The following is a 72,089-nucleotide window of genomic DNA, read 5'->3' as shown; positions in this document are numbered from 1 at the left end:
TGCCATCCCTAAGATTGTACACCTTCCAGAATTTTGGAGACTTTGCTCTGGGGAAGCAGGCAGCGTTGGTTTGTAGAGTCTAGTATTAGGCCTAGGAACACACAGCTTTTTGATGGAGTTAAGTTTGATTTCTCCCAATTTTTCCGCCATCCTAGCTTCCCTAATATTTTGATTACTTCTGAGAGGTGGGAGGACAGGATGCTTTCTGATTCTGCCACGACCAATATGTCGTCTAGATAGGGTATCGCTAGGATATCCTTCTCTCTTATATGAGCCATCACCTCCGCCATTAGCTTGGTGAACAGCCTGGGTGCCTGGGATACCCCAAAAGGAAGTGATCTGTATTGAAAATGGTGGATTTCTCCGTCAATGAGAATCGCTACCCTCAGGAACCTCTGGGAGTCTGAGTGGATCGGGATGTGATAATATGCATCCTTTATGTCGAAAGTTGACATCACACATTTTGGAAAAAGCTGTTTTATTGTGGATTGTATCGATTCCATTCGGAACTTCTTGTACGTGAGGAACTGGTTTAGCTGTCTTAGGTTTATCATCATCCTGAGGGTTCCATGTGGTTTGGGAGCCAGAAAAAGGGAGGAATAGAACCCCTTCCCCCTTTCTGATTCTGGAACCTCTATTAGGACTTTTTTCGACAATAGGGAAAACACTTCTTGTTTTAAGGCCTGGTTTCTTATAGAGTTCCTGTCGAGTTTCGTAATTTTTATCCTTTCCAGTGGGGAAGAGGCAAATTCTAGACGAAATCCGTCTCTCAGGGAAGAGGCAAATTCTAGACGAAATCCGTCTCTCATTACCCCTAGAATCCAAGGTCTTGCGGAAATAGATTCCCAAGCCTGAAGGAAGGTAGACAACCTTCCCCCCACCGGACTGGCACCGTCATTGTTGTGTAGACTTGGAACGGTTACTGGACTGTGAGCTGAAAAGGAGACCTTTTTCTTTCCTATTTCGGTAATCCCTCCAGTATCTCTGTCTTTTATCTCGGAAATTATTCTTTTTGTTTTTATGAAAAAAACTGGCGGTTATTTGTGGGTCTGCTGGAGGGGGAACCCTTTTTGTCATCCGCTGCCTTTTCTAAAAGGTCGTTAAGGACAGATCCGAATAAAAAGTCGTCCTGGCACGGTATAGCACATAATTTGTTCTTCGACCCAGTGTCTCCTGATCATTCTTTTAACCAAACCGCTCTTCTGGCGGAGTTAGCTAAAGCCGCAGACCTAGCGCTTAATTTTAAGGCGGGCTTTTAGGATTGTGGGGAAAACTAGCAGCTGTTCCCTTGGGCTTTTGTCTTCTATATGTGTTTCCAGGTCCTGTAACCATATTTTAAAGGGATCTTGCTGTGGAAGTAGCGGCAATGTTAGGTTTAAATGCCTGGGTGGAGGCATTTTTCCATTCTTTTTGTATTAGAAACTTTACATTCTCATTTATTGGGTAAACCCTAGATTTCTTGTGACCCAAGTCACCGAACATGATCTGCTGAACTGTCCTTTGCTCTTTGGTCTCCTCCACCTTCATTGTAGCCCTAATGGCTTTAAGTAAGAAGTCTGTGTCCTCATGCGAGAATATCGGTTTACCCGCTGACTCCTCTTCAGACGATAAATCCGAAGAATCTCGGATCTCCCCCTGTTCTGCTTCATCCTCAGAAGAGTCTGAGAAGCGACTGTCTGCCTGGGGGGGTAGATGGAAGGAGTTTCTTAAACTCTTTTAAAGAATCCGCTATCTCGGATTTCACCATGCTTTTGATGTTTTGCATGAAAGATGGAGATTCTTCCTCTAGCATCTGATCAATACAACACTGGCAGAGCAGCTTAGGCCAGGAAGGGGTTAACTTTTTCCTACAAGTTGCACACTGTTTCCCACGTGTCTTAGCGATAGCCTTCCTGGGGCTCTTTTTATATTCTGGGGACAAATAGAAAAAAAAAAGACCCTCTTAGTATAAAATATAAGAAAGGCTGGGGATTAACCACCTTACCCCATCAGGAGTACAGATCTGGAATGATGGTTGTCCTGGTTTTCAGTGCGCTGACCACACTCTTCTTCCATGGTAAGGTCCAGGGATGGAGGGTCTTCAATATATGGGGTCTGCAGACGTCCTCTGGCTGGCTGGCACCCTTCCACCTGCGCACAGAGCGGAGTTAAATACTCCCGTTTCGGTGCTCACCACCATCCACTCTGCGGCCTGCAGCGCTGACTTCCGGGACGCCGTGCGTTCCAAACACCGGAAGTCGTGCACACGTCACTGCGGTTCTCACTGCGCACTTCCCAAAAGGCTCTGCACCGTCTCCCCCTCTGTAATCCTACCGGGGATGCTGCATGCCAGGGAGAACAGGCCCCGGACCTCCCGAAGGATCCGGCGTGACAGTGGTACCGCCGGAACTGCCAGCAGATGATGATATGGCGACAGCCAGGACCAGGAAGGGTGTTCGTCCAGACTTTGGGCGGCTCCAAGAGGAGACTTACGCCGCACCAGGAAAACCCTATGGTTAAATTCAAAAACACTGGCGGGGCCTTGCAGCAATTTAAAGCTCTCCAGAGAAGCGTCCTATCCATAGGACAGGAAACAGGAACTGGTGGATAGAGGCCGGGTCCCTCCTTAAGAAGCTCTCCACGGAAGTTACTGTTTCCTGTCCTGGATAGTGTTGTGCCTTTTCATAGGTAAATGCATTGATATCCAATTCATTATTGTCAAGATGGATGTTCATTGCCTTTAAGAGCCATGCTTGACTATAGTTGCAATTTCGTATGTCTTGAGTAGGCCAAATTAAGGTCACACAAAGGTTTATACTCTTCAGTGTTATTTTTCTGGTGAATGTACTAGTCTGAGAAGAGGCCTCCTTGTTTACTTTTAAATTTATGACGGGAGATAAAGTTAAGCTCTATGCAGCTGGTAATAATTTTTTATACAATTAGGCATTTATTAATGAAGCAAAATATATAATATGTATGTATTCATTTAATGAGCCTTAGTTAGTCCTTAGCATAAGACAATCAGTAGGACATACATACAGTGGGGGAAATAATTATTTGACCCCTCACTGATTTTGTAAGTTTGTCCAATGACAAAGAAATGAAAAGTCTCAGAACAGTATCATTTCAATGGTAGGTTTATTGTAACAGTGGCAGATAGCACATCAAAAGGAAAATCGAAAAAATAACTTTAAATAAAAGATAGCAACTGATTTGCATTTCATTGAGTGAAATAAGTATTTGAACCCCTACCAACCATTAAGAGTTCTGGCTCCCACAGAGTGGTTAGACACTTCTACTCAATTAGTCACCCTCATTAAGGACACCTGTCTTAACTAGTCACCTGTATAAAAGACACCTGTCCACAGAATCAATCAATCAAGCAGACTCCAAACTCTCCAACATGGGAAAGACCAAAGAGCTGTCCAAGGATGTCAGACAAAATTGTAGACCTGCACAAGGCTGGAATGGGCTACAAAACCATTAGCAAGAAGCTGGGAGAGAAGGTGACAACTGTTGGTGCGATTGTTCGAAAATGGAAGGAGCACAAAATGACCATCAATCGACCTCGCTCTGGGGCTCCACGCAAGATCTCACCTCGTGGGGTGTCAATGGTTCTGAGAAAGGTGAAAAAGCATCCTAGAACTACACGGGAGGAGTTAGTTAATGACCTCAAATTAGCAGGGACCACAGTCACCAAGAAAACCATTGGAAACACATTACACCGCAATGGATTAAAATCCTGCAGGGCTCGCAAGGTCCCCCTGCTCAGGAAGGCACATGTGCAGGCCCGTCTGAAGTTTGCCAATGAACACCTGAATGATTCAGAGAGTGACTGGGAGAAGGTGCTGTGGTCTGATGAGACCAAAATAGAGCTCTTTGGCATTAACTCAACTCGCTGTGTTTGGAGGAAGAAAAATGCTGCCTATGACCCCCAAAACACCGTCCCCACCGTCAAGCATGGGGGTGGAAACATTTTGCTTTGGGGGTGTTTTTCTGCTAAGGGCACAGGACAACTTATTCGCATAAACGGGAAAATGGACGGAGCCATGTATCTTGAAATCCTGAGCGACAACCTCCTTCCCTCTGCCAGGAAACTGAAAATGGGTCGTGGATGGGTGTTCCAGCACGACAATGACCCAAAACATACAGCAAAGGCAACAAAGGAGTGGCTCAAGAACAAGCACATTAAGGTCATGGAGTGGCCTAGTCAGTCTCCGGACCTTAATCCAATCGAAAACCTATGGAGGGAGCTCAAGCTCAGAGTTGCACAGAGACAGCCTCGAAACCTTAGGGATTTAGAGATGATCTGCAAAGAGGAGTGGACCAACATTCCTCCTAAAATGTGCGCAAACTTGGTCATCAATTACAAGAAACGTTTGACCTCTGTGCTTGCAAACAAGGGTTTTTCCACCAAGTATTAAGTCTTTTTTTGTTAGAGGGTTCAAATACTTATTTCACTCAATGAAATGCAAATCAGTTGCTATCTTTTATTTAAAGTTATTTTTTCGATTTTCCTTTTGATGTGCTATCTGCCACTGTTACAATAAACCTACCATTGAAATGATACTGTTCTGAGACTTTTCATTTCTTTGTCATTGGACAAACTTACAAAATCAGTGAGGGGTCAAATAATTATTTCCCCCACTGTATATATATATATATATATATATAATATATATATATATATATATATATATATATATATATTGGTTTATATTATATTGTTATATGTTACGAAGACAACATGTATCCAGTATATTGTATATATTTCTCATTAGAAGAGTGTCTGTGAAGATGTGTGTTTTGTAACAATTAATCACATCTTTGGTATGACAGAGGAGGTACTGATATCTCTGAGAAAACAATGCCATTTACGATCCATAAATTAGCAGTGTGAGAAACGTTTAAAGAGACGCCTAGAGGTCTGTCTCTAATTGCTACAAGTGTCAGAATTAATCCCTATAGCTTTGAATTAAAGCTTCTAAGGTCAAAATGTATATTCAGACTTACATAAGTTAACCCTTTATACTATGATGCAAATAGCTTATACAGCAGTGCCACCTAGGTATCAGTAGGTGACATTACAACAGTAGCAAAAGTACATTCTGGGTAGGGTTATGATGTCACATTTTTTTTATCAATGGTCACACCCATCCGACAATGATTGGAAAGTTCCAAACTAGGAAGGTGTGTCTAACTGATAAGTTTGGGATCATAAGCCATACACAGGAGGTAGAGAAAAAAAGAAAAGAGAAGGGAGAAAGAGAGAGAGAAAGAGAAGAGAAGTGGAGCTCTCTAGAGGGGTCTATCTAGATGAAAGCCATAATGAGATGCGCTAAATGAGCAGAAGTGAGATTCCTACTAGGACTTGGTAAGACACAGAAAATGATATTTCATTTTATTAAGATTAATTTGATAGTGTGGGTGAAATTATACCATCTAGATTGGCGAATAAATAAATAATTAAATTAATTGATAATCTCCATATTGAGATGTAGTCTTAGGATATTGTGAGGCTTCATTCTACCTGCAGAAGAATCTAGACTCATAATCTAGCAAAGCATTAAATGATTGCTAAATATATATATATATTAATAGAACATTCTTCGCCAAGCTAAGTGATGGATTCCCACAGGAAGGACTTATTTCAAATCCTTTCCATTTAAGATCCTAGATCCCTGTTATTTGTCTTAATAGTCTTACCAAAGTTATATATGTGAAAGTAGTCCAGGATGGGGTGGAAGGATATAATTGTCTCTTCTAAGTTATGTCCTTGGATGGATTTGCCCATGCCTGAAGCCATGTGATGTGTAGTTGGTTAGAGGGGGGCGGAATGTATTTAGCATTCTATAATGATGTCTAGGATTAGACATGCCCATCTTGATATTATGAGGTTTTCTCTGAACAGAAGTGATGTATGTAACTTATGTTCATATTTTGATATCCTAACCTAATAATAGCTTGGTTATAATGTGACAAGTTATTTCCACTCACATGTATTGTTAAGCTTATAATGCTTTATATTAACGCTATATATATTAATTTGCATGTATCTTTGTGTTTATTTACTTATATATGTTTATAATCTTGTAACCAATAAATCTGCATATTTTTATAATACCTGTGTATTATTGTATAATGCAGAACTACATTTTATCATTAACGTCATCTCACGTCAAAAAGAACTTATTTATCTGAGGAAATAGTCGGACTCAGATGTGAATTGTATCAATTAGGTTGTCTACAATTCACCAGGTCATGATTTTAAGAATTTGACAAATTTTATAAATTACATTTTTTTTATGGTTAATAATTTTTATGACCATAATTAATAATTCTTAATTGAATTATTACCCCCGACATAAATGGAGGTCCCACCGAGATGTGATTAATGAGATGACATGTTAATGATAAATTGTCATGTATATTGTTGCTGGCATTAGAATGCTACATCCAGATCACGTTTACAACCCTTAGAAGGGCGTGGTATATACATAGTCAAAATGAATGTCCTGGTACTAAAGGGGTTAAGCCCATACCAGAACCGCAGATGAGTTGTTGCAGTAAAGTGTTATTACACGAATGCAACCAGTGCATGACATGTAAATCAACTCAGGAGTTGTTTGTCTATGCTAAACACAATTGATGTTTTTGTATCGCCAGAAATTAATAGTAAATTGTCCCAAGATAGGGAACAGATATAGGTCTCATTAGCCTAGGGCAGTGATGGCGAACCTATGGCACGGGTGCCAGAGGCGGCACTCAGAGCCCTCTATGTGGGCACTCACGCCCTGGAAAAAGACTATGGCATAGCAATATGCTTTAGACTTTTCCTGCCATTCATTATCCCCAGGACACACTATGAACAGCACAGGCAGCGCATTAAATGTAGGCTATTAACCTATTATAGATAAATGATAAAGGACATGAAAGATATATTATATTGGTATTTAGGTTAAATTGCCGTGTCGGCACTTTGCGATAAATAAGTGGGTATTTGGTTGCAGTTTTGGGCACTCGGTCTCTAAAAGGTTCACCATCACTGGCCTAGGCGGTACAGGGTCCGGTTCTAGTCCTTTGTTTGACTCAGGAACCTTCCTATTAATTCCTGGCCAGTTAACTCCCATAGTTGGAGATTTACCCCATATACATGGAGGTTGAGTTTAGTAGCTCAGGGCGTTACAGGATAATAGAGGAACTTTATACATAAAGTCTGACCCAATGTTATTGATAAATAGAATCTATAAGAGCACAGTTTTAAACAGGTTAATTGCTATGTATGCTAATATAACCATGCTTTCTTATAGGATCCTAATGTACAATTTGCAATTGCCGCAGATATGATAATCCCCTAAGGGGGGAATTGTTTTTTATCTCACTCTGATTAATCGTTTCAGATTTTTTTAGTTTTATCTGTTTGTGAATTATTATTTTTAAGCAGAGTACCTAGAACCTGTGAATTTGTTTTAGTAGTAAAAAGCACAAAACTGTATTTAAATAGCTCTGTTAACTAACCCTAGTTGCCTTAAAAAGTCTCCTAAGGGAGGGGTGAGGAGTAGTTTGCAGTAACAGCAGACCACAGTATACTCTAGGGGTCACAGAGCTGGGTCATGTAAACAATCAGTTTTCCTGCAGATGCTGTATGTCCCAACATTTTGCCCACCATCTTAAAGATGGGAGGGGGGAAAGAGCACATTCCTTAAGCTTAGATACATGTCAGTGAAAAGGTCAGAGGTCGCAAAGCTGCGCAGCGAGCTGATTTCTTAAGTCAGCCTAATGTAAAAGGAAGAATAAGATTCTCCCAACTCCATTGAATGTAAATTCTTTATCTGATGAAGTGAATAAAGAGTAAAGGAAAAGTTGTTTAATACTTCGCTGACATAGGAATGTCCAGTAAACGAAGCGAACTGCTTCATTAAATTCATAATTATAGCAAGTCAATAAATGATTAATGGTATTGATTACTAATCAATTTTTTCCACAGGATCATTAACAATGTTTGTGTAGAGGTTTTTTTTTCAGTGCTAAAAACACCAAGAGATGAACTAAGATTGAAAAATCTAAAATTTGAAGATGGAGACACATCATAAATTTCATATGATTGGTGGTGGTATCGTATGACTGAAAAGAGACTGAACAGTTATACTAACCATATTGTTTGTCTATCAATTGTGACTAACTTGTCACTGTATTCCATGCAGATATATGGACGCATATATATTACTCTGTTTCGAGGTAGTCTCAAAGTATTGATTGGGTTATTATCCTAAATCGGCATAACACCTAAGGCTGCATTAGCCTAACAGAGGAAGAATAGTTATATCTATTCTTGGTACCCTGTAGTTTGTTTTTCTTTGAAAAAAAATAAATAAATATATATATATATATATAAATAAAAGTCCTCAACTTGCTGCTGGCTAAAGTATGGCATAAATCAAAGGCCTAAAATAGGCAGGTATATGTTTGATAAAGTTTTTGCTGCGTTGTTACTCATACTGTCTGTTGTTTTCTTAAGCTTAGATGATGGCCCAAGATGGGATCACGTGTTGATGGAAGGACAGATGGCGGAATCCTAAAAGTCTTTGTATCCGGAACCAAGAGAACCTGAGGTCAAGGCTATCCGTGACGCAAGAGACGTCCAGTCGGAGCCAACCCAGATGTATCCAAGATGTATCCAGGAGGGACAAGTGGGCAGAGCCCCAGGAGATTCGACAGCTGCTGCAAAAGTACATCACACCAGTGCAACATGACAAAGTATTCGAGATCGCAGACATGAAGATATGATGCCAAGCACCACTCGCTAAGGGCTCTTTCACACTTGCGTTATTGTCTTCCGGCATAGAGTTCCGTCGTCGGGACTCTATGCCGGAAGAATACTGATCAGGATTATCCTAATGCATTCTGAATGGAGAGTAATCCGTTCAGGATGCATCAGGATGTCTTCAGTTCCGGTACGGAACGTTTTTTGGCCGGAGAAAATACCGCAGCATGCTGCGCTTTTTGCTCCGGCCAAAAATCCTGAAGACTTGCCGCAAGGCCGGATCCGGGATCAATGCCCATTGAAAGGCATTGATCCGGATCCGGCCTTAAGCTAAACGTCGTTTCGGCGCATTGCCGGACCCGACGTTTAGCTTTTTCTGAATAGTTACCATGGCTACCGGGACGCTAAAGTCCTGACAGCCATGGTAAGTGTAGCGGGGAGCGGGGGAGCAGCATACTTACCGTCCGTGCGGCTCCCCGGGCGCTCCAGAGTGACGTCAGGGCGCCCCAAGCGCATGGATCACGTGATCACATGGATCACGTCATCCATGCGCATGGGGCGCTCTGACGTCATTCTGGAGCGCCCGGGGAGCCGCACGGACTGTAAGTATACCACTCCCCCGCTCCCCGCTCCTACTATGGCAACCAGGACTTTAATAGCGTCCTGGGTGCCATAGTAACACTGAAAGCATTTGGAAGACGGTTCCGTCTTCAAATGCTTTCAGTACACTTGCGTTGTTACGGATCCGGCAGGCACCTCCGGCAACGGAAGTGCATGCCGGATCCCAACAACGCAAGTGTGAAAGAGGCCTAAAACGAGTTGCCAAGTTGCTGACAAGCCAGGAAGCTATTACTTAGAGGACCAAAGAAAGATCTTAACTAGAGACACGTTTCCAGAAAATGACCGAAACGCCTTTCTCTCTACAGTGGTCATAAAAGAAAAGAACTAAACAATTGTATAAATATGTGTTCATTGAACCGGCGCGTTTATCACTAATACAAGGAACGTAACCTACTTGTAGTTTAACTAATCATAGAGTTTGTACGTTAGACTTGTGTCGTAAAAGTACACACAAAGTTGTGATAAATTTATTCCAAGGTAAAACTTGCGTTCCCCAATCCATAATGATTTGGAGCATTTAGCCCTTTATTGCATTTCAGCCTATTCAACCTTCTAATAACGAAATTGAATATGCTGAAAAGGGGGGATTTGTTGTGCCTTTTCATAGGTAAATGCATTGATATCAAATTCATTATAGTCAAGATGGATGTTCATTGCCTTTAAGAGCCATGCTCGACTATAGTTGCAATTTTGTATGTCTTGAGTAGGCCAAATTAAGGTCACACAAAGGTTTATACTCTTCAGTGTTATTTTTCTGGTGAATGTACCAGTCTGAGAAGAGGCCTCCTTGTTTACTTTTAAATTTATGACGGGAGATAAAGTTAAGCTCTATGCAGCTGGTGATAATTACCTATACAATTAGGCATTTATTAATGAAGCAAAATATATAATATGTATGTATTCATTTAATGAGCCTTAGTTAGTCCTTAGCATAAGACAATCAGTAGGACATAGATATATACACTGCTCAAAAAAATAAAGGGAACACAAAAATAACACATCTTAGATCTGAATTAATTAAATATTCTTCTGAAATACATTGTTCTTTACATAGTTGAATGTGCTGACAACAAAATCACACAAAAATTTAAAAATGGAAATCAAATTTTTCAACCCATGGAGGTCTGGATTTGGAGTCACCCTCAAAATTAAAGTCGAAAAACACACTACAAGCTGATCCAACTTTGATGTAATGTCCTTAAAACAAGTCAAAATGAGGCTCAGTAGTGTGTGTGGCCTCCACGTGCCTGTATGACCTCCCTACAACGCCTGTGCATGCTCCTGATGAGGTGGCGGACGGTCTCCTGAGGGATCTCTTCCCAGACCTGGACTAAAGCATCTGCCAACTCCTGGACAGTCTGTGGTGCAACGTGACGTTGGTGGATAGAGCGAGACATGATGTTCCAGATGTGCTCAATTGGATTCAGGTCTGGGGAACGGGCGGGCCAGTCCATAGCATCAATGCCTTCGTCTTGCAGGAACTGCTGACACACTCCAGCCACATGAGGTCTAGCATTGTCTTGCATTAGGAGGAACCCAGGGCCAACCGCACCAGCATATGGTCTCACAAGGGGTCTGAGGATCTCATCTCGGTACCTAATGGCAGTCAGGCTACCTCTGGCGAGCACATGGAGGGCTGTGCGGCCCTCCAAAGAAATGCCACCCCACACCATTACTGACCCAATGCCAAACAGGTCATGCTGGAGGATGTTGCAGGCAGCAGAACGTTCTCCACGGCGTCTCAAGACTCTGTCACGTCTGTCACGTGCTCAGTGTGAACCGGCTTTCATCTGTCAAGAGCACAGGGAACCAGTGGCGAATTTGTCAATATTGGTGTTCTCTGGAAAATGCCAAACGTCCTGCACGGTGTTGGGCTGTAAGCACAACCCCCACCTTTGGACGTCGGGCCCTCATATCACCCTCATGGAGTCTGTTTCTGACCGTTTGAGCAGACACATGCACATTTGTGGCTTGCTGGAGGTCATTTTGCAGGGCTCTGGCAGTGCTCCTCCTGTTCCTCCTTGCACAAAGGCGGAGGTAGCGGTCCTGCTGCTGGGTTGTTGGCCTCCTCCACGTCTCCTGATGTACTGGCCTGTCTCCTGGTAGCGCCTCCATGCTCTGGACACTACGCTGACAGACACAGCAAACCTTCTTGCCACAGCTCGCATTGATGTGCCATCCTGGATAAGCTGCACTACCTGAGCCACTTGTGTGGGTTGTAGACTCCGTCTCATGCTACCACTAGAGTGAAAGCACCGCCAGCATTCAAAAGTGACCAAAACATCAGCCAGGAAGCATAGGAACTGAGAAGTGGTCTGTGGTCACCACCTGCAGAACCACTCATTTATTGGGGGTGTCTTGCTAATTGCCTATAATTTCCACCTGTTGTCTATCCCATTTGCACAACAGCATGTGAAATTGATTGTCACTCAGTGTTGCTTCCTAAGTGGACAGTTTGATTTCACAGAAGTGTGATTGACTTGGAGTTACATTGTGTTGTTTAAGTGTTCCCTTTATTTTTTTGAGCAGTGTATTTGTTTATATTATATTGTTATATGTTACGAAGACAACATGTATCCAGTATATTGTATATATTTCTCATTAGAAGAGTGTCTGTGAAGATGTGTTTTGTAACAATTAATCACATCTTTGGTATGACAGAGGAGGTACTGATATCTCTGTGAGAAAACTGCCATTTACGATCCATAAATTAGCAGTGTGAGAAACATTAAGTGAGACGCCTAGAGGTCTGTCTCTAATTGCTACAAGTGTCAGAATTAATCCCTATAGCTTCGAGTTAAAGCTTCTAAGGTCAAAATGTATATTCAGACTTACATAAATTAACCCTTTATACTATGATGCAAATAGCTTACACAGCAGTGCCACCTATGTATCAGTAGGTGACAATGCAACAGTAGCAAAAGTGCATTCTGGGTAAGGTTATGATGTCACATTTTTATCAATGGTCACGCCCATCCGACAATGATTGGAAAGTTCCAAACTAGGAAGGTGTGTCTAACTGATAAGTTTGGGATCATAAGCCATACACAGGAGGTAGAGAAAAAAGAAAAAGGAGAAAGAAAGGAAAGAGGAAGAGAGAGAAGTGGAGCTCTCTAGAGGGGTCTATCGAGATGAAAGCCATAATGAGATGCGCTATGATGGACCACCCAGCTTTCCTAGGAGCAGAAGTGAGATTCCTACTAGGACTTGGTAAGAGACACAGAAAATGATATTTCATTTTATTAAGACTAATTTGATAGTGTGGGTGAAATTATACCATCTAGATTGGCGAATAAATAATTAAATTAATTGATCATCTCCATGTTGAGATGTAGTCTTAGGATATTGTGAGGCTTCATTCTACCTGCAGAAGAATCTAGATTCATAATCTAGCAAAGCATTAAATGATTGATAGAGATATATATATATATATATATATATACACACACATACACACACACACCTAAAGAATTATTAGGAACACCTGTTCTATTTCTCATTAATGCAATTATCTAGTCGACCAATCACATGGCAGTTGCTTCAATGCATTTAGGGGGGTGGTCCTGGTCAAGACAATCTCCTGAATCCAAACTGAATGTCAGAATGGGAAAGAAAGGTGATTTAAGCAATTTTGAGCGTGGCATGGTTGTTGGTGCCAGACGGGCCGGTCTGAGTATTTCATAATCTGCTCAGTTACTGGGATTTTCACGCACAACCATTTCTAGGGTTTACAAAGAATGGTGTGAAAAGTGAAAAACATCCACTATGCGGCAGTCCTGTGGGCAAAAATGCCTTGTGGATGCTAGAGGTCAGAGGAGAATGGGCCGACTGATTCAAGCTGATAGAAGAGCAACGTTGACTGAAATAAACACTCGTTGCAACCGAGGTATGCAGCAAAGTATTTGGGAAGCCACAACACGCACAACCTTGAGGCGGATGGGCTACAACAGCAGAAGACCCCACCGGGTACCACTCATCTCCACTACAAATAGGAAAAAGAGGCTACAATTTGCAGGAGCTCACCACAATTGGACTGTTGAAGACTGGAAAAATGTTGCCTGGTCTGATGAGTCTCGTTTTCTGTTGAGACATTCCAATGGTAGAGTCCGAATTTGGCGTAAACAGAATGAGAACATGTATCCATCATGCCTTGTTACCACTGTGCAGGCTGGTGGTGGTGGTGTAATGGTGTGGGGGATGTTTTCTGGGCACACTTTAGGCCCCTTAGTGCCAATTGGGCATCGTTTAAATGCCACGGGCTACCTGAGCATTGTTTCTGACCAAGTCCATCCCTTCATGACCACCATGTACCCATCCTCTGATGGCCACTTCCAGCAGGATAATGCACCATGTCACAAAGCTCGAATCATTTCAAATTGGTTTCTTGAACATGACAATGAGTTCATGGAACTAAAATGGCCCCCACAGTCACCAGATCTCAACCCAATAGAGCATCTTTGGGATGTGGTGGAACGGGAGCTTCGTGCCCTGGATGTGCATCCCTCAAATCTCCATCAACTGCAAGATGCTATCCTATCAATATGGGCCAACATTTCTAAAGAATGCTATCAGCACCTTGTTGAATCAATGCCACGTAGAATTAAGGCAGTTCTGAAGGCAAATGAGAAATAGAACAGGTGTTCCTAATAATTCTTTAGGTGAGTGTATATATATATATATATATATATATATACACACACACACACACACACACACACACACACACACACACTGCTCAAAAAAATAAAGGGAACACTTAAACAACACAATGTAACTTCAAGTCAATCACACTTCTGTGAAATCAAACTGTCCACTTAGGAAGCAACACTGAGTGACAATCAATTTCACATGCTGTTGTGCAAATGGGATAGACAACAGGTGGAAATTATAGGCAATTAGCAAGACACCCCCAATAAAGGAGTGGTTCTGCAGGTGGTGACCACAGACCACTTCTCAGTTCCTATGCTTCCTGGCTGATGTTTTGGTCACTTTTGAATGCTGGCGGTGCTTTCACTCTAGTGTGGTAGCATGAGACGGAGTCTACAACCCACACAAGTGGCTCAGGTAGTGCAGCTTATCCAGGATGGCACATCAATGCGAGCTGTGGCAAGAAGGTTTGCTGTGTCTGTCAGCGTAGTGTCCAGAGCATGGAGGCGCTACCAGGAGACAGGCCAGTACATCAGGAGACGTGGAGGAGGCCGTAGGAGGGCAACAACCCAGCAGGACCGCTACCTCCGCCTTTGTGCAAGGAGGAACAGGAGGAGCACTGCCAGAGCCCTGCAAAATGACCTCCAGCGAACCACAAATGTGCATGTGTCTGCTCAAACGGTCAGAAACAGACTCCATGAGGGTGAAATGAGGGCCTGACGTCCACAGGTGGGGGTTGTGCTTACAGCCCAACACCGTGCAGGACGTTTGGCATTTGCCAGAGAACACCAAGATTAGCAAATTCGCCACTGGCGCCCTGTGCTCTTCACAGATGAAAGCAGGTTCACACTGAGCACGTGACAGAGTCTTGAGACGCCGTGGAGAACGTTCTGCTGCCTGCAACATCCTCCAGCATGACCGGTTTGGCATTGGGTAAGTAATGGTGTGTGGTGGCATTTCTTTGGAGGGCCGCACAGCCCTCCATGTGCTCGCCAGAGGTAGCCTGACTGCCATTAGGTACCGAGATGAGATCCTCAGACCCATTGTGAGACCATATGCTGGTGCGGTTGGCCCTGGGTTCCTCCTAATGCAAGACAATGCTAGACCTCATGTGGCTGGAGTGTGTCAGCAGTTCCTGCAAGACGAAGACATTGATGCTATGGACTGGCCCGCCCGTTCCCCAGACCTGAATCCAATTGAGCACATCTGGGACATCATGTCTCGCTCTATCCACCAACATCACGTTGCACCACAGACTGTCCAGGAGTTGGCAGATGCTTTAGTCCAGGTCTGGGAGGAGATCCCTCAGGAGACCGTCCGCCACCTCATCAGGAGCATGCACAGGGGTTGTAGGGAGGTCATACAGGCACGTGGAGGCCACACACACTACTGGGCCTCATTTTGACTTGTTTTAAGGATATTACATCAAAGTTGGATCAGCCTGTAGTGTGTTTTTCCACTTTAATTTTGAGTGTGACTCCAAATCCAGACGTCCATGGGTTGAAAAATTTGATTTCCATTTTTTTTTTGGTGTGATTTTGTTGTCAGCACATTCAACTATGTAAAGAACAAAGTATTTCAGAAGAATATTTAATTAATTCAGATCTAGGATGTGTTATTTTTGTGTTCCCTTTATTTTTTTGAGCAGTGTGTGTATATATATATATATATATATAATAGAACATTCTTCGCCAAGCTAAGTGATGGATTCCCACAGGAAGGACTTATTTCAAATCCTTTCCATTTAAGATCCTAGATCCCTGTTATTTGTCTTAATAGTCTTACCAAAGTAATATGTGAAAATAGTCCAGGATGGGGTGGAAGGATATAATTGTCTCTTCTAAGTTATGTCCTTGGATGGATTTGCCCATGCCTGAAGCCATGTGATGTGTAGTTGGTTAGAGGGGGGCGGAATGTATTTAGCATTCTATATTGATGTCTAGGATTAGACATGCCCATCTGGATATCATAAGGTTTTCTCTGAACAGAAGTAATGTATATAACTTATGTTCATATTTTGATATCCTAACCTAATAATAGCTTGGTTATAATGTGACAAGTTATTTCCACTCACATGTATTGTTAAGCTTGTAATGCTTTATATTAACGCTATATATATTCATTTGCATGTATCTTTGTGTTTATTTACTTATAGGTTTATAATCTTGTAACCAATAAATCTGCATATTTTTATAATACCTGTGTATTATTGTATAATGCAGAACTACATTTTATCATTAACATCATCTCACGTCAAAAAGAACTTATTTATCTGAGGAAATAGTCGGACTCAGATGTGAATTGTATCAATTAGGTTGTCTACAATTCACCAGGTCATGATTTTAAGAATTTATGACAAATTTTATAAATTAATTTTTTTTTATGGTTAATAATTTTTATGACTATAATTAATAATTATTAATTGAATTATTACCCCCCCCCGACAATAGAGGCGGGCTCTCTCAAGGGTGCTGTCATGGGCATAAGGGCAATAGTAAGATGTTCTTGAAGCGTTCAGGGAGGTATTGTGCGGAGTTTGCTGCTTTGAGGATTAATTCTTTGAAATGGTAGAAGTGCAGCCTAGCAATGATATCTCTGGGGGCGGCACTGGGAGCACTTCTGGGTTTAGGAATTCTGTGCGCTCTATCAGTTAAAAGATCTCTTTGATCTGCACGTGGAATCAGTGCAACAAAATAATCTGTAAGTAAGTCCTTGATAGCTTCAGGTTCAACGGTTTTCGGGACCCCTCTGAATCTTAGATTATTGCGTCTTGAACGATCCTGAAGATCCGCTAGTTTGAGATTCAATGCGGATATATCATCCTCAACATCATTATGTGCGTCCACCAACTGGTTGTGGGCGTTAGTGAATTCTTCCATTTTATCCTCGATATGAGACGTTCTTTCTCCAATTTGGGTAATATATTTTTGCAAGGCAATAAATGCAGACGTTACATCTTTCTGTATGGAGTGTCTCAGGTCAGACAGCAAAGACCTTAAAGTGGATTCTGTAATTGGTAAACACAGGTTATCATTGATGGATGAATGGGAGCAGATTGATTGTGGATTTTTCTCCTGGGGTAGGATTCCCGCACTATAAGAGGAAGTGGCATCCTGCAGCATATTCTGATAGTAGGGAGAAGTTGGTGGCTGGAGCTTTTTAGATGGGGATCATGTTGCAGAGGTGGACTGACCTGTTAGAGGTGAGGGACTTCTTCCCCCTGTATTTCTGAGGTGCGCTGGGAAGGGAGTGGTGTCGGGCTGTTTCTCCTTTGCCGCATGGTGTAAGGAGCGGGCGCCATCTTGGATACCTCCAGCAGCCCTGCTGAATGCCTTGACGCTTCCTCCTTTCTCTTGGTGCAGCCCATATTTGCAGGTGATGAGATGATTGTCTAAGTTTCCCACAACCTTTGGTTGATGCTGGGGTCGCTGAGTTTGCTGTGGGCAGCGGTGTTAATTTTGCAGGCTCTGGAGCTAGCGCGTCCTGCGTCCGCTCAGCTCCTCATTCGGGCACGCCCCCAGGTCATCAGTATCTGATCAGTGACCCCCCGCCACTCACCTGTTTTAGAGAAACATCTATACAGTTAAATTCAGGAGGGCACCTGCGGCTGCTGGCCATGTGCGTAAGAGAGAATCAGATCATTATGTACCTGTCTGGCAGCATTGAGAAGGGCTTGGGTGGCCCTCCTATGCATCAGCCCAAAAAAAAATTCCCCGTAGAGTCTATGGCCAATCCGCCCCTGCAGATACTGATGACCTATCCGGCACTTGGAAAACCCCTTTAAACTTTCTCCACATCCATAGACATGAAGATGGTGGTGGATATGCGACTTACCCACGTGACCATTGACCACTTCCCCAGCTCTGTTCACTTCTGTGCAGGCGCATACATAGGAGATTTTGCTGCCTCTATCTATGTACGCATTGAGCATGCTCAGAAGTAGGCATAGCTGGGAAACAACCAAGAAAGCACACGACTGCCACCATCTTCATTCCTATGGATGCATCTGACTATTACACAGGAAGTAGGGCGCCTTGAAATAAAGTCCTGGGACAGGCCCTGGGGAGGTAAAAAGTGTTTCCTAGCATAGAACACAATCATTTATGGTACATTGTAAGTTTTACCAGAAGATGACCAACCCCATTTAAAAACAAATATGATGCCGGCAGTCTCCATGTGTTATTATTTCATTACATCCGAGGCTCAACCAGAAAATAAGAAAAGAAAAATATGTTTATTTCCAGACCAAAGATAATTACACATGTGGCCATGTTCTCCCTATTTACACTTGAACAGTTCCTTCTTTAACAATGGCGCGGGCCAGGTTTCGTGCAAGAGCCAGCCTGAGCATCTCCATCTTTGTGTTTTCAATGCTGCTGTCCTATGGAAGAAGACACCACAAGCCAAATATTTATTACTCGTTGTTTGTGGCAACATATAAAATGCACATCAGCAAACTGAGCTGGGATTACCTGGGATCTCCGACTCTCCTCCGACTGGATCTGTTCCACCTTTGCTGCAGTCCTGTCCTCCAAACAGCTCATTAGCTGATAGGTCTGCTCAGCAGAGAAGATCACCTATAAAGGAACAGTCTTGTTAGGGGACCAATATTTTATACAAAAAAAAAAAAAAGCAGTCAGCTGCCACATTGTGAGAAAGTAGACAGGAACTTTTATATATGAAATTAACATTTTTGGCTAGAAGTCAGACCCAAGTTTAACATGTGCAGAGTTCAAACGTGCCATTTATGATACAACCCCTTTCTCAAAGGCTATCAACACCTTAAGGGCAATTTTTTAGGATTGCGTTTTACTCATTTTGGGCTAAAAATAATTTATTTTCAGTTGGCTTTTTATAAAAAATTTGAGATACAAGGGTTAAAAAAAAAATCAGTCTATTCACATACCGACTTTTCTTTGCATCCTATCAGCCAACGACGGCTCATGTCCCTTATCTCTGATCCTCCTGACCTCAAACACATTATAGATCAATTCTTATGAAACTGATAAGAATATGGCTTAAATAAGTGTTTATGAAGAAGTCAGAGATAAGAGCTGCACATGAGTCATCAGCTGAAGGGATTCAAAGAAAAAGTCACTGCTTGCAAACAGACTGATCTGTAACCTTTGTATCTGAGAAACAGCTGAACAATTTTAATGAAGAACTGAAAAAAAAAAAAAAAAAAAACTTTTTAGCCCACAATGAGTACCCCCGAAGGTGTACATACCCTTTAAATGTTACAAGCAGAGAACATGTATAACTAACTGGTAACAGGAGGTGATAACATTTAGAAATTCTCCTGTATCCCTCCCCATGGGGTCACTGGAAGTGCCTGTCCACACACAGAACCAGTAAGTGTACACTATCATGACGTCCTGACGGCATATGAGTGCTGCACCAATATATTGCACCCAGTGCTTGAAAGTTTTGTATTTAAAAAGTTTTTTTGTTTTTTTTTACGATACCAAGCTCTGGCTCTGGCAAGCTTTTAAAGACTTGATGCATTTCATAAATCCTTGTCCATTGAAAGGTTTATAGAGATATCCCCATTAAAGACATTTTTGGCGTATGCTGCTGGATTTGCCATAAATATTTGATCAGTGGATGTCCCACTTCTAGGTTTTGGCCTTTACAGAAACAGCAAAGCCGTGTGCACCTCCCAAAATCTATGAAATACCCTTTTTTTTTTATTGCAGCCCTTAGGAATGGACTAGAGTGGTCGTGCCCCCCTGGTTTAAAAAATAAAATAAAAAAATCGAATACATCTAAGGCTACTTTCACACTGCAGTTTCTGGATCCGCCTCTGAGATCCGTTTCAGGGCTCTCACAAGCGGCCCAAAACGAATCAGTTCAGCCCCATTGCATTCTGAATGGATAAGGATCCGTTCAGAATGCATCAGTTTGCCTCCGTTCCGCTTTGGAGGCAGACACCAAAACGCAGCTTGCAGCGTTTTGGTGTCCACCTGACGAAACTGAGCCAAACGGATCCGTCCTGACTTACAATGTAAGTCAATGAGGACAGATCCTTTTTCACTGACACAATATGGTGCAATTGAAAATGGATCCATCCCCCATTGACTTTCAATGTAAGTCAAGACGGATCCGTTTGGACTTAGATATACAAGCGTTTGCATTATCAGTGCGGATCCGTCTGTGCAGATACAAGACGGATCCGCACCGAACGCAGGTGTGAAAGTAGCCTAAAATGCAAGCTTATAACCAAGTAATGATTCAGGTCTTACATATGGCTTCAGCATTCCCAATCAGTTACCTGTTGCTGTTCCAGCAGAGGCAGCGCATCCAGCAGTAAAGTGAGCCAAAAGGAGCAAGGAGCAATGCGAGCCGTCATGAGAGAAAGCAATAAGCAGGCAGCTTCTTCAAACTGCTGGTCATTGTACATTCTGTGAAACTCTCGGTATTTTCCTGTAATAAAGATTCACAGGAGTTAGATCAGGTCTACGAGAGCAATGAAGGGTTAAACACTTGTGCAGAACTGCAGCCTCCATACACTCACCTAGGAATGTCAGACGATCGCTGAGCAACATGGCAGAACCCAGGTTATCAATCAAATCCAAATCAGAAAATCTTCCTCGCTCACAGTAATCCTTCAGGAACCTTTAAAAAAAAATAATAATAATAATAATTAAATGTTCGGTCCCATCACATCTCAGGATGCACGTGGACTGCAACAGGACAGTAGAAGATCACCTAGAACCCTTACCAATCTGAGAATGTGGGGAGGGGGGTACCAAGTCTCGGATTCATGCACGGCCACTATTAGGGATGAGCGAATTGACTTTGGATGAAACATCTGAAGTTGATTCGCATAATGCTTCGTTTGAATACTGTACGGAGCAGGAGCTCCGTACAGTATTAGAATGTATTGGCTCCGATGAGCCGAAGTTATTACTTCGCATCATAACTTCATCAATTAATTTCTACTGTAAACAAAAGACATTTCCAGAACTCTGGTTCGGTTCCAAGATACCACTATCCATGGACCCCTCCACTGCTATAGCTGTTCTGGACTCCCTTGGGGTGGAATTTCTGTATCAGATTTTACTGCAAAATCTTTCATGGCACTCCAGCTGCTGTGAAACTACAACTCCCAGAATGCAAACATGCTCGGCTGTTCTTCTAAGGGCTCATTCACACGATCGTATGTCTTTTTCGGTGTTTTGCGGGCTGTTTTTCCCGGATCTGTTTTTTTTTTCCCGTAGTGTTGCCGGTTCCCTTCCATTTTTCCGTATGGCATATACAGTAATTACATCGAAAAAATTGGGCTGGGCATAAAATTTTCAATAGATGGTTCCGCAAAAAACGGAACAGATACGGAAGACATACAGAGTACATTCTATCTTTCAACGGAATGAAAATACGGAAATGGAATGCATACGGGGTACATTTCCGTTTGTTTTTTTTGTGGAACCATTGAAATGAATGGTTCCGTATACGGAACGCAAAAAAACATTCGTGTGAACGAGCCTTCTCTCCCACAGCAGTGAATAAAGCATTCTGAGAGTTGTTGCTTCTGAACAGCTGGAGGTTGCTGATCCCTGATGCAGAGGGATGCAAGTTGCATGCTGGGTGGCAAGCTGCTGAGGCAACCATACGCCTGATGTCAGATTGTGCAGGAGAATTACATTATAAGGACATGTTAAACACCCAGCGGGGGTCCAACCACGGTCAGAACCCCATTTCCTCCAGCATCAAGACCGCAGCAAACAGGAGTTTGAATAGACAAGCAGTTGAGCCTGAGCCCTGCAGCATCATTTAAAATTCATGCCACCGATAGACATAGCCAAGCACAGTACTTGTCAGTGGTACAGGCTTTGAATGGAGCAGCAGGTTGCATACACAGCCGCTGGCCTATTCATACTTCTCCTAAGGCCCCTTGTACACAGCCAATTCCCCCCCCCAAGTAGCATCCTTTTTTTTTTTATAACAAATGCCACTTGGATACAGGGGCGGATTTGCCTTAGACTATACAGGGAAATTTCCCAGTGGGCCAAACTCCAGGGGGCCGCCTTACCCCTCCTCTTGGCCGCCAGCCAGGTAAGTAATGATCTGTCGCTCCCAGAGTTAATTAACGCTGGGGCGTCAAGTAGTTATCTACCTGGATGGCGACCACAGGTTCCTGAATTCAACTGTATTGACATCCTGAGTAGGAGGAGAGAACTTGGCATCTGGCTGTTGCCACCACAGAGGGGGAATGTGGTTTTTAATGCTGCTGGGGCAGTTTATTGTATTGCACTGAGGTATTTGACTCTGCTGGGGCAGTATTTTGTGCGGCAATACGGTATTGCTGTCCCTACCTACTTGCGTTGGTCCTGCCCCGTGTCAATTTGAACTTGCCTATAACATGGGGGGGACACTTTAATTTTTTTTTCCCCAGGGCGACTTTAAGTTCCCAGTCTGGATATCAATAGAATTAATGCATTTCAATGGCATAATGTACACTACAGGTATTTTAACCGATCAGTGTATCCGTTCCCATATTTTTAGAACATGTCCTATTCATGTCCATTTTCACTGATCTAAGCCGTCTATAGACCAAAAACAGATCAGTGGGAAACTGAATACACTTGGATGCAAAAAAAATAAAAAAAAATAAACGGATAGTGATCAAAAACTGAAAGATTCACCTGATTAACGAATATTTTGCTTGATCTTAGGGTGATCGGCTGCACCTTCAGATGGGCAGATTGTTGGAAACGGGCGTTCGTAGGAACAATCTGCCCGATTATTGCCCCGTCTAAATCCACCTTTAGGCTACATTCACACAACAGTGAAAAAAATATGGCCATGAAAAACAGACAGTCAGTATTTCATAGCCATTTTTCAACCAGTTTTAATGGCCGTCTTGCATTTGGCCTCCAGCAGTAATAATGCCCCCCAGTCACCACCATAGCGGTCCTCAATTGTAATAATGTGTTTTATTTTATTTAAGCCGAAAAAAACAAAAAAAAAAACAACTCATCCACTTGCATGGGAGGCAGTCACCCCTCTCTTGATGTTAACTGGACCTGCGCTCAAGTGTGATGACGTCACCATGACCTCCCAGCGTGTTTGCTGGGGAGCGCATGATGACGTCATCATGCTTGAGCACAGGTCCCTCAGCATCACGAGAGAAGCGACTGCCTCTGAGTGCAAGTGGATGAGGTGAGTAAATCTTTTTAACCCCTAAAAGGCCATTTTGCGCTAGTGTACCCATTTTAAATGGTTGATAGACAGGTGCACTCCTACCTAACAGCCATTAAGAACGCTCCCATTTATTTCAATAGGGTCCGTCTGGCCATGAAAATGGGCAAACATTGAACATGTTCTATTTTTTGACGGCTGCTATTCATTGGCTGTTAAAAAAAAGACGCTGGGGGAAGAACAGAAGCAATGAGTCACAGTGGACAGGTGATAAACGCTTCAGGCTGGAACGCCCACTTAATCCTGCTATAAGAATTTAGTGTGCACTTACCGATCAGATATGAGTGTGGCAAATCCTGCATCTTTGGCTCGAATGCTCCATGACAGTGCTGATCCCAATCGTCTATTCCGCATGGCTTGCATCGCCATAGTCTTGCAGATACTGCGGACTGGAAATGAAGAATAAATTGTTCACCCTATAAAAATGCTTAAGTTTTGTCCCCATTCATGGTCTTTTTTTTAAATATATATATCATCAAGGAGTCCGTAGTTTTTTGTATAGTCGGACATGAGTATATCAACTTACAAAAACATTGGTGTACGCAGACACCCATTTATGGTAAATCAAGATCCATATGAATATTACAGCATTTAAGTAATTGAACGTTGTACCTTGTATAAAATAACACAGTAACACCCTTCCCCCCACCCTAACCCAACTTGAGCAGAGAGACATCCGTATCTGTATGAGAGTAGTTGTACAATTGGACGCCAACCCATTCATTGTCAATGGGGACAAAACATCACTGAGCAGAACATAATGCTCCAAAATGCTTGCTTTCCGTCCTGGGATGCGGAGCATGATGGATCCGTCATGACCCACAATGCAAGTCAATTGGGACGGATCCATGTTCTCTGACACAATAGAAAACGGATCCGTCCCCCATTGACTTTCAATGGAGTTCATGACGGATCTGTCTTGGCTATGTTGAAGATAATACAAACGGAGCCGTTCATAACGGATGCAGACGGTTGTATTATCAGTAACGGAAGCGTTTTTGCTGAACCCTCCTGGATCCAGCAAAAACGCTAATGTGAAAGTAGCCTAACACAAAAACCTGATGGCTGAAATGCTCCATAAATGACATTTCTTCGATACTTTCTTGCACACACCTTGCTCAGTCATCTGCCGCTGCTCACAGATGCGCAATGCTTTCAAAGCTTTCTTCTCAGTGCTCAGAGGAATCCTCTCCATGTGAAGCTCAAGATAAACTCGACCCAGTTCTGGACAGTGATCTAGATAGTCGACTCCAAGCTGCCAAAGACTGCAAAGGAAATTCCCTCCATCGTTAAAAAGAAAAACCTCACATGAAAAGTGATGAACTGAACAAAAAGCTACAAGTAAATGAAGCAAGGGATCAGAAAAAAATGTGATATCATACCTATGATGGGAGAAGAGACCAGATGCATACTCCAGCAGTAAATGTTCTCTCATGTTAGACCCAAAGCTACAATAATAGAGAAGAATAGATGATCAACACTTAAACAAATCTTGGAAACTGGTCTTATGCGGAATGCCTAAGACTTTTTATATACAAAATATGATTTTCAAAGTATTCCAATACGAAGACATCCGGTAAAAAATTGGCCAGGACTCATATACAAAAATATCCAATTCCCTTAATCGTTGGAGAACTCGTTTGGTTCCAATGCAAGGCTATTAGTTTCCAGGCTACATACAGTAGCCTCCCTATTGCTACCCTAGCAGCATCATCTGCTCCAACTTCCGTAACATATCCTAAAATGCATATTTTAGGGTCCCGATTGACCTATACCGAGAAGACTCTCTGTATTATCCCCACCGAATACACATCCAGCCTTTGACATCACCATATCATGTGTAATAAAGCCGCTGGTTCTATCAGGCACCGTGGGTATTTCGCATCTGGTCTGACACCAATGGCGATGTAAAAATACAGGTGTTTATTACACTCTATGTACAACGAATAGTTAGGAAAATTTCCCGTTTTCACTCAGCGATGTCTGCGGTACCGCCTCAACAATGTCTCCCCATTGCTCTTGCGATATCTCCCCTAGGTCCCTTTCCCATGCTCGCATTAAAGAAAGCGGATTCGAATCTAGAAATTTATCTAACATTTCATAAAGTGTGGAGATTAACCCCTTCTTATCTCCTCCTTAATGCCCAGGACTTAATTTTTGGCCTGTGCTAATGTCAATATATCTGCACTGGGGGTACACTAAACCTTGAAATGAATGATATAGAAACAGTAACGGTAAGCAGATGACTGGCCCCCGCCGTCTTCTACTGCAGAGGATCAGGCTCCTCCCAGACACAGGATAATGAGGAGGAGAGGGACAAGATTTATATGTATTTCTCAGTTTTAAAGGAGTTATCCAGGAGGCTGCAACGCCGCAGTACCAGGCATGCTCTGTCCACCAACACTTATATCGATGACCTCTTCTAATGGCAAGTTATCAATCAAGCGTCCTTGGACATTCCTTTTAGCATTGAGTCTTGTGAACAGTTTCTGAAATTAATCCCATTATACCAAATACAAAAAAAACAAAAACAAACATGTAATTCTCCTTCTCCCTGCCAAATCCCTCATTTTAGCTTACTACATGTTGTGGGATTGAAAGAGCTGACAGTGATCCAGCAGGTCGGTCAGATGAGCCACAAACCACCAGTTATTTGTCACAATGCTGAAAAAGAAGAAGAAAAAAAATTATAATAATAGAGAAATGGAAAGTCACGCTGGACGTTCGCTGATCTACAGATTTACATGAAAAGACGAAATGTGGTTTGGTTGGTACCTGAATTCCTTTATGACCTGATGAATATCGAGCTCAAAAGCTGCAAGCAGAACATTGTCCAGGGGCTCAGAACTGCTGTCTCCGGCATTGAAGATGTCCAGACAAGACTGAGGTATGATAGAACAGAGGTGGGCAATCGTTGGAAGGGGAGAAAAAAATATATATAAATAAAGTATTTTCATTAGAACAGATGCTGAATGGTCTTTACAAGTGATGGCCTACCCTCAGGACTGTCCATCATCTGATCGGCGGTGGTCTACACAGCTAAGTCCATTGTGGAGTGGAAGGAGCTGGTTACTACAGTGCTGCTCCCACTGAAGTCAATACAAGCAGCACTGCATTTACCAGCAACTTCTACTGCTGTGTAGTTCCAGCCAGAGCTAATGCAGAACACTGCATCGGTGGGGGTATTAGACCCCCAACTGATCAAATAGTCAAGGCCAATCCTGAGGATAAGCCAACACTGGGAAACCTCTTTACAGTCCAATATAACATCTCTTATTACGTCATCTTGCGGCTGCATCTAACCTGAGCATAGGAGTGGATTTCTGCCAAGGTCACCGTAGGATGTGTAAAAAGCAGCTGTGAAACCAGGAAATGATACCAAGTGCCCATCAGATCTTGCTTCTCCAGCAAAGTATCCTCAGCTCCCAGTAAAACCTATTAGTGAAGAAGATCTAGTGATCTTAAGACACAAGCAATTGTCCCATGGGACACAGCAGAATATAATAGAAGTAGAAAGTGCCCCCTTTACACACCCAAAAAAAATAAAAAAAATAAAACTATGCTTTAAGCTTTTACATCAGTGCAAACAGATCCAGCACTTACTTACCCCAGCAGGACATGGCACATGACGGCTCTGGTGACCAAATCAACCCACCCTCATGTGAGGAGAGAAGTAAGACCATATGGGCCGTCTCCCCAAGGCCCCCTACACAGCACAACCAGTCCACTGCCCTCCATATAATATAAATCTAGCATTTTTCCTGGAGAACAGCTCATATTTCATTACAGCATACACTGCTTTCTATCATGCGATATCAGACATGATAAACTTCTATGTTGGTGCATAATAAAGTACAGGTTGTGCTCCAGGAAAGAAAGAAATGCTCATGTAGCTGATATACACCATACTGCAAAATGCAATGTAGTGCAGGGTGGCTGTTTTTTTATTTTTAAAGTAAGGGCCCATTCACTTGGGCCAAACCGAAGGGCAGTGACCAGGAACTAACGGTTCATTCTTGACCACTGCCAACTCATTAGCTTGCAGCAATCAGCGCCTCTGTATGGAGAGGAACCGTCCCCATACAGCTTCAGTGTTTGTCGGCAGCACGTTGCTCTATGTGCCGCCTACAAACAATGACTTCATGTGCCACATACATGATCAGATCACATGACAAACAAGCGTTTTGTGTTTGTTGGTGATCTGCGGCAAATTTACACAAGCCAATTATTGTGAACAAGAGCTCATACATATTATAGATGGCCCAATAATCACAGCACGTAAATCGCCCTTAAAGGGGTTTTCCGGGCCTTTAATACTGATGACCTATCTTCAGGATATTCCATTAAAATCAGATTGATGGAGGACCGACTCCCAGCACCCCTGACAATAATCTGTTTGAGGAGACCATGGCGCTTAAGAGAGCAGCTTAGCAAGAACAGCGCCATCCATTTGACATCGGCTGTGCTTGGTATTGCAGCTCAACCCCACTTGTTTGAATGGGACCAAGCTGCATCTAGGCCATGTGACCGACGAACGCAATGTCACTGGCCTGGAAATATGCCACAGCTCTCAAGGGAGCGCCACAGTCTCTTCAAACAGCTAATTGGTGGAGAAGACAGACTCCCACCGCTCAGAAATTGATGACCTATCCTGAGGATAGGCCATCAATACCAAAATCTCAGAAAACCCCTTTAAAAGTATACCACGTAGCAGATGACGTCTCCCCCCCAAAGGCATGCCCTTTAACTTGAGACAATAAAAAGATGCCCTAATAAAAACAAGCCAGATGGGCACCAGTAAATGCCCACTCTGTGTGTTAAATTGAAGGAGACACTTAGCTGAGATTATGTAGCCACATCCACGACACTAAGGTGCCGAGGCTACGGCCACAAAGTTCACTTGTCCAAACTGATTGTCTTAGAACAGGGTCTGGGGTAACAGAAATCCCTTTGGGACACTACAACTCTAAATGAAACCATTTATCAAAGTAGGGGCCACACACCTTACAGATGGATTCCATCTGAGGACTGGAGGAGAAGGTCCCACACTGCAGATGACGTTCACATTCCTCCCGCCAGTGCTGCCATTTTAATTCAAACTCTGTCAGTGTCTGAGACTATAAAAAGGAAGAAAACAAATTTGATTATTCGAAACTTTTAAAGGAAAATATGAGATAATGAAGCAGGAAGGTCTCGTTTGTAAATGACTAATGCAATATATAAAGAATGGCAGAATGTGTGAATTGTATTCCAATGAATACAGATTCCTGCCAGCCACGGGTTCTGGCAAACTGAGTGCACCCTTCACCTGATCACGGTTACATACATTGAACTTAGGCATTTTCCTGAGGAGATCATCTAGGACTCGGCACATGCTCCGGGTGCTTGCAGAAACAGCTGCTTCTTTGGCCAGCATTTGCCTGGCTTCATCCATACGAGCCTGGAGGACATAGCCAGTAATCTGCAGATGGCACACAACAAGGAAGGGTTATACACACCCCTCAGGTACGGAAAGAAGGCCTATAGCAGACCAGAGAGTCATCAGATGTTAAATGGTCATCATTCGAATACAAGCAATTCACACCGCTGCTATATTTTGCAGCGCTTTACATAAAATTAGCATAACACTGTCCCCAATGGGGCCAAAATGTACCAAATGTACCAAAATGTACCATATAATAATACGACATAAGGTAGAACATGCTTATCCTAACCAGACGTACCCTGTGACATGGTTCACTTATGATCAGGAATGCCGCCCCGCGCACAAATACCTCGACGCGCGCTTCACCCTCAAGGCTTCATCAGGAGCCTCCATATTGTTTGAGGGGTTGAAATCTCTATATTTTCACATCTCCCACTTCAGAATAAAGCTCTGGCTACATTTAGCACTGAAACCCCCGATAGCAAGGCTTCACGATCAAGGCCTCCCCCATTTTACCAAGCCTCAATCTATGGAGGCTTAGTGGTGTAAAGGAAAACCGGCTTAGTTGTCCATAGCAACCAATGAGATTCCAGCCTTCATTTTCCAAATAAGCTCTGAAAAATAAAAGGTGGAATCCGATTGGTTGCTAGGGGCAACTAAGCCAGTTCTACTTTAATCCACTTTTGTTAAATCTCCCTCTGTGTTGCAATCACCTTCAACTTTGTTTTTGGAATTTTTCCTCTAACAAGCGCTCTTCAGCAGATGCCTGCATTTATATTGTGTAAAGATAGGTTTTTGTTGGTTTTGGTGCAAATTTCATAAAATTTCAGCAAAAAAAATAAACAATTTGACTGTGACATGTGAACACTCCTTTAGAGCTCATTAACGTGATTGTGTCTGATTTTACATCCGTAAAAACAGATCTGTGAAAAATGGATAGCCCACAGATGGCTGCTATGTGCTATCCGGTTTTTTTCCATTGAATTGGGGAGTCTGATCTGCAAAAATGGACAAGAACAGAACCCGCGGTGAGATAATCGGATCTGGCACTCAAATTCATTTACAACATGGTTGTGTGAATCACCACTTACTCTGCAACCCAACCAAATTACTAGTAGTAGCAGTAATGGTACTTTACACTGCAATTTATGGCTCCTCGTGATTTGTAATGCTTCAAAAACTATCCAAAAGATGGAAAATTGTGCTGGTTGTATACAGATTTTCTGCTACGCTACTCATGATTGTCACAATTGACAGTTCACCTATCTCTCTTAATAAACGCTGTACCCCTTTCTGAGTCTCTGTTGCATATTCACAGCAGTAAGGGTGGGTTCACACTAGCAGGGATTCCGTTATGGCTTCCCGTTACGCACTATTAGGGATTCCGTTATGGCTTCCCGTTATAACATGGTTAATAACGGAAAATAACGGAATGCCCAGACAGAATGCAAAACGGAAGCCTTTAAAAAGGCATTCCGTTTGCTTTCTGTCCTAATAGAAGTCTATGGAAAAGCATACCGGATCCGTCTGGGTCCCGTTATGCAAGACAAAGGACTTTGTTTTCCGTTTTGCATAACGGGACCCAGACGGATCAGTTTTGATTCCCATAGTCTTCTACTAGGACGGAGAGCAAACGGAATGCCTTTTAAAGGCTTCCGTTTTGCATTCCGTCATAATACAAGTCTATGGGCAGAAGAACGGATCCGTCCTTCCGTCTTATGTTATAACCATGTTATAACGTAAAGCCATAACGGACTCCCTAATGCTAGTGTGAACCCACCCTAACGAGTATGTGTGAGCAATCCATTGAATGTGGCAATTTTTTTTAATTGCCCTTTCCACCTGCCAGGGAATTTTAACCTCCCTTTACGCTGGGTTCACACCAGAGCGTACTGAACGTACGCTCTGTATGCGCGATTGTACGGGCGTTTACAATCGCGCAGAGACAAGCGAACGCCCAGTGTCGCGCGTTCCCGGAAGTCTATGTACGGGAACGCGCGACACTACGCCCCAAAGAAGCTCCTGAACTTCTTGGGGCGTCGGGCGTTTTACAGCGCGATCGTACGCGCTGTAAAACGCCCAGGTGAGAACCATGCCGATAGGGAAGCATTGGTTTCTCCTTGTTGAGCGTTTTACAGCACGTAGGAACGCGCTGTAAAACGCTGAGGTCTGAACCGGCTGTTAGTGCCTTGTTCACACAGCGCAGTTTGATCCTTTTTCTTAAAGCAGAACCTGGGAGAGGTTTTTAACTATCCCATTTTTTTTATCCAACCTAATAACGGAGAAGTCAAGGACAGCACATGCACAGCCGCCCTCCATTCATTCCTATGGGAGTGCCGAAGACACACTCAGCTATTTTAAGAAGTTCCATAAAAATGAATGAGAAATGCGTTACGCAAGCGCGGCCACTGCTCTACTCACTTCTATAGCGCTCTGAAATTTTCAACGATCCCATAGAAATGAATGGAGAGCATGCCGTGCCTACGTGGTCCACTCTACTTCTAATTGGTGGCTCTGTTCTAGCAATAGGTGTGGGTCTAAGAGGTCCTAATGATGTGCCCCCCAATGAGATGGGCCAACCCGTTTAAGGGTTGGTGTTTAAAAAAAAAAAAAAAATTAAAAAAAATGCTGGTCATAATAAATGTCCTATATGGTGTCTGACAACACAAAACATTTTGAAAAATACCTTACCCTTACCAACCATAGATACTTCTTATTAGATTGCGTCTCACTTACCACATCCCAGAATCGCTCATGCTGCAGGGGGTTTTCACTCTGTAGGACGTCTTCAGCCGCACTGTCTATGTCGCTTGAATGCAAACGTATCCAGTCAAGGAGGGATACCAGGAGGGAACCAGCTGAAAGTGTCATTCAGAAAGTTTACCTCAGCAGGTAAGTAGTTCACATATACATATAACATTACTTGTAAATGATCCAGTGAAAGAATTAGTTCAATCCTGGTTAATCTGGAGCCCTTCCTTATTGTGATAGGACTCAAGAGACCCTCCAGGCTGCTTCGCAAATAGCATCAAGGTTACCTGGACATCCGGACGACTAGTTACCCCACTATTAAATCTGCTCTTGCTTTACATTAAAGTGTGCCTCCAATCATACTGAGAAACGATTATAGAGAACGGGTGAACACCGTGGTCATATTTATACATACCTCGTACGGCAGATCCTGCTTCTACATAGCAGTGGTCCATACGAAAGGTTGGTTAGGCTACAGGATGCCTTGGCAATGGACTGGCACTCTGAAATCGTGTCAAGGGTACCATAAATAACCATCTGGGATTTTGGCCTTTGCAGCAGTGTGTCAGGTGCAATATACAGCTGACACACACTGCAGATGGTGTGACCACAGCTCTTGTGCCAGTACCATCCCCATACCATACATGTATGGCACTATGCACTAACTACACACTGCCAGGGCTGTAAATGTACAGCATTTTGTGCCAAGAGGTTAAAAAAAAAGTTAAGCCCGGCGCCTATTAACTAAAGTGGCAATCAGCTCCAAACAGCAGCATTAGTTTTGGAGGATCCAGTACGTCCGTGCATTACAGACTGTACAAAATGATATCTAAAAAGGCTCACCTGTGGCAGCTTCAATGAAAAGTATTTCACAAAGGTTCCAACACAGCTCCATGGCAGACAGGATAGAGAGCTAGAGCCACAAGAGACAATGTAATTAGATGACAAGTCATATAACAGGGGACAGCAACCTCCGGCAATGCAGCTGCTGTGAAACTACAACTCCCAGCATGCTCCATTCACTTCTATAGGAGTTCTGAGAACAGCCAGGCAATAGTGCATGCTGGGAGGCGTAGACCCAGAACGGCTAGAGATCCGGGAGGTTGCTGATCCCTGTCCTACAACGTTCCAGGAACCATTCTGGGTTCGGTTACATAAGAGTGGTTGGTATGAATAAAAAATGTCAGGATTTGTCTGAAATAGACTAAACGCAGTTGATGATTCTGAAGGGAGGCGATATAGGACACCATAAAACTGGTGACAGGCTCCCATCAAGCTTCTCTGCACTTTTCCCAAAGTGTTGAGGAAAGGGCTGGGGCTTCACACTGCCAGACAGGGTTTTCATAACTTTCACCGGAAACTAGCGAAAGTTATAGCTGAAGTCCAGGCCTGCATGTAGCTCGCATAGACTTCCGTTTCTGGCGCAGGGCAGAGATGTGCCTAATTTATTAAGAGGTATCTGCCATTGAATAAATTAGGTACATCTCACACCAGAGCAGGGAGATCAAGCCTGGCGTACAGGTATGCCAGTCTTGATAAATGTCCCTCATTTGAGTCCACTTTAGGGACTGGTACGATGAATCAAGAACTAACTTTTTTTACAGCACTGTTAAAAAAAAATATTGTATTGCCCTACCTGCTCAGAGTATTTGGCGCTTTGAGTCGCATCTCGTGTGGAACCTGAAATAATAATAATAGAAAAAAAAAAACTATTACATATGATACCAGCTTTGAGCAGTGCTACTGCGGTAAAGTAGCAAGAAAGCAAAAGGCACATTTTTTTTAATCAATGCGAAAATAGGAGCTATGGCTGAATGTGAAAATGTCTAGAAAAAGTAGGGGGAATTAGAGTTGTAAAATGCACCAGATTTATAGCATGCGCCATCATTTTCGCATGAAACACTGGTGTAATATAAGCCAGCCAAGGGGAGGTGTAAAAAAGAGAAAAGCAAATGAGATGTCTAGCAAGATGTGCCAAATTTCATATACGGCACCAAGGTAAATAACCGCATAGCCAATCACTGGACAGAGCGGTGACTCATTTCAGTCGGTGATTGGCTAAGTGGTCATTTGGGTGTTGAGAAGGACTCGTATATAGTATAGTCTATAGTATAGACTAGAAGCGGAGCATTGGCGAGGTGAGAACTGTAAAGGGTTGTCCGAGATAATTAAAAATCTCATGGGAACCCCTACAAGGTCTTAAAATTAAAAAAATATATATATTACATACAGGGATAACAGTGTGAGTAAACTGTTGAAAAAGGGATATGGTAAAACACTGCACTCGGCAATCTCCGTCCTTCCCATATTAATCAAACTTCATTCCAATGGGGGGCATAGAACCCCCTTTCTTGTGATCATTTGGGGGCTCAGTGGTCAGATTAGGGTGCTATGTATAGGTGTTAAATGTTTGTGTGTGTGTGCCCTTGACATGGGTATTCTGACAACAGGCCTTTATAGCAAATCTATACAGTAACTCGGGAAGCCGATATACATGGCTCTCTCTATTAAAGGTTATGGTTGAGCACGCTGGCTAATATTGCACTTATCAGTATAGACTGCAGCATTCACTTATGCCATACAAAAACAAACAAACGGAGGGTGCAATGATAATGACAACTTTCACTGGTCCACTGTTTTTATTGACAAATATTATAGAAGGAGAGTTTTGACTCTTACTTGCCACTTTGTGCATTTCCTGCATACAGGCCTGGAGAACTGAGCGATAGCGTTTACTGACGTGGACCAAGCTGTCAAAGTGAAAAACAAGCAATATTAACACAAAGACAGAAAATCACATGTACGTTTCTCTATATATGCACTTGTACACCAAAGTCCCTGACTCGGGCACGGCGACTTTTGCTACAACACACACAAATCCAAACTTGCTGGATGACTTGTGACCGTCACCTCACCCTGCTTGGATGCACAGTACAATAGTATTACAATGCTGCAATCTCCGGCTGCGTGCACATGTGGCCCCAGCCAGAAAAAGGATATTCTCAACCTACTGAGAATATCCTGACAATAATGAACGTGCATGTGCCTGAACGTATGTTCGCTCACTTACAGTACCAGTGATTGCGCCATGTAAGTGGAGAGCTGATCAAGCACCTTAAGGCTACATTCACACGTCAGTATTTTTCTATAATCCGATTTTCTGTCCGTTTTTTGCGGATCCGTTGTTCCTGAAAATGTTTCCGTATGTCATCCGTTTTTTGCGGATCCGCAAAAAACGGAAACATGTATAAATTTCAATAAGCAAATAAAGTTGTTTGGATTTCTTGGAAAAAAATAAAAATAATAATTTAAATGTAATTTCCAGGAACGGATTCCGTATAAAACGGATGACATACGGAATGACATCCGTATGTCTTCCGTTTTTTGCGGATCCATTGACTTTGTATTGTACCAGGATCCGATTTTTCAGGAAAAGAATAGGACATGTTTTATATTTAAACGGACATGCGGAACAGAACAACGGAAACGGACAGCACACATTGTGCTGTCCGTTTTTTTCCAGGACCCATTGAAAATGAATGGGTCCAGAAAAAACGGAACAGATCAGGAAAGAAAAAACGGACGTGTGAATGGACCCTAAGACTTGCTATAATCTTCCACTGTAAGGGCTCGTTCACATCTGCGTTGGGAGGGGGGACAGATTAACCCCTTAAGCAGGGGATGTATGGAGTGGGCCCGCTTCATATACGCCGGGGGCCAGCTGTATCATACAGCCAGCACCTGGCCATACTGAGCAGCGAACGTGCTGCCCCTGTCATTTAACCGCTCAGGTGCCGCAATCAATGTTGATCGCAGCACCTGTGAGTGAAGGCAGAGGGATGCGTTCCCTCTGCCTTCCGATTGGAGCCCCAGCAGTGAAATCGCAGGGCTCCGATCTGTTGCCATGGCAGCCCAGACACTCCTGAAGCGATCCATGGCTGCCAGGGTAAGCTCCCTGCTGCCGTGTGCAGTTATAGCAAAGCGTCTATCTAACTGCAAATAACTGATTAATTTCTGAGCCAAACTACATGTATTTGATATTATTTTTCCTGGGACACCTTAGACCTTTCTTTAGTGCCATTAGATGATTGATATAATATAAAAAAAATATATATATATATTTATTTAAGGAAAAACTTTAAAAAAAATATTATATATTATATATTATATATATATATATATATATATATATATATATATATATATTTATTTTCCTTTATCAATTTTTTTTTTCTAACTATTACAGAAGGTTTCAAGACAAAACTTTTCTAAAACCATTCCCATACATTTGCACCCTGAAAATGGACGCTATTTATGTAATTTATCTACTGGCTGGGCCCGCTGCAAGACTTCAAAAGACTGGAGTGCACTTTGGCGGACTATTTTTCTATTGCTGGTTCTATAGCACCATACTGCCATAAAACTCTTGTACAGCGCCAAAATGCAACAAGCCCCTTCAAAGTGACTTTTTTTATGTTATTCATTTTGGGGAAATTTGGACATTAAGTTTTTTTTTTTATTATTTATTATTTTTTATTTACTTTTTTTTTAAAGTGAATTAACCCCTTTCTGCCAGTCAAGGCAGGAAGAGGTTAATTCCCAGCCTGCAGGCTGAAATTTCATTTTAAAGCCAGCAGGTGGCGTTCTTACATGAGAAAAAGCACTCCCTGCCGGCTTTCAGCTTCTTCAATGTAATACACGCTTGTAGCAGAATGTTACAAGCGTCCATTATTGCCTGACCGCTCCACCTGACCACTGCACACCTCCCTCTGACTGCAGCTGTCTAATGACAGCGAGGTCACAGCGATCTACGGCGGCACCGGCTGATCACGATGTAACCCGACGCTTTTATACTTCGGGTTACAGATAAGAGCCTACCACCGCTCGTAGAAAGCCGTGCGGCGGTAGGCAAGGGGTTAATTAAATGGTTTGAATGACATATGTAAAAGGAACATATCGCATTTCTATCCATCATCCACTGAATTTCACGCAAAAAACAAAAAAAAACAAGACTTTTCTTCCTCCACAACTAGCGGATAGATGACGGAGTGGACACTAACTACGTGGAATGGAGGCTCTACTGCCCCTAACCATTCATTCAAACAAATGGGGCAAAAACAGACATGTTTTTTTTCAATTTTTCTAGTCTTTTAACAGAATAGAAAAACGGAAAGCTCAACACAGATGTGAATGAGCCTTAAAAGGACGGCGAGAGTTTGTAATCTGATATAACATGCACAAAGGAGGTGTCGAGCAGTTTGAGCACTTGATGCACTGACATTTTGTAAAAAGGAGATTTTTGTAAAACTTACCAGTAAAATCTCTTTCTCGCTCTTCATTGGGGGACACAGAGACCGTGGGTATAGCTATGTCCTCTAGGAGGCGTTGACACTAGTAAAAGCTGTTAGCGCCTCCCCTGGCAGCTATACCCCCTCCAGCCTGGAGAGAGAGCTTCAGTTTGTGAGAAGCAGTAGGAGAAGCAAGTAAACAGACGAAAAAAACGTGGAACACCAACAATGCCAAGGAACCAACAACGGGGTTCTAACCAGCAACAGCAGCAACTGTGGTCGAACAACAATACTGGGTGGGTGCTGTGTCCCCCAATGAAGAGCGAGAAATAGATTTTACTGGTAAGTTATACAAAAATCTCCTTTTCTCGCCCATATTCATTGGGGACATAGGAACCGTGGGACGTCCGAAAGCAGTCCACGGGGGGGGGGGGGGGACGACGACAAACCACAGACCCATGGAAGCAAGCGTCCCTGCAGGCATCTGAGAACTGCCACCTGCAAGACCACGCAGCCCAAGACAGCGTCCACCGATGTATAAGTATGCATCTGGTAGAATTTGTGAATGTGCGTCAGGAGGACCAAGTAGCCACCTCGCACAACTGTGCAGCCGAAGCGCGATTCCTCCGAGCTCAAGATGCGCCTACCGGTCTGGTGGAGGAGTGAGCCGTGACACCTAAGGACGGGACCTGCCCTGAAAACGGTGTGCCTCCGCAATTGCAGCCCAAATCCAACATGCGATTGCCACCGTGGGTGCCACCAATCCCTTGCGAGCACCTCCCAAAATGACAAAAAAAAGGGGGGAACCGTACGCCGGAAGGAACTGGAGGCTGCTATAATCTTCAGAGCCCTGACAACATCCAAATGGCGTAACACCTTTCCTTTAGGGTGTGAAGGAGAGGGACAATGAGGGAAGGGCAATGTCTCGTTGATATGGAAGTCAGAGACCACCTTCGGGAGAAGGAAAGGGCCAGAGAACCGCCTTATCCTTGTGAAAAAACCCGAAAGGGTTCTCTGCGAGACAGCGCCGCCAACTCGGACACCCATCAGATGGATGTGACAGTTACAAGAAAATACTACCTTCCAGGACAGGAGTCGGAGTGAGATCTCCTGCAAGGGCTCAAGGGAGAAGTCTGGAGCACTGAGAAGACTATACTCAGAACCCAAGGCGGTAGAGGAGGACGGTACGGAAGACCCGTATGGGCCAGTACCTGAAGGAAGGTTTTTATGGCCCAGGGGACTCTGGAAAAGCTGTGTCCCGCAGGGCAGAAGGTGCCGACACTTGACCCTTCAAGGCACAAAGGGCTAATCCAAGGTCCAACTCTGATTGTAGAAGGACAAAACCGTGGGGAGAGAAAAAAACGGAATGGGGGAATGCCCCGGCCTTCACAGAAGCCCAGGAAGGACCTCCAGGTCCTATAATGGATCCTGGGCAATGCAGGCTTCCTGCCTGATCATAGTGCGGATGAAATACAGCAAAAACCCTCTCCGCGACAGAATGGCGGTTTCAATAGCCACGTCGTCAAACGAAGAGACCTTAAATGCTGATGGAAGAACGGACGCTGAGAAAAAAGGTAGTTTCTGAGTGGCAGTGACCAAGGGATGTCTTCGATAAGGAGAACGAGGTCGGCGTACCACGCGCGACGGGGCCAATCCGGAGAGACTAGGCTCGTCGGAATGCCTTCCACTAGATCTGTCATAGAACCCCGGTAGGAGTGGAAAGGAGGGGGGGGGGGGGGGGGGGGGGGGACACACAAGTAGTGAAACTCCTGCCAAGGGGAAAAAACAGGGCATGCACACCGCATGCTTCCAGATCTCCTACTCGGGAGAGAAGGAGGGAAGCTTTCGCATAGTGGGAGGGATTCCCTGTAGAAGGAGGGATGTGGAGAGCGCTACAGTCCACCGGTCGGGACCAGAGCATGTCTGGAAATGGACGGCCAACGAACGAATGCCTCGTGCATGCGGATGAGGGAAGGAAGTAACGCAGAGGCTACCAAGGCTTGCGGGGTGGCTATGAATCATGAGCCAGAGGAGGAAAAGACAGAAGGAGAGGAATAGGCTAGGTCTAAGCTCATTCCCCATCTGAGACTGGAGCTATACAGAAGTAGCCAGGATATGATGACTGTGCAAAAAAACTCCGCCTGAGGAGGAAGCCAGGCAAGGGGAGTCCACTGTATTGCTAGCCCTATACCTTAGCGGAGGAGGAGCCACCCGTATAAGCCACCGAATGCAGTGCTAGACGAGTCCACCACCTGACGAAGGAGCTGTGCAGTAAGAACCCTAGTATGGAGTGGTAAGGCAATACCACTCCCCGAGTAGTAGCTAGTGCTCGCCCGACAGTGCAAAACTGAGGGGGGAGGCCTGACTATCCCGTAGAAGCCATGTACCATACTGCTCCAGAGAAGTAGAGCTAACGTAAAAACTCTACCTGGAAGGGCGCTGAACAGGAACAACTGCCAAAGCTAGCGCCAGAGTAGGACCCCTACCTGAGGGGGACACCCCCCTGCAGCGACCACAAACTCTAGCATTAGCGTAAGCTGCACCTGTGGAGAACACGCTGTAGTAGCTAAACCAGAGTGCTAGCAGAACCACCTTCCAGAGAAGGAGAAGTGGTGGATAGAGAATATAGAGTCAGTGAAAACACACTCGACTCGCTGGAACGTACTCACCATATTATGTGCAATGGTGCACGCACTACGCATTGCTGTGAACAATATCATGACCGATTGGAACAGAGGAGGCCCATGGAGATGGGGGTTCCCACAGGACACATAGGTGATGCTAGGTAACCACCTGAGAAGGCAGAGGAAGATATAATCTTGCCCAAAACCAGCACCAAAGAAGGAAGGATACAATGTGGAATACCCACCGTATCCACTTGCAGCATACATATAGTACTAGATGAAGAGTATCGGGCACTCGCGGATACCAACTGATGCTACGTCCCACTTGGAATAAGCTAAGACATCGTAAGATGATTAATTATTCCCCCACTATTGGAAGAGGGTACTGCAACAGGAAGCACGGTGATGTGCAACACTCCATCTATGTAAAGGATAGTACGACAGTCGGGACTGTATCCAATGGTAGTGAAACTACTCCACCTAAGAAATGGAATGCTCTATGAAGGGGGATTAATGCCCACGGTGGGAACTAGTGCATATGGCGAGTCCTGTACCGTGTGGGAGTGCAATTATTGCACCTAAGGAAGGGGGTAATGCATACAGCACACCTTGTAACCAGTGATAATGTCATCACGCCACCTATGGAAGGTAATGCATACAGCAGGTACTGAACTCAGCAGAGATGCCATTTTGCCACCTACAGAAGTGGGAAAAAATACGGCCGGCACTGAACCCGTGTTATTGTACTTCGTCCACCAATAGCAGGGGAATGTATAAGGCAAGTACTGTATCCCGTAGAAGTGCAATAACTCTGCTTATGGAAGGGGGTAATGCATACGACAGTACTGCTGGCCACCGTAGACGCAATCCTGGGAGATTGCTCCGGATTGATGTCAGGGTCTGAATCAGTGATTCCCCCCTCTCTCGGACTGACTCTCCAGGAGGGAGGGTGCGTCTGAGCATGACCCAGGAAGGAAGGGTAGGGGTGCGAGATATTCAAGGAGAAAAGACGACCCGCTGTGGCCTGCTTGCGCGTAGGTTTACCCCTCAGAATCTCGCCTCTGGCAGTTGCGGACTGCGCAGGCGGACACTTATCAACCAAACTACCCGGTGGGTGGGATGGGAATTTCTAGAGGCCCATCCATCAGATTGCGCAGGCGGTGCATTATCAACCAAACGACCCCGGAGGGTGGATTGGGAAGTTGCAGAGGTGCTCCATTAGAGTGCGCAGGTGGAGAACTATCAACCAAGCGACCCCGGAGGGTGGAGTGGGATATCCAGAGGTCCTCCTTTGGAATGCTCAGATGGAGAATTATGAACCAAACGACCCAGGAGGGCAGATCGGGAACTGTCAGAGGTCTTCTGTTAAATTGCGCAGGTGAAGGATTATCAACTAAATGGTCCCGGAGGGCGGATTGGGAACCTTCAGGGGTCCTTTACCGTATTGCACTGGTGGAGGGATATCAACCCGACAGCTGCTCCTCCAGAGTCCAGAAGGAGCACGGACCCAGTCTGGTACCGCATAGTTATAACGGCCAGTGCAGGCATTAACCCTTTTCGGAGCGGCGCATGGCACCCGCTTCCGAAAAAGGGCGAATCATGGCGTCTGATATCGGGGAGCGGGATATTTATCCGCTCCCCTGCTTGCCTGTGAGGCGGGGGACATGGAAATTAACCCCCTATGTGCTTAAGCCATTGGCACTGAGGGGAATGAGGGAGCCATTTTGGGCCTATGCTGTACTGAGGAGGTCCTCCCTTGATAAGCGCGATTTCTCCAAGCCCCCTGGCTAGTAGCCGGGGAGGATTAACCCCCTATGTGCCTAGAACCATGGGCACCGAGGGGGAGTGAAGGAGCCTGTCCTTAGGGGTCCTGGGCTACTAAGTGGGGCCCAGTGCCTATTAACCCTACAGACCTGAAAAACAATGCCGCCAAGGGGGAGAGGGAGGGGGGAGAGGGTTAACCATACTTACCTAGTCCATTGTACTCACCTCATCTTCATCCTCTTCACTTCACCCTCCCTACCTAAGTGGACCCTCAAGGTCACCTCTTCCAGCAGGGTCACCTCCTCAGCTGCTGGCACCGGAGTGGCAGGAGTCTGGTATGGCGGGAGGGTCTTCTTCTTGGCGGACCTAGGTGACCCCTTGGCTGGCGGGAAGCAGGGGAGCGAGGCTGCCCTGGATCCTCCTTTTGCTTCTGTGGGGAGGTCGAGCGGTGAGGGACTCTGACACCGGCCTTGCTCCCCGGGATAACAGAGAGGGTGGGTGACTGCTTGCCCAAACCTAAAAGGGAAAAAGGAAAAAATAAAAAAGGAATCGGCTAAGTAAGCCGCCCTGCATAAGGCAGGGAGGTCTTGCCTCCTATTGACACTAGAAAAAACTGAAGCTCTCTCTCCAGGCTGGAGGGGGTCTAGCTGCCAGGGGAGGAGCTAACAGCTTTTACTAGTGTCAACGCCTCCTAGAGGACATAGCTGTACCCACGGTTTCTGTGTCCCCCAATGAATATGGGCGAGAAATATATTTACATCAGTCGGTAGGAGCTTTTTAGACAGATGCTGTTCTGTTCTTATGAAACATTCCCTTTAAGAGCAATCCCCTTAAAAATTAATATTAATAGAGTTGTCCTTTTGGGAGAAAGCCTTAAAGGGGTTATCCAGTCCTTTAACAGATAGCCTGTCTTCAGGCCATTAAAGGGGTTGTCCGCTTTTGCTATATTGATGAACTATCCTCAGAATAGGTCATCAATATCCAATCGGTGGGCCTCCGACCCCTGGTGATCAGATATTTGAAGAAAACGTAGTGCTCAGACGAGCGCTGTGTTCTCTTCTCTGTTTACCTGCTCGCCGTTGACATTGAAGTGGATAGGATGCAGGAGCTGTAACTACACCGCTCAGCGCTGCGATGTCGATGGCTAGCAGGTAAACAGAGAAGAGAACACAGCGCTAGTACATACAGATAATCGGCGGCGGTGTCCCCACAGATCTGATATTGATGGTCTATCCTGAGGATAGATCATCAACATAGCAAAAGTGGACAACCCCTTTAATATCAGATCATCGGAGGTCTGACACCCTGCCCATCAGCTGTTCGGGGGAAGTCCAAACTACATAGCTCTGTCCATTGTGTAGTGGAAAGCGCTGGTTACTGCTCCCATTCACTTTAAAGGGAAATAGGCATCAGAGGTATTCCCAAACAGCTGATTGGTATCGGACCCCCACCGTTTAGATATTGATGGTGTATTCTGAGGGTAGGCCATCAATGTTAAAGGACTGGAGAACCCCTTTAATTTCCTATTAAGCAGCTGAGTTATCTTTGCCTCCTGCCCAAGGACACTATAAGGCCGAATGCACACAGCCGTGTTCCGCGGCCGAGAGCAGTCCGTGGTATGCCGGGCTGGATTCCTGTTCAGAGCAGGAGCGCACGGCGTCATTGGTTGCTATGACGCCGCCGCTGCTGTACAGTAATACACTCGTATAGTGTATTACTGTAGTGCAGCGGCATCAAAGCAACCAATGACGCCGTGCGCTCCTGCTCTGAACAGGAATCCAGCCCGGCATACCACGGACCGCTCGCGGCCACGGAACACGGCCGTGTGCATTCGGCCTAAATGTGAGAGAAAAAAAATTGCTCCGACATTGTTATTTCCCAGAGGTGTCTGAACAGGGGCTATTCACATTAGATGAACTGCCTGAAGTTGGCCCACATCTAATGTGTATGTGGGTGTCCCGCAAGACATCGGGGGAAAGAAGGGGTGGGAACAGTGGAATTCAACATGCCTGATCCCCACTGGGAATACAGTACATGCGTCTTCACATGAATAGGAAGGAATAGCGGTGGTCAGAATAAGCGATTGGCCGACAGCTATTAGACGGACATATCTATAAAAGACCACGTGTCAATATAAATGGTCCCCAGCGGCCATCGCGCTTCTATTTTTTACATACTGTGCTTTACGTGTCCTGCTGGACGCTGCTTCTTCTTCGCTCTTTTGCAGGTCCACAAAAATTCCATGTGACTCATTGAAAAGCTTCCTCAGCGCTGGCGAGTAGAGATCGTCATCATTGCGCAGGAAGGATACGCGGCCTGCGGTTGCCAGATGTGCATTGTCTGCAGAGAGAAGCAGTGGTATTACTCCCAGCTCTAGCTTGTCTATGGGGCACAGGCCGGAAAGAGGCTGCAGGAACGTGATTTCTGGGAGCTGCCTTCTTCCAGCAGCTTGAGATAACTGGCCAGTGAGGGTACATCAGGGAATCACATGGCATATCGCGGCCTATAGGCTACATTCACACGGCTGTATCCACTCTGCGGTCCACAAATCGCAGATCCGCAAAAGGAATATCGGCTGTGTGCATCCTGCACGTTTCATGGGCCCTATTAAAGAAATGCCTATTTTTGTCTGCGAAACGGACAGGAATAGGACGGCCGCACGGATGTGGACTGCACACAGAGGACATCAGTGCAATGTCTGCATTTTTTGCAACCCCATAGAAATGAATGGATCCACAAAAAATGAAGCTCTGACTCGGACCAGAAATAGTCATGTGAATGTAGCCTTAAGGCCTCTTGCACACAAACAGTTTTTTTTTCCCCGTTTCGTGTTTGCGGTCCGTATGCGGAACCATTCATTTCAATGGTTCCGCAAAAAAAAAATGCAGACATTGCACATCAGTGCAATGTCTGCATTTTTTGCAACCCTATAGAAATGAATGGATCCACAAAAAATGAAGCTCTGACTCGGACCAGAAATAGTCATGTGAATGTAGCCTTAAGACCTCTTGCACACAAACAGTTTTTTTTCCCCGTTTCGTGTTTGCGGTCCGTATGCGGAACCATTCATTTCAATGGTTCCGCAAAAAAAAAAAATGGAATGCACTCCATATGCATTCTGTTTCCGTATATCAGTTCCGCTAGTTGATAGAACTTGTCCTATTATTGCCCGCAAATAACGATCCGTTGCTCCATTCAAGTCAATGGGTCCACAAAAAATACGGAATGCATATGGAACACATCGGTATGTCATCCGTTTTTTGCGGATCCATGTCCACTTTGCACATGTGTTTACTGTTTTAAAAACATTAGTGTACAGCTTTGCTTTGGCCAGAGGCACCAGACAGGGGTGCCCACTGTCGCCCTTGTTGTTTGCTCTAGCAATTGAGCCACTTGCGGCCCTTATTCGCCTGTCACCTCATATTGTGGGGTTTAGATATGGTGAGATGCAAAATAAAGTGGGCTATGTACACTGATGACACTATGTTATTCTTGGGCGACACTGGGAATTCTCTGGATGCGGCCATGGCTCTAATAGATAGATTTGGGGGCTTCGGATAAATTGGCAGAAGTCTGCTTTGATGCCGGTAGATGGGCAGGCCCTTTCAGGTGGGCGAGTCAATAGTTTGGTACCCTGGGTAGGTAAATTTAAATATTTAGGGTTGTATATAACACCTAGACTGTTGGATTTTGAAGAACTTAATTTAACCCCGTTGCTAGCTACTTTTAGGCTAAAGGTAAGGACATGATGTAGACTCTTTTTATCGGCAGTGGGTAGAGTAAACCTTTTACAAAATGGTGATGATGCCCCAGCTGCTTTATGTATTGAACAATGCTCCCCGTGTGGATTCCTTTGGATAGATTTAGGAAAATACATTCGATGTTCAGAGATCTTATCTGGAAGTACGGCCAAGATAGGATTAAGCTGGAGACGCTGCAATACCCTAAGACTGAAGGAGGTTTGGCTGTTCCCAATGCCTGGATCTATTTCTTAGCCTCCCAGTGTCAGCACTTTAAGGGCTGGATTGACCTCCAGCTGCCGGATGTGACGGGATGGATACTGCAGCACTGGTTGGGCAGCCGGGACCTTATGTGTATACTGGAGGGGTCGGGAATGCATGTGGGGAGAGAGAAGGTATTGCTCATTGAACTTATGAAGAAAGTCTGGGCGAAGGTGAAGCAGCTTAGAGGTGTGGGTGGCGTCGGTGAACTTTCCCCAGTTTGGAACAATAACTTGTTGCCAGAATTCTTATTTCTGTCAGGACTCCGGAACTGGGAATCTAATGAGGTAATGAGGATAGGTCAACTGACTGAGGGGAATGTAATTAAATCTTTTCAGGGTTTGCAGCAAGAATTTAATATCTTAGGGTTTGGTTTTATCAGTATCTGCAATTGAGGCACGCCTACGATGTCACGGTGAGGAAAGGTTGTATTATAGCTAAAATGGATGTGGTTCACAAATTGGTTCTCCCGGTTGGGGGGGGGGGGGGGGGAGAAGAGAGAGGTTTGATATCGCAGGTATATACTCTTCTACTAGACTAATTTTTAAAAGGGTTCCCACTTACAAGGATGAGGAAATGGGAGGATGATCTGGGGGACATTTCTAAAGATCAGTGGGAAGATATTCTGGAGGTAGTTCCCAGAGTGTCCTTAAGTGAACAGGGCAAGCTGTCACAATGATTCATCATCCACAGAGTATATAAAACTCCGGGATTTTTACGGAAAGTTGGTGTTAGAACTGACGACAAATGTCCAAAGTGTATGGAGGAAGGTGCAGATCTGCTACATATGCTTTGGTCTTGTCCAGGGATCAGCAGTTTCTGGGATGAAGTGTTGACTTTGCTTAATCGCAATCTGGAGCTGAGGTTGCAAAAGGACCCTAAGGTATGTGTGCTGGGTTATGTGACTGATATTGGAGGGGGCGAGCTGGTGAAGGTGGCAGTGGGGAGGCTTCTGTATGTGGCTAGGAAGCTGGTGGCGCAGAGGTGGATCCAGGGGAGTCCGCCAACATCGGAGGAGTTTGTGAGAAAGGTGCATGATATGTTGACATTGGAAAGGGGGGTGTCTGCTAGGAGAGGATGTCCTCAGAAGTTTGAGAAGTTGTGGAATGAATGGTTGTCTCGTACTCATGTTGTAATATAGGATATTTTGGAGGTATTTGCGCTCTGATCTATGGGGGGGAGGGGGGGTAAGTTATGTTGTGGCCATGTAAATGTGCAATTGCTTTTTCTTGTATGCTTACATTGTATACAGCTATATGGTGATTTTCCCATGATATTGTCATATGCTACTGCTTTATTCTGACTCTGCATTTGTGAATGAAAAGACGAGGACATGTAATGTCATATAATAAGTTAACTTTATTTGATCAATAAAAACGATTTGATTAAAAAAAAAAAAAAAAAAACTGTACATTACAGTAATGATTACGGATTTTATGTTTCCGTTTGCGATCCGCAAAAAAAGGAACGCATATGGAGATTTTTTGCGGAACTACAGAACGGAAACAAAAAACTGAACAACGGATCCATTAAAAACGGACCGAAAAAGACATACGGTCGTGTGCAAGAGGCCAAAAGGGGATTTATTATGTAGAGGAAGTTAACCACCTCCGGACCGCCTAACGCAGGATCGCGTTCCGGAGGTGGCAGCGCTGCGCACAGTCACGCATATACGCGTCATCTCGCGATGGCCGAGATTTCCTGTGAACGCGCGCACACAGGCGCGCGCGCTCACAGGAACGGACGGTAAGAGAGTTGATCTCCAGCCTGCCAGCGGCGATCGTTCGCTGGCAGGCTGGAGATGTGTTTTTTTTAACCCCTAACAGGTATATTAGACGCTGTTTTGATAACAGCGTCTAATATACCTGCTACCTGGTCCTCTGGTGGTCCCCTTTGTTTGGATCGACCACCAGAGGACACAGGTAGCTCAGTAAAGTAGCACCAAGCACCACTACACTACACTACACCCCCCCCCCCCCCGTCACTTATTAACCCCTTATTAGCCCCTGATCACCCCATATAGACTCCCTGATCACCCCCCTGTCATTGATTACCCCCCTGTAAAGCTCCATTCAGATGTCCGCATGATTTTTACGGATCCACTGATAGATGGATCGGATCCGCAAAACGCATCCGGACGTCTGAATGAAGCCTTACAGGGGCGTGATCAATGACTGTGGTGATCACCCCATATAGACTCCCTGATCACCCCCCTGTCATTGATTACGCCCCTGTAAAGCTCCATTCAGATGTCCGCATGATTTTTACGGATGCACTGATAGATGGATCGGATCCGCAAAACGCATCCGGACGTCTGAATGAAGCCTTACAGGGGCATGATCAATGACTGTGGTGATCACCCCATATAGACTCCCTGATCACCCCCCTGTAAAGCTCCATTCAGATGTCCGCATGATTTTTACGGATGCACTGATAGATGGATCCAATCCGCAAAACGCATCCGGACGTCTGAATGAAGCCTTACAGGGGCATGATCAATGACTGTGGTGATCACCCCATATAGACTCCCTGATCACCCCCCTGTAAAGCTCCATTCAGATGTCCGCATGATTTTTACGGATGCACTGATAGATGGATCCGATCCGCAAAACGCATCCGGACGTCTGAATGAAGCCTTACAGGGGCATGATCAATGACTGTGGTGATCACCCCCCTGTCATTGATTACCCCCCTGTAAAGCTCCATTCAGATGTCCGCATGATTTTTACGGATGCACTGATAGATGGATCCGATCCGCAAAACGCATCCGGACGTCTGAATAAAGCCTTACAGGGGCATGATCAATGACTGTGGTGATCACCCCCCTGTCATTGATTACCCCCCTGTAAAGCTCCATTCAGATGTCCGCATGATTTTTACGGATGCACTGATAGATGGATCCGATCCGCAAAACGCATCCGGACGTCTGAATAAAGCCTTACAGGGGCATGATCAATGACTGTGGTGATCACCCCCCTGTCATTGATTACCCCCCTGTAAAGCTCCATTCAGATGTCCGCATGATTTTTACGGATGCACTGATAGATGGATCGGATCCGCAAAACGCATCCGGACGTCTGAATGAAGCCTTACAGGGGCGTGATCAATGACTGTGGTGATCACCCCATATAGACTCCCTGATCACCCCCCTGTCATTGATTACCCCCCTGTAAAGCTCCATTCAGATGTCCGCATGATTTTTACGGATGCACTGATAGATGGATCGGATCCGCAAAACGCATCCGGACGTCTGAATGAAGCCTTACAGGGGCGTGATCAATGACTGTGGTGATCACCCCATATAGACTCCCTGATCACCCCCCTGTCATTGATTACCCCCCTGTAAAGCTCCATTCAGACATCCGCATGATTTTTACGGATCCACTGATAGATGGATCGGATCCGCAAAACGCATACGGACGTCTGAATGAAGCCTTACACGGGCGTGATCAATGACTGTGGTTATCACCCCATATAGACTCCCTGATCACCCCCCTGTCATTGATTACCCCCCTGTCATTGATTACCCCCCTGTAAAGCTCCATTCAGACATCCGCATGATTTTTACGGATCCACTGATAGATGGATCGGATCCGCAAAACGCATACGGACGTCTGAATGAAGCCTTACACGGGCGTGATCAATGACTGTGGTTATCACCCCATATAGACTCCCTGATCACCCCCCTGTCATTGATCACCCCCCTGTCATTGATCACCCCCCTGTCATTGATCACCCCTCTGTAAGGCTCCATTCAGACATTTTTTTGGCCCAAGTTAGCGGAATTTTTTTTTTTTTTTCTTACAAAGTCTCATATTCCACTAACTTGTGTCAAAAAATAAAATCTCACATGAACTCCCCATACCCCTCACGGAAACCAAATGCGTAAAATTTTTTAGACATTTATATTCCAGACTTCTTCTCGCGCTTTAGGGCCCCTAGAATGCCAGGGCAGTATAAATACCCCACATGTGACCCCATTTCGGAAAGAAGACACCCCCAGGTATTCCGTGAGGGGCATATTGAGTCCATGAAAGATTGAAATTTTTGTCCCAAGTTAGCGGAACGGGAGACTTTGTGAGAAAAAAATTAAAAATATCAATTTCCGCTAACTTGTGCCAAAAAAAAAAAATTTCTATGAACTCGCCATGCCCCTCATTGAATACCTTGGGGTGTCTTCTTTCCAAAATGGGGTCACATGTGGGGTATTTATACTGCCCTGGCATTCTAGGGGCCCCAAAGCGTGAGAAGAAGTCTGGTATCCAAATGTCTAAAAATGCCCTCCTAAAAGGAATTTGGGCCCCTTTGCGCATCTAGGCTGCAAAAAAGTGTCACACATCTGGTATCGCCGTACTCAGGAGAAGGTGGGGAATGTGTTTTGGGGTGTCATTTTACATATACCCATGCTGGGTGAGAGAAATATCTTGGTCAAATGCCAACTTTGTATAAAAAAAATGGGAAAAGTTGTCTTTTGCCAAGATATTTCTCTCACCCAGCAAGGGTATATGTAAAATGACACCCCAAAACACATTCCCCAACTTCTCCTGAATACGGCGATACCACATGTGTGACACTTTTTTGCAGCCTAGGTGGGCAAAGGGGCCCACATTCCAAAGAGCACCTTTCGGATTTCACAGGTCATTTACCTACTTACCACACATTAGGGCCCCTGGAAAATGCCAGGGCAGTATAACTACCCCACAAGTGACCCCATTTTGGAAAGAAGACACCCCAAGGTATTCCGTGAGGGGCATAGCGAGTTCCTAGAATATTTTATTTTTTGTCACAAGTTAGTGGAAAATGCTGATTTTTTTTTTATTTATTTTTTTCATACAAAGTCTCATATTCCACTAACTTGTGACAAAAAATAAAAACTTCCATGAACTCACTATGCCCATCAGCGAATACCTTGGGGTCTCTTCTTTCCAAAATGGGGTCACTTGTGGGGTAGTTATACTGCCCTGGCATTCTAGGGGCCCAAATGTGTGGTAAGGAGTTTGAAATCAAATTCTGTAAAAAATGACCAGTGAAATCCAAAAGGTGCTCTTTGGAATATGGGCCCCTTTGCCCACCTAGGCTGCAAAAAAGTGTCACACATCTGGTATCGCCGTACTCAGGAGAAGGTGGGGAATGTGTTTTGGGGTGTCATTTTACATATACCCATGCTGGGTGAGAGAAATATCTTGGCAAAAGACAACTTTTCCCATTTTTTTTATACAAAGTTGGCATTTGACCAAGATATTTATCTCACCCAGCATGGGTATATGTAAAAAGACACCCCAAAACACATTCCCCACCTTCTCCTGAGTACGGAGATACCAGATGTGTGACACTTTTTTTGCAGCCTAGGTGGGCAAAGGGGCCCATATTCCAAAGAGCACCTTTCGGATTTCACAGGTCATTTTTTACAGAATTTGATTTCAAACTCCTTACCACACATTTGGGCCCCTAGAATGCCAGGGCAGTATAACTACCCCACAAGTGACCCCATTTTGGAAAGAAGAGACCCCAAGGTATTTCGTGATGGGCATAGTGAGTTCATAGAAGTTTTTATTTTTTGTCACAAGTTAGTGGAATATGAGACTTTGTAAGAAAAAAATAAATAAAAAAAAATCATCATTTTCCGCTAACTTGTGACAAAAAATAAAAAGTTCTATGAACTCACTATGCCCATCAGCGAATACCTTAGGGTGTGTACTTTCCGAAATGGGGTCATTTGTGGGGTGTTTGTACTGTCTGGCCATTGTAGAACCTCAGGAAACATGACAGGTGCTCAGAAAGTCAGAGCTGCTTCAAAAAGCGGAAATTCACATTTTTGTACCATAGTTTGTAAACGCTATAACTTTTACCCAAACCATTTTTTTTTTTACCCAAACATTTTTTTTTTTATCAGACATGTAGAACTATAAATTTAGAGCAAAATTTCTATATGGATCTCGTTTTTTTTGCAAAATTTTACAACTGAAAGTGAAAAATGTCATTTTTTTGCAAAAAAATCGTTAAATTTCGATTAATAACAAAAAAAGTAAAAATGTCAGCAGCAATGAAATACCAGCAAATGAAAGCTCTATTAGTGAGAAGAAAAGGAGGTAAAATTCATTTGGGTGGTAAGTTGCATGACCGAGCAATAAACGGTGAAAGTAGTGTAGGTCAGAAGTGTAAAAAGTGGCCTGGTCTTTCAGGGTGTTTAAGCACTGGGGGCTGAGGTGGTTAATACAAGACACTTACTAATGTATTGTGATTGTACATATTGCTTCCTTTGCTGGCTGGAGTCATTTTTCCATCACATTATACACTGCTCGTTTCCATGGTTACGTCCACCCTGAAATCCATCAGTGGTGGTCGTGCTTGCACACTATAGGAAAAGCGCCAGCCTCTCCGGTGGCCGGGACTGTGGGAGCTCACATAGGCTAGAGCTTTTCCTATAGTGTGCAAGCACGACCACCTCTGATGGATTGCAGGGTGGTCATAACCATGGAAACGAGCAACATATGTGATGGAAAAATGAATCCAGCCAGCAAAGGAAACAATATGGATAATAACAATACATTAGTAAGTGCCTTGTATTCACTTCCTCTACATGATAAATGCTATTTACTGAAGTGACAAAACCCCTTTAAGGTGGTATTCTACGTATTTCAAGTTATCCTCTATCCACAGAGTGGATTGGTGGGAGTCCCCCACTGACCACAAGAGGACCCCCGAAGTGAATCAAGCAGCAGGTCGAGCATGCCTACTGCCACTCCATTCATCTCTATGAGACGCCCCTGATGAAGCCATTTGGAGCGAAACCTGGGTTGGGCAGGAGCATTGACTTGTGTTGATTTTATTGTTGCACATCTTATTCTATTTAAATGCGAGTATAAAACCATATTTATGAATTTTAAAATACGGATTTTCACTATGGGAGCAATATTGAACCATCTGTAGGAGGCACAATGAGAGAAACCGTGCAGAGGACCTACTGGTTGGCTTTCTTTTGGGGCGCATATTCTACTTATACACTTGTGAGTATAATATCGAGAGGAGGAACAGCTGGTTGTTGCAGTGCTTCACTATGTGCGTGTCTTCTCTAATGTCTCACAGGATGTTAATGGAAAGAAACGCCTAACGTAGCTAGTGTGTGCTTGCTGGAAGTCGCATATCAGTCTTATTGGCTTGGAGTTTTGCGCGGCCCCTTTCATATATGTACGGGTTTTTGTGACTAAGGATCCACTTCACTTTGGGACCCGCTGCAATTAGAACCATCCAGGCAACGTATTGGAAAAAATTATATTGAACTCTAATATCGCTATGAGACTGACAGAGAGAGCTGTGGGCATGCTACTGCTCTATTCCTTTCTTGAACCCTCTTTCTCGTGATCATCGGGGGTGTCAGCGGTCAGACCCCCACCTCTCTAATAGTTATGCCCTAGAGAATAACTTGAAATAACAGGAATTCCCTTTTAAATCAGCTACCTATGCCTTTCCATAGTATCTCCTTTGGGGCTCATGCTCACGAACGTATTTTATTTTCGTGTCTGTTCAGGGTTTTTTAGCGGACTTTATGCGGAACCATTCATTTCAAAGGGTCAAAATAAACAGTAGTTACTCCGTGTGCATTCCGTTTCCGTATGTCCGCATGTCCGTTCCGCAAAAAAATAGAACATGTCCTATTAGGCTAAATGCACACGATCAGGATAGCGCACGGAAAATCCGCACCGTAGGTTATGTACATTGTATTCTATAATAATTTGAAATTCTCAATGCACACGATGTGGATTCTTTCAGTGCAGATTTTAAAATCCGCAGCATGTCAATTTATTTTATTTTTCCTGACCGGATTTTCTTCATTCACTTAGTAAAATCTGCATACAAATCCGCATCAAATGATGCGGATTGACCGCACGGATTTGCCTGCGAACACCTGCGGATTATCCACACATGAATCCTGAACGTGTGCATGTACCCTTAGGCCTCTTTCACACGGGCGAGTATTCCGCGCGGATGCGATGCGTGAGTTGAACGCATTGCACCCGGCACTGCGTACCGACCCATTCATTTCTATGGGGCTGTTCAGATGAGCGGTGATTTTCACGCATCACTTATGCGTTGCGTGAAAATCGCAGCATGCTCTATATTCTGCGTTTTTCACGCAACGCAGGCCCCATAGAAGTGAATGGGGTTGCGTGAAAAATCGCAAGCAAGTGCGGATGCGGTGCGATTTTCACGCATGGTTGCTAGGTGACAGTCTATTCACTGTATTATTTCCCCTTATAACATGGTTATAAGGGAAAATAATAGCATTCTGAAAACAGAATGCTTAGTAGGTGATCAATTGAGGGTTAACAAAAAATAAAAAAATTAACTCACCTTCTCCTCTTGTTCGCGTAGTTCCCGGTCTCTTCTTTACTTCTTAAAAGATTAACTACCGGCTAGGACCTGTGGTGACGTCAGATCACATGCTCCAATCACATGGTCCATCACCACGGTGATGGACCATGTGATTGGAGCATGTGATCTGACGTCACCAAAGGTCCTTTAGCCCATAGCTCATCATTAAAGAAGTAAAGAAGTAAAGAAGAGACCGGGAACTACGCGAACAAGAGGAGAAGGTGAGTTAATTTTTTTATTTTTTGTTAACCCTCAATTGATCACCTACTAAGCATTCTGTTTTCAGAATGCTATTATTTTCCCTTATAACCATGTTATAAGGGGAAATAATACAATCTACACAACCCTGATCCCAAGCCCGAACTTCTGTGAAGAAGTTCGGGTTTGGGTACCAAACATGCGTGATTTTTCTCACGCGAGTGCAAAACGCATTACAATGTTTTGCACTCGCGCGGAAAAATCGCGGGTGTTCCTGCAACGCACCCGCACATTTTCCCGCAACGCCCGTCTGAAAGAGGCCTTAGGCCTCTTTCACACAGGCGTTGCGGGTGACGTGCGGGAAAAGATGCCGGTGCATTGTGGGAAAATTAGCGATTTTTCCCTGCGAGTGCAAAGTGTTTTAATGAAAACGCATGTTTGGTTTTAATGAAAAATCGGCATGTTTGGTACCCAGACCCGAACTTCTAAACTGAAGTTCGGGTTTGGGTTAGGTGCTGTGGAGATTTTATTATTTTCCCTTATAACATGGTTATAAAAGGAGAATAATAGCATTCTTAATACAGAATACAAAGTAAAATAGGGATGGAGGGGTTAATATATATATATATATATATATATATATATATATATATATTCATTCATCGACTTGTTCGCGCTGCCCGGCTTCTCTTTCTTCTTCTGTGACTACAAAAGTTGCGCTCACAACAAGGCTTGCGGTGATGCAATTCCTGGTATTATTTGGGGAGGAACTGACAAAAACTGGACATATCCTTCAAGGAACAAAACGACATACCTGTGTTTGGGTAGCGGGTCTCATACAGCAGCAGTTCTCCCGGTCCCCAATCAAACCCAATGTGTGTGTTCTGTCGACCAAGTCCTTGAACAATCTAGGGGATACAGAAAAATTGTAAAAATAAAAATGAAAAATAAAAAAATTAAATGGCACCTGTCAGCAGGAGGAACCCTATCAGCCCAGGCATATTGCCTGGTAGGGTTGACCCTGCTTATTACAGCCATACCTGCATCTCAAAAATTCATTGCTCAGTTCCACCGAAAACTGACTTCAATAAGTCAACTAGGGCTTCGTTGCGCAGAAGGGTGGGCCCTCAGCATCTCTGCCTTCCACGCCCCCTCACCTTGACTGACAGAGCCAGGCATCAGCATCCTCTTGTCTGGCCCTTATTTGTGGCAAATTATTTTGGCGAATGCGCAGTAAGTATATGTCAAAGGGGTTGTCCCAGGATAGGGGATAAGTGTTTGATCGGCGAAGGTCCGACTGCTGGGGTGCCTAACACCCAAAAAAAAATAAGTGCCTGCGTCTGCCACAGATCTAGGACACTGGCCTTGTTGCCCATAGCCACCAATCAAAACTCAGCTTTCATTTCTTACCCTGTCTGAAAATGAAAGCTGCATTGCGATTGGCTGCTGCGGACAGTTTCATGAATCACATAGAGATGAATGGAGATCTCCGTGAATTAGTGGCAGCCATGACATGGGCATATTACAGAAGCATACACACAGCATGTCGGGGATGATGGGGGTGGTAGTACATGCGGCTCACAGGGCGCTGACATTCCTATACACGCGGCCGCCATGTGCTCAGGGTTATTACCGTCTCAGCCGGCTGCTCGTCCAGCTCCTCCATTATTCTCGCTCACTTCCAGCTTCCCGCTTGATGTCAGAGACCCGAGGAAGGCCCCCGGGGCTGTCCTCCTCACTGCCTGCGCCGGCCCTGACAGGAAGCCCCCACTGGGGTGCGCATCCGAGACCGCTGCCAGTGTCCGGAGCTGAGAGCCCCGAAAATAACCGACAACTTCTATGTGGCCTTAGGACCCCTTTTTTTTTTTTTATTAAAAAAAGTGTTTTTCAGTGGCGTCTTATTGTCTAAGGACAGCTTAGTCGCGCTAGTTAGGCAGATTTATCAAAACTGGTGTAAAGTAGAAGTGACTATAATAAGTGTATGATGGCACTCACTTACACACACTGGTGTATAAAGGGAAACTAGTTTAGTTGCCCATAGCAACCAATCAGATTCCTCCTTTCATTTTCCAAAGGAGCAGTGAAAAATGAAAGGTGGAATCTGATTGGTTGCCATGGGCAACTAAGCCAGTTCTACTTTCCGAGAAAATTAGCTGTCCAGTGGCTCACCAGTTTAGTAATATGGAGAGCGGTGCTCTATCATCGGCACACCCAAAGCCGCAGTGTGTCTTAGAAGTAAATATAATAAGTGTATGATGGCACACTCACATCAGGTGTTGCACGGAACAATATAAACTGATTGTAAAAGGGTATAATAAAATAATTTATTTCTAAAATGGTTTACGTAATAGATATATTTAAATTAAACAATATGGAGGCCTCCTTTGGTTACATATAGTAAATATCAATGCACTTGATGTTCGTGCTAGGTAACCGGATATTTAGAGTACTGAAAGTGCTGAGTATAAAATGAGTGCACAGGGGTATGTTGTGCACTGAGTGTACAAGAGATATTGGTTCAGTGCTGGTATATAAGTGCGTCAATTGCTGACTGCACAGAGGTGTAGAGTACAGTGGCCTACAAGAGGTATTAGTTCAGTACTGTATATTCTATGGGATCAGTGCGCCCAATGCTGAATACATAAAGTGCCAGATATCTACTCAATACATGTAGTATATACCGGCGTATAAGACGACTTTTGAGCCCTAGAAAATATTTTCTAGAGTGGGGGGTCGTCTTATACGCCGGGTATGGCGGGCGCTGCAGTGCCGGGACGCCCGAATTATCAACAGAGAGAGCCCGGGCCAGGGGCGGACTGACCGGTCAGGCACTTCGGACATGGTCCGAGGGCCCGGCCGGGATGGGGGGGATGGGGGCCCGCCCCAGAATAACATAACACCGGGCCCGCTCACTGTAATAGTAATATTCCTATGTGAACAACTTGAAATCCCCTGCGATCTTCTCCCTCTCGGTACTCACAACCTCAGCAGCAGGCAGTGTAATAGGAGCCGACAGTGAAAGCTAGCCCCGCCCCTCCCCTCCAACCAATCAGAGGCAACCAGCAGTCCAGCACTGACTCTCAGCACAGGGGGAGGAGTCGCAGGGACTCAGAGAATCGTCTGAGAGTTTATTAGTTAAAAGAATCGAATGAGTCACAGACTGTGTCACCGAGTCCCTGCCGCCAGACTTCCTGCTCTGCGGCTCCCTGTCTCCTGACAAGTCCGTCTGGGGGGCTGGTATAGTATTGCATGTAGCAGAGCTGTGTGTGTGTGTGTACAGGGTGCTTGCAGCAATGTAGCAGAGCTGTGTGTGTACAGGGTGCTTGCAGCAATGTAGCAGAGCAGGAAGCCTGGCAGGGAGTAGTCTTATACGGCGAGTATATCCCAAACTCTATATTTTCAGTGTAAAAGTTGGGGGTCGTCTTATACGCCCAGTCGTCTTATACGCCGGCATATACGGTAAGTCGTGCTACGTTCAAGCTGGATACATTTGTATATTCCAATGGTATATTCCTACAGTAAGAATACTGGAGAGAGGCACAGCCTAAGGCTACTTTCACACCTGCGTTCAGGTGTCCGCTCGTGAGCTCCGTTTGAAGGGGCTCACGAGCGGTCCTGAACGCAGCCGTCCGGCCCCAATGCATTCTCAGTGGAGGCGGATCCACTGAGAATGCATCCGCCTGCCAGCGCTCAGCCTCCGCTCCGCTCAGTGAGCGGACACCTGAACGCTGCTTGCAGCGTTCGAGTGTCTGCCTGGCCGTGCGGAGGCGAGCGGATCCGTCCAGACTTATAATGGAAGTCAATGGGGACGGATCCGCTTGAAGATGACACCATATGGCTCAATCTTCAAGCGGATCCGTTCCCCATTGACTTTCAATGTAAAGTCTGAACGGATCCGCTCAGGCTACTTTCAGACTTAGAAATTTTTCTAAGTAATAATGCAGACGGATCCGTTCTGAACGGATGCAAACGTCTGCATTATCGGAGCGGATCCGTCTTATGAAACATCAGACGGACCCGCTCCGAACGCTAGTGTGAAAGTAGCCTAACACACACTGTGACTAAGCACTGAACCACCAATCAGTGACTAAAAGCGGAAATATCAACCCTAGTGTACCCAACAATCCACTTTAAGTGTACTCAGCGTGCAGTTTATCTTCATTAGGCCTCATGCACACGGCCGTTGTTTTGGTCCGCATCCAAGCCGCAGTTTTGGCGGGTCGGATGTGGACCCATTTACTTCAGTGGGGCCGCAAAATATGCGGACGGTCGTGTGCATGAGGCCTAAGCTGAATACAAGCTGATTAAACCAGAGTTGAGTGCCAGCTATATGCAAACTGAATACATGGACTGAATGCATAAAAGTCAAGTACACTCTGTGTGCACAAAGGTTGATGCTTCAATATTTGTTCTGGTATACTTTACACTGGATACACCAAAGTTGGTCGCGTGTAGGCTGGGTGCAAGCTGATTATATAAAACTCAAGTGTATGTGGTGTACACAAAGATTGGTGGTTCAATGTTTAGTAGTTGCAGTATACTTTAGGCTACATGCACACGACCGTGGTGTGTTTTGCGGTCCGCAAAACACGGATGGCGTCCATGTGCGTTCCGCAATTTGCGGAACGGCACGGACAGCCTTTAATATAATTGCCTATTCTTGTCCACAAAGCGCGGACAAGAATAGGACATGTTTTTTTTTTTTTTGCGGGGCCACGGAACGGAGCAACGGATGCAGACAGCACACGGAGTGCTGTCCGCATCTTTTTCGGCCCCATTGAAGTGAATGGGTCCGCATCCGAGCCGCCAAAATTGCTGCTCAAATGCTGACCCAAACAACGGCCGTGTGCATGAGGCCTAATGAAGATAAACTGCACGTTGAGTACACTTACCCTAAGTTCACACCTGAGCGTTTTACAGAGCGTTCCTACGCGCTGTAAAACGCACAACAAGGAGAAACCAATGCTTCCCTATCGGCATGGTTCTCACCTGGGCGTTTTACAGCGTGTATGATCGCGCTGTAAAACGCCCGACGCTCAAACAAGTACTTGAGCGACTTTGGGGCGTTTTGTCGCGCGTTCCCGTACATAGACTTTCGGGAATGCGCGACAATGGGCGTTCGCTTGTCTCTGTATGCACGCTTGTAAACGCCCGTACAATCGCGCATACAGAGCGCTCCTTTCAGAACGCTCAGGTGTGAACCCCGTGTTAAAGAGGACCTTTCACCAGAATAAAACCTCTAAACTGACTATACAGACGTGTAGAGCGGCGCCCAGGGATCCCCCTGCACCTACTGTTATCCCCGGGCGCCGCTCCGTTCTCCCGTTATAGCCTCCGGTATCTTCATAGTTAGGCTCCACCCAGGGGAACCTGACAGCGTCTCATTCTCCCATGCTGTAGCGCTGGCCAATCACAGCGCTCAGCTCATAGCCTGAGAGGTTTTTTTTTCTTTCAGGCGATGAGCTGAGCGCTGCGATTGGCCAGCGCTACAGCATGGGAGAAAGAGACGCCGTCAGGTTCCCCTGGGTGGAGCCTAACTATGAAGATAAAGGAGCCTATAACCGGAGAACGGAGCGGCGCCCGGGGATAACAGTAAGTGCAGGGAGATCCCTGGGCGCCTCTCTACACGTCTGTATAGTTAGTTTAGATGTTTTATTCTGGTGAAAGGTCCTCTTTAAAGTGGATTGTTGGGTACACTAGGGTTGATATTTCCGCATTGAGTCACTTATTGGTGGTTCAGTGTTTAGTCACAGTGTGTGTTAGGCTACTTTCACACTTGCGTTCGGGGTTCCGCTTGTGAGCTCTGTTTGAAGGCTTTCACAAGCGGCCCCGAACGGATTTGTACAGCCCCAATGCATTCTGAGTGGATGCGGATCCGCTCAGAATGCATCAGTCTGGCACCGTTTGGCCTCCGTTCCGCTCAGCAGACGGATCCGTCTGACTAACTTTCACACTTAGAATTTTTTCTGAACTATAATGCAGACGGATCCGTTCTGAACGGATCCCATCGTTTGCATTATAGGAGCGGATCCGTCTGTGCAGACACCAGACGGATCCGCTCCGAACGCAAGTGTGAAAGTAGCCTAAGGGCTGTGCCTCTCTCCAGTATTCTTACTGTAGGGATATACCGTTGGAATATACAAATGTATCCAGCTTGAACGTAGCACTTACATGTATTGAGTAGATATCTGGCACTTTATGTATTCAGCATTGGGCGCACTGATCCCATAGAATATACAGTACTGAACTAATACCTCTTGTAGGCCACTGTACTCTACACCTCTGTGCAGTCAGCAATTGACGCACTTATATACCAGCACTGAACCAATACCTCTTGTACACTCAGTGCACAACATACCCCTGTGCACTCATTTTATACTCAGCACTTTCAGTACTCTAAATATCCGGTTACCTAGCACGAACATCAAGTGCATTGATATTTACTATATGTAACCAAAGGAGGCCTCCATATTGTTTAATTTAAATATATCTATTTTTATGACATAAACCATTTTAGAAATAAATTATTTTCTTACCCTTTTACAATCAGTTCAGGCTACTTTCACACCTGCGTTAGGTGCGGATCCGTCTGGTATCTGCACAGACGGATCCGCACCGATAATGCAAATGCTTGTATCCGTTCAGAACGGATCCGTTTGCATTATTCTTTTAAAAAAAAGTCTAAGCCAAAACGGATCCGTCTTGACTTACATTGAAAGTCAATGGGGGACGGATCCGTTTTCAACTGCACCATATTGTGTCAGTGAAAACGGATCCGTCCCCATTGACTTACATTGGAAGTCAGGACGGATCTGTTTGGCTCCGCATCGCCAGGCGGACACCAAGACGCTGCAAGCAGCGTTTTGGTGTCCGCATCCAGAGCGGAATGGAGACGGAACGCTGCCAGACTGATGCATTCTGAGCGGATCCTTATCCATTCAGAATGCATTGGGGCTGAACTGATCCATTTTGAACCGTTTGTGAGATCCCTTAAACGGATCTCACAAACGGAATTCAAAACGCCAGTGTGAAAGTAACCTTATATTGTTCCGTTCAACACCTGATGTGAGTGTGCCATCATACACTTATTATATTTACTTCTAAGACACACTGCGGCTTTGGGTGTGCCGATGATAGAGCACCGCTCTCCATATTACTAAACTGGTGAGCCACTGGACAGCTAATTTTCTCGTAAAGTAGAACTGGCTTAGTTACCCATGGCAACCTCTCAGATTCCACCTTTCATTTTTCACAGCTCCTTTGGCAAATGAAAGGAGGAATCTGATTGGTTGCTATGGGCAACTAAACTAGTTTCCCTTTACACCAGTTTTGATAAATTCACTATGTTCCCATGGAGCGCTGACACAGGTAGGGCTCCATAAGAACACAGCTATGACAGACCTTGAATCCTCCAGAAGGCCCAAGGCTGTTATAGAAGCCCAACAGCTTCCTCGATCTCGGCGCAGGGGAGCTGTTCAGTGCCAGGGAGCACAGCGCTCTGATGCCGTGGTCAATTGTGAGGTGTTAAAAGTCTGTGATCAGCGTTATCACCGATCAGACACTTTGCCTCTGGGTGTCTGTTGTCTAAAAGAGCAGGCACCAGATGGGTAAAGTGCCTGCTTAGTTCCTAAGTGGGCGCCATCTTTAAAGACCTGACATCCGCTGTAAATTTATGGTGGGTGGTTGCGAAATGGCTTGAATTTGGGTGCCAATTCCTTGGCAAACGTTTGGCAGTGATCACGTGGTGTCTGCCTCCCATTGTTGTTAACAGGAGGCCAGGATGACGTTCGTGCAGCCGGCGGTTTAAAGCCACAACCACGCCAAGAAAGGATATGTTCTTTCATGGCACGGTGTCTGGATGGGACGGGCGCCCTTGGAGGCAGTAGTGGGTGTCCGTTCACGACATAGCTTCTTTTAATGAGGCTAAACCGTGAATCGGTGTGACTAGGCCCAGAGGGGAAGGGGGCCTGCTGACGGCCAGCACTACTTAACTGAATCTACGTCCTCAGGACACTATTAGTGCACATGAACAACACTGTATGCATTTTGCGGTCCACAAAAAATACAGATGACGTCTGTGTACATTCCGTATTTTGCGGAACGGAACATCGAGCCCCTAATACAACAGTCGTAATGTGGACAATAATAGAACATATATCTGTTACCTACAGGGAGTGCAGAATTATTAGGCAAGTTGTATTTTTGAGGATTAATTTTATTATTGAACAACAACCATGTTCTCAATGAACCCAAAAATCTCATTAATATCAAAGCTGAATATTTTTTGAAGTAGTTTTTAGTTTGTTTTTAGTTTTAGCTATTTTAGGGGGATATCTGTGTGTGCAGGTGACTATTACTGTGCATAATTATTAGGCAACTTAACAAAAAACAAATATATACCCATTTCAATTATTTATTTTTACCAGTGAAACCAATATAACATCTCAACATTCACAAATATACATTTCTGACATTCAAAAACAAAACAAAAACAAATCAGTGACTAATATAGCCACCTTTCTTTGCAAGGACACTCAAAAGCCTGCCATCCATGGATTCTGTCAGTGTTTTGATCTGTTCACCATCAACATTGCGTGCAGCAGCAACCACAGCCTCCCAGACACTGTTCAGAGAGGTGTACTGGTTTCCCTCCTTGTAAATCTCACATTTGACGATGGACCACAGGTTCTCAATGGGGTTCAGATCAGGTGAACAAGGAGGCCATGTCATTAGATTTTCTTCTTTTATACCCTTTCTTGCCAGCCACGCTGTGGAGTACTTGGACGCGTGTGATGGAGCATTGTCCTGCATGAAAATCATGTTTTTCTTGAAGGATGCAGACTTCTTCCTGTACCACTGCTTGAAGAAGGTGTCTTCCAGAAACTGGCAGTAGGACTGGGAGTTGAGCTTGACTCCATCCTCAACCCGAAAAGGCCCCACAAGCTCATCTTTGATGATACCAGCCCAAACCAGTACTCCACCTCCACCTTGCTGGCGTCTGAGTCGGACTGGAGCTCTCTGCCCTTTACCAATCCAGCCACGGGCCCATCCATCTGGCCCATCAAGACTCGCTCTCATTTCATCAGTCCATAAAACCTTAGAAAAATCAGTCTTGAGATATTTCTTGGCCCAGTCTTGACGTTTCAGCTTGTGTGTCTTGTTCAGTGGTGGTCGTCTTTCAGCCTTTCTTACCTTGGCCATGTCTCTGAGTATTGCACACCTTGTGCTTTTGGGCACTCCAGTGATGTTGCAGCTCTGAAATATGGCCAAACTGGTGGCAAGTGGCATCTTGGCAGCTGCACGCTTGACTTTTCTCAGTTCATGGGCAGTTATTTTGCGCCTTGGTTTTTCCACACGCTTCTTGCGACCCTGTTGACTATTTTGATTGTTCGTTGATCACGCTTCAGAAGCTTTGCAATTTTAAGAGTGCTGCATCCCTCTGCAAGATATCTCACTATTTTTGACTTTTCTGAGCCTGTCAAGTCCTTCTTTTGACCCATTTTGCCAAAGGAAAGGAAGTTGCCTAAAAATTATGCACACCTAATATAGGGTGTTGATGTCATTAGACCACACACCTTCTCATTACAGAGATGCACATCACCTAATATGCTTAATTGGTAGTAGGCTTTCGAGCCTATACAGCTTGGAGTAAGACAACATGCATAAAGAGGCAAATACTCATTTGCCTAATAATTCTGCACACAGTGTATATCTGTTACTATGAACGCTACTATGTGGCAGAAAAGGATAGAGCATTATTACCACCTGGGGCACTATTGATGGGGAGTTTGTGTAGAAGTAATGCAAACATAGTAACACTGTTGGAAAAGTGATGTGCCAAAAATGTCTCTCCATTAACCCCTTAGTGACCACCAGTACGCCGTTTTACGGTGGTCCCTAAGGGGCCTTAGGCTGGGCCACTGACTTTGTATGGCCACCCAGTGTAAGCGCCGTACGAGTCTCCTGCTCTAACAGCCCACACCGACAGAAGCACCAATCTCGGCCATTTAACCTCTTAGGCCCCTTTCACACGAGCGATTATTCCGCGCAGGTGCAATGTGTGATGCGAACGCATTGCGCCCGCACAGAATCCGGACCCATTCATTTCAATACGGCCGTGTACATGTGCGTTGGTTTTTGTTGAGGGAAGTGTTAGATTTAAATATACACTGCTCAAAAAAATAAAGGGAACACAAAAATAACACATCCTAGATCTGAGTTAATTAAATATTCTTCTGAAATACTTTGTTCTTTACATAGTTGAATGTGCTGACAACAAAATCACACAGAAATAAAAAAAATGGAAATCAAATTTTTCAACCCATGGAGGTCTGGATTTGGAGTCACACTCAAAATTAAAGTGGAAAAACACACTACAGGCTGATCCAACTTTGATGTAATGTCCTTAAAACAAGTCAAAATGAGGCTCAGTAGTGTGTGTGGCCTCCACGTGCCTGTATGACCTCCCTACAATGCCTGTGCATGCTCCTGATGAGGTGGCGGACGGTCTCCTGAAGGATTTCCTCCCAGACCTGGACTAAAGCATCTGCCAACTCCTGGACAGTCTGTGGTGCAACGTGACGTTGGTGGATAGAGCGAGACATGATGTCCCAGATGTGCTCAATTGGATTCAGTTCTGGGGAACGGGCGGGCCAGTCCATAGCATCAATGCCTTCGTCTTGCAGGAACTGCTGACACACTCCAGCCACATGAGGTCTAGCATTGTCTTGCATTAGGAGGAATCCAGGGCCAACCGCACCAGCATATGGTCTCACAAGGGGTCTGAGGATCTCATCTCGGTACCTAATGGCAGTCAGGCTACCTCTGGCGAGCACATGGAGGGCTGTGCGGCCCTCCAAAGAAATGCCATCCCACACAATTACTGACCCAATGCCAAACCGGTCATGCTGGAGGATGTTGCAGGCAGCAGAACGTTCTCCACGGCGTCTCCAGACTCTGTCACGTCTGTCACATGTGCTCAGTGTGAACCTGCTTTCATCTGTGAAGAGCACAGGGCGCCAGTGGCGAATTTGCCAATCTTGGTGCTCTCTGGCAAATGCCAAACGTCCTGCACGGTGTTGGGCTGTAAGCACAACGCCCACCTGTGGACGTCGGGCCCTCATATCACCCTCATGGAGTCTGTTTCTGACCGTTTGAGCAGACACATGCACATTTGTGGCCTGCTGGAGGTCATTTTGCAGGGCTCTGGCAGTGCTCCTCCTGTTCCTCCTTGCACAAAGACGGAGGTAGCGGTCCTTCTGCTGGGTTGTTGGCCTCCTCCACATCTCCTGATGTACTGGCCTGTCTCCTGGTAGCGCCTCCATGCTCTGGACACTACGCTGACAGACACAGCAAACCTTCTTGCCACAGCTCGCATTGATGTGCCATCCTGGATAAGCTGCACTACCTGAGCCACTTGTGTGGGTTGTAGACTCCGTCTCATGCTACCACTAGAGTGAAAGCACCGCCAGCATTCAAAAGTGACCAAAACATCAGCCAGGAAGCATAGGAACTGAGAAGTGGTCTGTGGTCACCACCTGCAGAACCACTCCTTTATTGGGGGTGTCTTGCTAATTGCCTATAATTTCCACCTGTTGTCTATCCCATTTGCACAACAGCATGTGAAATTGATTGTCACTCAGTGTTGCTTCCTAAGTGGACAGTTTGATTTCACAGAAGTGTGATTGACTTGGAGTTACATTGTGTTGTTTAAGTGTTCCCTTTATTTTTTTGAGCAGTGTATATGTATATATGCCCTCATATATATGCATATATATTAGTCCTTTTACATAAACCAGTCCAGGTGGTAGGTGTATACATAGAAATGTATGCCCCCTTGTCAGCATACATGTCTATGTATATAATATATATATGCAGATGGGCTTATTGCTGCCCATTTATGCCCTAGAATTATATTGGATATATACATGCATGTAGATGTGCCCCAAACATCTACACGGATGTATATACATAAATGTGGCCAAATGATGCCCCCACTCGCAGTCTTCCCCCCCCCAGCCTAAACATCCTGCATTGTCCGGCAGGAGGGAAGTGACACCAGATGGCCGGACATAATTGTCCAGCCTCTGTCACTTCAAAGGGTTCAATAGATCCTTTTGTCTTTTGTTAAACATCTCCAGCCGGCCGGGCTGGAGATGTTTAACAACAGAGATAGGCCTCATGCACATGACCTTATTTTGTTTCCTTGTCCGTTCCGTTTTTTTTGCTGATAGGATAGGGACCCATTAATTTCAATGGGTCCGCAAAAAATGCGGACAGCACACCATATGCTGTCCGCATCAGTATGTCCGTTCCATAGCCCTGCAAAAAAAAAAAGTGCATGTCCTATTTTTTTTAGTTTGCGGACAAGGATAGTCATTATTACAATGGATCCGCAAAAATAACGGATCTACAAAGAAAAACGGATGCCATACGGATGTCATGCGTTTTTTTTTTTTTTGCAGATCCGCAATTTGCGGACCACAACACATACTGTCGTGTAAATGAGGCCATAGGGGAACAAAAGTTCCCCTCGCTCTGTTTGCTGCATACCTCCAGTGCTGTAATTACGGCACCTGGGGTATGCAGACACCTCACAGGCAGAGGATCAAAGAGATCCCCACCTGGAAGCGCGCTGCTCAGTCCCAGAAGGCGCGTGCAGGGATGCGCGGGCTGGCGCAGTGACGTCATATTGCCGTGCCAGCCCACATGTTCTTGCCGGCAGCATGCGCGCACTCCGCAGCGCGAGCTGCATGGGAGCGAAGCGCCGCCGGATTTAAATAGTCCGGCGGTACTGCACTCTTCAGTTGAGCCGTGTAGCCCGATACAAGAGAGGATCATCCCCTAGAGAGACGAGCATATACAAGCAGGAATCAACCCCTGGGCAACGAGCATATTGGGCTAAGTATCACTATACCACCAACGATATAATTAACCCCTTTTCCTCCCTATACCGCCAACGCTGCATTAACCCCAGCTCTGCCTCCCTATACCACCAACGATTAACCCCTGCTTTATAACCCCATATATCCTATATCCCCTGTCCAGCCATACTAGTAACCCCTGCTTTACAACCCCATATATCCCTGCTCCTATATCCCCTGCCCAGCTATACTAGTCCCCATTTCATTAACCCTTGATCTCATTACCCTTGAAATAGCCCATTTCCCTGCATTAACCCTTGCCCCTGCAATAGACCCCCATTTGCAGGTGTTTAACCCCTTGTTACCCCATAGGGACAATATAGTGCCAAGAGGTTGGGCTGCTGCTATATACGTGTGTGTGTATTGGATAGCTAGATTTGGGGTGGAATTGTATTGTATTGTGTGTAGTGTAGTTAGGATTGTGGTTGATAATACTGTGTTTATTGTAGTGCTATTACTTTACTGCAGTGTGTACGTGTATATATATTTATAACTATAGATATATAAATATATATATTATTATTAGACTGTAAACTTGTCATTGTGTTAATAAATTTACTTTATTGTTTATAATACAGTGTATGATCTTTAATAGTCGCCGCCATAGTAGTAGTGGTAAGCCGCATTTAGTTCAGTGTAGTGTGAGGCAAGAGAGAGTATTTCTTTTATAGTATAAATAGGCGATCAATAGACAACTTACGCCTATTTATGAATATTAATTATTGAGATTACCCTAAATTTCAATAATTAATATTTCCCTTTACAGTTTTCACGCACCACTTGTGCATTGCGTGAAAATCGCAGCATGTTCTATATTCTGCGTTTTTCACAAAACGCTGGCCCCATAGAAGTGAATAGAGCTGCGTGAAAATCGCATCCACCAGGTATTACGGGAATACAAATAGGGGACATATCACATAAAATTGGCCTATATGCAGACGATGTTATGTTATCTCTCACATGCCCGGAAATTTCTCTTCCAAAAGTCATAGCAGTTTTGTAGGAGTATGCACAAGCCTCCCTATATAAACTGAATATCACTAAATCGCATGTACTCCCCTTCGCGATTCGGGATTCTCTTAAAAGGAAACTCTTGGAGAAAGCTCCATTTTAATGGGCAGTAGATGGCATAACATACTTGGGTATCACATTAACTTCTCGACTGCAAAACTTAGTGATACGTAATTTTACTACACTGAGAACGGAATTGTTAGCGGACTAAACTGAGTACTCTCGGCACTTTATGTCCTGGATAGCCAGAATTAACGTGGTCAAAATTATGATATTACCTAAAATTCTTTATAAGTTTAGATGTATACCGATTATTATTCCCTCTAAAACACTACGCTTATTACAGACAGACCTCCTAAAATTTATATAGGGCAATAAATCTCCTAGAGTGGACCGGCGAGCCTTGTACCCAAATTTAAAAGAGGTAGGATTGGGTGCCCCAGACCTATTACGGTATTATAAGGTGAACCTCATTGAGCAAACTAAAGAGTGCTGGTCACCTTCCTCACGTCAGAGGTGGCTAGAGTTGGAGTCCACTTATACAAAAAAGGGTTCTCTCCCAGGTTTCCTTGCTGCTCATTCCTTGGTAGCACCAAAGGTTTCACCCTCCCTCTTAACTATGCGAGCCGCAGTATGGACCTGGTGCCATTGTATAGAAGAAGGGAAGCTCTTCTCTCCTACGCGATCCGAAATCCCGTTAGTTGCACTTAATTATGGAATCCCGGGCCTCTCGCTGGACAAATGGGAGAAGGCTGGTATACTATGTTTGGAGCAAATATACGATTACTCTAGTATAAAAACATTTGAAACTTTGCACCAGGCATATGGTATCCCTAACTCCTGTTTTTATCAATACCTTCAAATTAGACATATGTTGAGCAAGATGAGGTCGTCTTTTGGTCAACTGTCTAGGAGCACCCCTTTTAGTAGTTATTTCAACAACCGAAAGTGTCAAGGAAAAGGACTTTCTATTGCATACCAAGCCTTGGCCCTGCTTTAGAAAGCAAATTAAGCTTTATGGAGAAGTGGGAGGAAGAATTGGGGTGTTCCTGGACAGTTGAGGAATGGAAGGATGCCTTTCATTGGATGATAGCTAAATCCAAGTGTATCAGCCACATTGAACAAAATAGGAAAATACAGCTTAGATGGTATCTAACTCCAGCCCGTATAGCCCACATAGACCCTAACTATAGCCCATGCTGCTGGAGTGCTTGTGGGGAAAGGGGAACCTTAATGCATATGTGGTGGTCATGCCCTATTATTCTCTCGTTTTGGGAAAAGGTCTTTAATCTTTTTTCTTTTCAATTGTCTTTTTATTAAGTTTTATAAAAAAAATATTTAACAGATGTAGCAGGTCATCAAACAATAGTAAGCATACATGGTATATGACTCGGTCGTGTCAGAAGTGGGAACTTGCAAAGTCCCCTCCAGGAATTAGTTGTTTATACCAGTGATGCCCAACCTGCGGCCCCCCAGCTGTTGTAAAACTACAACTCCCACCATGCCCTGCTGTAGGCTGATAGCTGTAGGCTGTCTAGGCATGCTTGGAGTTGTAGTTTAGCAACAGCTGGGGGGCCGCAGGTTGGGCATCCCTGGTTTATACCAATACCACTTCATACAATGATTGATCAACCTGAGATTAACTGAGGTTAGAATACCTACAATTGGTGTAAATAACAGAATGAGGGAAGGGAGAGAGGGGGGGAGAGGGTATGATGGACATATATAGATCCATTTTAATGGCTAGCTGTATTGGTTATAGGTGAGGTGGTTTCGGAGATTTTATTGAGGTAAGTATTCGTCTTCCGAAATGTTACCCAGTCTGTCCAGATCCTTTGGAACTTGAGGTGCGTCCTGGATTCCCAAGCGGACAGCTCTTCCATGTGGTATATATGGTCTACCTTCTGTAGCCATTGTGTGAGTGAAGGGGCATTTGGCTGATTCCAATATTGTGGGATTAAGGATTTGGCCGCTGAGGTTAAGTAAAGAATACGTTTCCGAAGGGGGCGTGGCCTAACTGTCATGGAGTGAGGACGCGTCTGGCATCAGCTCCTCCAGCATCCGATGTATATCCTGGCCATCCGTGCTGATTTTGACTTTGAAGCACGGGAACTCAGCTAAACAAGTGGAACGGTGCTGCCTGGGGCCCATATCCCTATCCTCCGAGGTCTATTGACTCTGTAAGGCCTTTTACCTGCATCCGACCCGCATCTTGGATTCCGGCGACGTTGGCTGTCAGCGCTTGTCTCCTGCCTGGTGCCTGCGGACCTCTGACTGCTGGTGAGGGGGTAGTTCGGTTGCCCCGGCCCTCTCCCTGTGGTGCCCCTGAGACTTGAATCTGCAGCTTGCCGGTGATCGCGGCCGCGCTGGTGTGCGGACTGCTTCCGGCTTCTACATCGGGACCTGCGTGCGCTGGAGCGATGAGCAGCGGATGCTGCGCCGCTTGTTTCTGGATTGAAGGAGGGCTCGTGGATCGGTGGGGCTGACCGGCGGCTCTGTTATTAATATCTTCGGTCCCTACCCGAAACTACTTTGATCTGCCTACATATCTTTGTCTGGCGACACCAGTGTGTGAAGGGAAGACTGTCAACATATCCTTAGCAGGTACTGGGGAAGATTGTGGGCTTGCTGTATCTCATAGACTGTGCTATTTCTTAATGCTCAAGCCCTTGGGATCGACAGGGTCCCTTTTACACTGTACACTGCCCTCTGTGGGGAGATTGGTCTGTCTGACCTAAAGACCGCTTGCTCTACCTGGGTCTGGGGGGTGTCAGCCCTCTTCTGCCTCCCTATCTCAAGCCGTATATACATGGGCTGCAAGAGGGGAGTTACTGGTGGGCCCCTACCTCCTAAATTAATGGTGGATGTCATGAGTCAAACGGAAGACAATGGGTTTGATAACCCGCCTGACCAAGAGGCGATCGATTTAAGTAAAATAATGTCAGCTATCACGCAGTGTCAGTCCACTCTCACAGTTAAAATAGATCACCTACAGTCTGAACTCACCTGCCTTAGGCACAATATTGATAAAATCCGGGACAGAACCACTGAAGTGGAACGGAGATTGGGTGAAGTGGAGGATGTGGCCCACCTAGGAGAGAATCACGTCAGAGCCCTACAGCAGCAGGTGAAAGCCTTGCAAGCTAAAGTGGATGACGCCGAGAACCGTAATAGGCGAAATAACATACGTATTATGGGCCTACCTGAGAGAGCTGAGGGCCAGTCGCCGGAGATCTTTGCAGAGCAGCTCATCAAAAAATGTCTGGATCCCATAGATCTTTCCACCACTTTTGTTGTTGAGAGAGCGCACAGAATACCCTACCAAACCCTTGCAGCCGGGTGCTCCGGTGCGCCCCTTCATATTGAAAGTTTTGGGACCGTGATACTATCCTGGCTGCGGCCCGTCAGATACAAGATATCAGATTTGAAAACTCCAGGATCTCGTTCTACCCGGACTTTTCCTCGGAGGTCCAAACATTGCGTCGCCAGTTTTCTGCAGTGAGAGCCCGCCTAAGGGAAAAGGGCCTCCGTTATGCTATGCTGTATCCGGCTCGCTTAAGGATCCAGGATGGCGACTCTGTTAAATTCTTCACTACTCCAGAGGAGGCCTCGGACTGGCTTGACGGGAGAGGCTAAGTTTCCAGGACTTCCTAGGCTTCAATACCATAGTGCACTTCACGGATGTCCAAATTATCTGTGGGAGCTGAAGATAGTCTGAACGTCTTCACTTACCGTAGATTTACATGTTCTCAGGTTAAATTGGGGACTGTTTAGTTTACGTTTACTGGGACTCTCCGATTTAGCAAAGAATTGCTAGACTTAAGTTTGGGATGATAGGCTCAAATAGGTTGGGGTGGTCTGGGCAGGGTGGGGGGTCATGCCTAACATTGCTACTGTTATGGGTTACTAAATGTTATGTATGTTTGTCTTTTGTCTTGTGGTGTTTGTGGGTGAGTGAATGGCCTGGATGTCCTGGGAGTTTTGTGACTTATGTGGTTGGACCTATTACATGATGGCGTGCTGTATCTCCTGGAACGTCAGGGGACTTAACGACAAAGTGAAAAGATCTCTTGCTTTCAATTACTTGAAGAAATTTTCCCCAGATATGGTGCTACTCCAGGAGACTCACTTGAGAGGCCAAAAGTTGTTAGTATTGAAGCGCCCATGGGTGGGTTCATCATTCCATGCTATATACAGTAATTACGCTTGGGGAGTCTCTATCATGGTATCTAAATCAATACCTTTTAAACTCCACTCGGTGCAGACCGATTTGTCTAGGCGGTATGTTATTATACACGCTGCTATGCGGGGAAGAGACTACATAGTGGTGGGCCTATGCATCCCCCCCCCCCTTTCAGAGAGGAGTACTAGATGATATTATGGGGAAGGTATCGACTTTGCCGACTGATCCTCTAATCATGATGGATGACTATAATGCGGTTCTCGATCCAATTGCAGATAGACTCCGCCCGCAGGCCTCGTATAATAGGTCACTTGCCAACTGGCCCGATGCACATGC

At 44.9% G+C, this 72,089-nt stretch overlaps 1 protein-coding gene across 2 annotated transcripts; it reads right to left on the bottom strand.

Annotated features, from left to right (window-relative positions):
• Positions 1–18,167: 18,167 nt before the first annotated feature.
• On the bottom strand, positions 18,168–55,381 carry NUP85 (nucleoporin 85). Of its 2 annotated transcripts, none has more exons than XM_040435675.1 (19): positions 55,270–55,381; positions 54,451–54,544; positions 43,242–43,404; positions 34,068–34,138; positions 33,025–33,068; positions 32,232–32,301; positions 31,374–31,495; positions 28,539–28,673; positions 28,216–28,329; positions 26,521–26,647; positions 25,988–26,099; positions 25,793–25,876; positions 24,595–24,660; positions 24,326–24,477; positions 23,484–23,601; positions 20,526–20,626; positions 20,283–20,434; positions 18,484–18,588; positions 18,168–18,392 (listed from the first exon to the last, which is right to left on the bottom strand). In XM_040435675.1, exons 1-19 carry the CDS (start codon positions 55,300–55,302, stop codon positions 18,294–18,296), a joined length of 1,962 nt encoding a protein of 653 aa, XP_040291609.1. In that variant the 5' UTR covers positions 55,303–55,381; the 3' UTR covers positions 18,168–18,293. The 2 variants fall into 2 exon arrangements, with proteins under 2 accessions (XP_040291609.1, XP_040291608.1); XM_040435674.1 differs by having other exon boundaries at positions 18,170–18,392; positions 25,988–26,094; positions 26,516–26,647.
• Positions 55,382–72,089: the final 16,708 nt, after the last annotated feature.

The sequence above is a fragment of the Bufo bufo genome, chromosome 6, assembly GCF_905171765.1.
Source record: "Bufo bufo chromosome 6, aBufBuf1.1, whole genome shotgun sequence".
Lineage (NCBI taxonomy): Eukaryota > Metazoa > Chordata > Amphibia > Anura > Bufonidae > Bufo > Bufo bufo.
This window is presented reverse-complemented; position numbering and strand designations above follow the sequence as displayed.

Excerpts from the sequence above, each read along its gene's own strand:
- NUP85 (XM_040435675.1), bottom strand. The coding sequence starts at position 55,302 with ATGGAGGAGCTGGACGAGCAGCCGGCTGAGACG. Across the intron at positions 26,100-26,520 it reads GGCAGAAATCCACTCCTATG|CTCAGTCTTGTCTGGACATC; the intron begins CTCAGGTTAGAT and ends GTTCTATCATAC. Across the intron at positions 18,393-18,483 it reads AGGAGAGTCGGAGATCCCAG|GACAGCAGCATTGAAAACAC; the intron begins GTAATCCCAGCT and ends CTTCTTCCATAG.